At 29.8% G+C, this 72,089-nt stretch overlaps 1 protein-coding gene and 3 non-coding genes across 4 annotated transcripts; 2 read left to right on the top strand and 2 right to left on the bottom strand.

Annotated features, from left to right (window-relative positions):
• The first annotated feature begins 23,066 nt into the window (after nt 1–23,066).
• On the top strand, nt 23,067–24,821 carry LOC121118724 (G1/S-specific cyclin-D2). Its single transcript, XM_040713313.2, has 2 exons — nt 23,067–23,567; nt 23,909–24,821. The coding sequence occupies exons 1-2, from the start codon at nt 23,187–23,189 to the stop codon at nt 24,656–24,658; spliced, it is 1,131 nt and encodes a 376-aa protein (XP_040569247.1). The 5' UTR covers nt 23,067–23,186; the 3' UTR covers nt 24,659–24,821.
• Nucleotides 24,822–31,658: 6,837 nt separating this feature from the next.
• On the bottom strand, nt 31,659–31,730 carry TRNAT-CGU (transfer RNA threonine (anticodon CGU)). The gene has a single exon. It is a non-coding gene; the product is annotated as a tRNA-Thr (tRNA).
• A 1,967-nt stretch (nt 31,731–33,697) lies between these two features.
• On the top strand, nt 33,698–33,769 carry TRNAT-CGU (transfer RNA threonine (anticodon CGU)). The gene has a single exon. It is a non-coding gene; the product is annotated as a tRNA-Thr (tRNA).
• A 15,075-nt stretch (nt 33,770–48,844) lies between these two features.
• TRNAT-CGU (transfer RNA threonine (anticodon CGU)) lies at nt 48,845–48,916 on the bottom strand. The gene has a single exon. It is a non-coding gene; the product is annotated as a tRNA-Thr (tRNA).
• Nucleotides 48,917–72,089: the final 23,173 nt, after the last annotated feature.

Raw genomic sequence — 72,089 nt, 5'->3', positions numbered from 1 at the left:
ATTTTAATAATATGTAATTCATTTTAAAAATGGCGAAGAAATAATATGACAGGGATAGTTTGGGAGTACATAAAATATAAATTGGCAGAAGGTATAATTGACTAATTTGGCTAACTACCAGATGATTTTGGGCTTATTTTCTGTTTCTTTTTGAAGGAGGAAAGCTTCCGTGGTATAATAAAGGGAATGACGTGAAAAATAAATAATCTTTCAAAAGTTTTATAAAAGTTTTACCATAAATTGATTTTTTCTTTGTATTTTTTTCAATTATATCAATTTGTTGAGCCCACCGAAATATTTTTTATCAATCAAAAACAAATTAACAATGTGAAATGGCTGATATTGTCACCATACGCTTTGGATATGTGTGCCAACATAATAAAAAATACATTTGATAATCTATTGAAAATTGCATTCGAAATTAGAAAATAACGGTTTCTTTTGATCAAAGTAATGCATAATAATGAATTGATATAATAGTCGTTAGACGAATCTGTTAATAGCTTTCAACAGAGAACTCCAATATTTAATTATAATTAATCATAATTTATTACATTTCTACTCCATCAATGAGAGAAAACGGTTATATCAAATAGCTATGTGTTGTAATAGACCCGTAAAAACATACATATATAGGTACGTACATATATTACAACATTCATCAATTATAATCTACCTCACTCTGTGTAATAGATAATAAGATGTCTCTCTCTCTCTTTCTATGTTTAAGTAGGGATAGAATACCACCTGAAGTGTGTAATTCTTTAACAATAGAAGAAACATATGTAAGTTGCAAAAATATTCATAAAAAATTTGTTTATGGTAATTTAAAGCCTGTTTACAAACGTGAGTTTATCCTCATTTCTATTCTTTACCGGTACATTTACATATACAACAATAAAGCGTATGTAAACTTAGAGAGGTTTAGAGTTACAATGTCAAGGTTAGTAATTACCCTATATATATATAGGAATTCCTTCACAAAATTTGGTAAATACATAATACATACAATTATATTTTGTGTTCCTTTATAATATGAAAAAAAATACCCTTAGAGATATTATTTTTGAAACAATGGTTATCAGTCAAAGAAATAGTTATAAAAAAAAGGTGGAATGAAGAGTTTTTTAAATATGGGTTATTAATGCTAATAATAAAATAAGTAGTAGTCTGGGAATATACTAAACCCTGGAGGAGTTTTGATTGACATTCCTAACATCCACCTTTCTACCTACCAACAACGGAGTAAGTGTGTTCGTTTGTGAAGGGAAAAATGAAAAAAAAATTATGATTGCTTCATTTTCACAATGGTTCATTTTTCTCTAATGTCTATTTTAAGAAGGTTAATTACTCAAGAAAAATAAAATACAAAGTAATTTTTTTGCCATATTTCTAGTGCTAAAGGGAATTTGGTATCTATGGTTTTTCCCCTCTCCTTCTCTGAAGAAACTTCAAAAGGAAACATCAAAGAAAATAATAGCTCTACTTATGAATATTTCATTCATATGCTAATTAAACAAATGGGTTTTTAAGTATGTGAGGCCTGACCATAACTTTGGAATAATTGTCAATGAAGTTTTTCTTACAGATTTCAGCTCTAGATCAAACAAGATGACCTCCAGGAAAGTGTTATATTGAAATTATGAAGGAATATATAATAAACTATCTTCCGTCGATTTTGGTTAATTTATTTATATTTTGGCAATTAATTTTTCGAGATTTTGCATGGGGGAGGTTGGGAAACGATACACTCAAAAATGCTTACAATGGACTTTGTAATAGAATGATAAATGCCAATTATAAAATATGAGTCAGAAAAGAGACTGTTGAAGTTGATACTGGTAGATATCTATTAAAATTAGATGAAAATTAATAAAATCAGCCATGATATTATTTGGTAGTTATCGATGACACTTTTCGAAGGTCTTGGATAAGTCACAATTTTAACCATTTAATATTTGATCTTGTCTTGTTATCGATTTTTCAATGTCATGGTTTTGTTGTTAAGATGAAGAATAAAGGAGCTGGATTGAAATTTTTTGCTTTTGATTATTTTTAAATTTATAATACTTTTTTGGATTCTCATCATGGTCTCCTAAAATCTTTGTCTAGGATGAAATGTCCTGAAATAGGGAACTATTATTATTATTATAACCTCCCCCCTCTTTAAACAAAACTCTTACGTGAGAACCCTAGAGAATGAGCCTAAAACTCCCTCCACTACCCAATAACTAGGAAACACCATTGAACTTCCCCTCCCCCAATAATGGAACTTTACAATTTATAAGCACATTAACTTCAAATCTAGAAACATATAATTTAGTAGTAACTCTATGATGAAAGAAATTAAATATTAGATTCTAAATTAAGAGAAAATCTAATCTTAAATTTACAATTTAAGATTTTTATTAAACTAATTAATTAGAGGTATAAGTACAAACCTCCAATAAAGAAGTGGATCTAAAACTTCCCAACCCCCCGTCCCCGTTCCATAGTAAACATTTTCAGCCCTTTGGGGTGCAAGAGTATAAATAAGCTTATAACCACCTATTCTATCCTTCGATAGCCTATTAATCAGCCATAGGCACCTTTTCATTGTAAGTGAAATATAAAAATTTACTATGATTAATATTAAGTTTAACTTCTAAATCTCTTAATTGGAAATTAAGTGAGACCTTATTATTATTATTTTGTATATATTCTATGAAAAAATATACATTAATATATTTAGGAACACAAATCTATTAATGTAATTTTCTTGCTAATTTTTGTTAATAATATAACTGTAGTTTTATGTTAAGGATGCCAAAGTTTTCAAATGTGATTATAGGTTGCACAAAAGTGATCCAATTTTTGAAAATCCTTACTCATAATTAACGTAAAGTAGAAATCATTTACATACCTACTATAAATAATTTATAAAACCATTGGTAAAACCAATTATCATTCACCACAAATATATCTACATATGTATATACCTAAGTATATTTTTAGAAAAAAGATGTAAAAAAAAACATTGAATAAATGAAACGGAGTTAGATTTAAGCATTTTTCTACATTTTTGTACATCTCCTCAGAAAATAAAACCAAAAATAATTGTATTTTTTATATGTACTGGTAATTTACCTCCTAGAGAGATAGAAACAGAGAAAAGGTTCATACTTTCCTGACCGTTCAAGAAGTTCTGAGAGTATACACCTTTTTCGTATGTATGTTTGTAGTATATGAAAATTCCAAACTATGTGTCGATCATGTAATTAATTATTACGTATCTACTCGTGTTTTACATCAGCATTATACATACATAACATAAACCCATAACACTTTTTTCAATCATTGGTGTTTTTACACCTTTGAACAAAAAAAAAAGACATTAAATTTAAAAAACAATTTTGTTTTAAATTTAATCAAATTCCAAAATGGACAATGAACGTTTTTTTAAGGGGTGGTATTAAGTTTTTAGTAACTTTTATTCAAAATAAAAACAAAATGTTTCCTAAGAATCAATGTGCATATTATATAATTAATTTTAATTTGTAGTACAGTTATATCAGAGTATATGCGACTTAAAATCCTTGATATACGTCTCAAATTTGAAAGTGCCCTCTACAACGCATAATTTCACTGATGTTTTAGTAAATTACATCAGTTTACGAATTGGATTATCTTATTATAACATAAGGTATCTTTCATGCAAAATAAGAGTTTGCTATTATTACTCAAAAAACAATTAATTGAAATATGTATTATTCCTTTAAATTTTTGATCGTAGAGGGTTGAGATTGATTGATGATGAGATCAGTTGCTGATATCTAGAATTACATCATTTAGCAAGCATTGTTCTGTGGGGAATTTTTAATTCCAAGTCGGATGTGTCTATATTTTTTTAAATCAAGTTTTTAGAACCGATTGTACCAACTTTTATGTAAGTAAATATCTCGGGTATATACATATGGGATATTAGAAAACTCATTTTCTAATATTGTAGTTACCTAATTTATTACATACTTTTAAATTAAAATGAAATAACTTTGAATATCCTGATGACTAAATTATCAACTCTCTAAAAGCCAATAAATCAGTGTCTTTATAACATAAATTAAAAGCATTTATTCAAAAAATACAAAGAATGTCTATCGATGGTTCATTGTATAACAAAAATTAGTTATTTTTTTAATGTTTTTAAACCATTAAAGATTGTAAAAAAAACTAAAGCAATAATGTATGTATATTTTTGTTCACGAAAAGGATCTTTAACCTGATTTTGGCAGAGATGTAAGAGATAACAGGACACTCAGCTAATGAGTATGTCTTTTAAAAAGACGATTTTCAAGGTCATTTCTTACAATAACAAAAATAATTAATTGCTTAGACAAAGATTTAAATATTTAATGAGCAAAAAAAAATAATTTACAATTTTTAAGGGTGTGCTGACTACGTTAAAAAATCGTAATTCGTAAAAAAATATAAAAAGCCAAAAAGATAAATCGTTTTACTCTCTTCATTAAAATGATGACTACGTTACGGTAACTTCTAGCAACAGGTACTTATGGAATCAGGCTTTGGGTATTGAGACTACTCATCACGTTGCAATAAAATAACGTGTTATTTAAGGAATGAAATTTTTTCTTATGTTTTCAAGTTGTAATAAAAATAGTTTTGTTATTGTTTTTGTTTTTTAATGTAAGGAAAACCATTTGTAGAATGCTAAAAAATACATACATACATATGGGTACATATATTATTTTCCTTTTTTTAAATAGAAAAAACTGTTCAAGGTCACAATTTGCTACGTGTAGGTACATTCGTTGAACTTTACTTAATTTTTTTTTTTTAGATTAACCACAAATCAATTTGAATAATGCTACAAAAAAATATATCAAGTATTTTGGAACATACATAAATTTTCATCCCAATTGCTCAAACTCTTTTCACATTTTTCACAGTCGTTTAAAATAACTGCACAATTCCTGTACGATGCCTATCATGTTTTGTTTTTCTATGGAGACAAAAACAAGTTCAAGGAAGATAATAATCGAAGTGATTTATCCATTGTTTTATGATTCCATTTTCGTTTTTATGAGTGTCTTCTGTATTGTTAAGTGGGATTTGAAAGCTAGTATTTTTCTTTAAGACATATATGTACGAACCTATAATGGTATGTCTTTCTATGTTTTTATTCCTTAAATAAATACATTTAATAGCCAGATTCGTTTTATATTGCTGCATAATATGAAAAAAGAAATTGGTAACTCAGTACTCTACCTATACATTTGAGGATCCCAACGGAACTAAAAAGACATATTTAGTCAGGTCCTTAGTAAGACTTAATAGAAGCTTTTTCCCGACGTTACAAATTTTATCATAGTTTAAGGTCACGGTATATTGAAGCACATATTTAATATTTTAATTAAATAAAATGAACATATTTCTAAAAAATAAAAAAATAAAAACTTGTAAGATTTAAGACTTGTAATGAATACTACTGAATGATAAAGAAAAACGATGATATTATAATGTTGCATTGGGTACTAAAAATCCTAATTTAATGTCTATCTTATTTTTATTGTTTCGTTTTGATATCCAAGCACACGACAATAGTTCACATTTTCTTTAGACTGAATCCAACAATGGTTTTTATTCTGATACAATTTGATTTTTATATCTCATCCAAGATGGCTGACATCAATAATTCGGACGCCACTTGAAACATTCTATAATGATAATATTTTTTTTAAATCCTCCATAAAAGCTTTCTATTAATTGTTAGAGCAGAAAGTGGCCAAATGTTGTTGTTTGATTAGGAGTGGTGTATTACTGCATCATTACTTGAGTTAGTAACATATCTTCTTCATCTGATATATATTACATATTATCTTGTGCAGTGTGCTTACGTAAGCAAAAATGCATCATAGCAGACAATATTAACAAAATCATCAAAACCTCAAACGTGAAGAAGGTTAATTATCTATTCAAAAAACACATCTTCCTTCCTTAAAATTCAAAATGTAACGTAATAGCCTCAATTAAAGCATCTACACGAGGTGAGAATACCTAGCAGACTCTTATGACATACTTATCAGACACGACCATTCACTTCTGCTCATTGGAGCCCTTCATCTCAAGAGTATTTCTGTGAGGGACAGCAAAGACCTTGGCCTCAATGGTGCCCAAATCCTACAGTCAAGTGGGGTCAGATATGGCAAGGAAGGAATGCACAATGTCCAGGGTCAGAAATCGCCCGTCATCCAATTCAGCAGTTTATTGGCCTTGATCAATCTGGTGGTTTTTACCCTTGCCATTATGAACAGGCATTTTTGGCGGACGTAGCTCTTAAGGCCCTTGTCTTTCACAATATTCCTGATCATATGTTCACTAACATTGTGCTTTTTTGCGAGCTTGCGCTTGAGGTTTGAGGAAATGCCTCAATATTGTTCCAAAGGGACTGGTAAATCCCTCCAATTCCTTTATGTTGAGAATTCCCTCCCAGGCTTTCGTTCATAGATGACATCAGCATGACACACCTTCCTAATCCTCAAAACAGTGGACCTGTTAATTTTCACATTCTTGACCGCCTCATAAATAGGGACTCCCGTGTGAAGTAAATCTAGCACTCAACGTTTCTTCGACGACATCACGAAACTGAATTTATTTACATAAAATTGTATGACGTAAAAAGGAAGGTCGTAAGACGGTTCTTTTAAAAAATTTATGTTTCATTACGCTACGTCAATTTGTTTAGAGTTTACTTGAGTTCGAATGCATGATGCATTTTTGCTGACGCACGGTGTACTCGTCAAAATACACTAAATCTATTAGAGAGTATGGCAAATATGATGGTAATTAAATAAACACATTTGATACAAAATATGTATAACAACTAGTAATAATTTGAATCACTCAATCCCTCATAATATCCTTTTGAACGTTACTAATAAATGATGTAATAAAGCTGTAAGGAATCAATATAATTTATTGACATTAATTATAATTTTTATCATACATTTTAAAGAACCATTATTTTACCATTAGTTTTTATTTCAGCTTCTTGACCATGGGTTTGGTTACTTCATCCCCCTCTCTTTTATCATAGTAAGAATTAATAACCATAAATAATATATATATATATATATATATATTTTCTATAGAACCTTGAAAGTATTTGATTAAGCCATTACTTGAGTTATGTAATGACTTCACTAGTATTTATATAGGCATATAGTATATATACCTATACCTACAATATTCAATTCCAATGGACCAAAAAGAATAGATATTTGAAAAAAAAGTATATATATGTATATTATATAAACCCTTTTCTAAAAGTCAGTTAAACTCCAACACGCGATTCCCATATTAAATTCCTTCATTCAAAACTAACACTTGACGAGTAGACATACCTACATACATACATTTTACAGGTAACCATTGCTCAACCCCCTTCCCCTCCTTTTCTAGTCACGAAATCCCCATTATTGTCTTCTCTCAAGTGTCACAATATTGTTTTTGTTAGTAAGAGGGTGGAGGCTAATGATGGAATGAGTTGATTCATTTAATTTAATCTTCGTGAAATGGCCTTCTTTAAAAAAAAAATAAAAATACAAACCCTTAATCAGTAAATGATGATATGCTCTCAATTAACCTTTTGATCTCACTGGCTTCTCCCCCCCCCCTTGGTTGTATTTGTAAATGGTTCGCAAAAGACTGACTGGGAGAGGATGTAAAAATATACAAATCATGCGATGAATGAAATATCATTCAATTCCTGTAATTATGTACACTTCAACCTATGTATGTATGTAGGTTACAGAACCAGCTGGACAGCCTACTCGTGTATGTACATAGATAGGTTTTAAAACGGAAAAATGTTTCAGATTCAGTAGAGCATCAATTTGCGGTATCATTTTTACTAAAAATGAAAAAAGGTCAGATACTAATGTATATAGCTAATCATAGGTAAAAAGGCATGGACACTCAAAAATGGGATATCATTGGTCTATATATGTAGACATCGTAAAAGTAGTAACTTGACTTACTTATACTTATTCAAACAGATTAGTTTAGGATGCGAATTCGACATTCAAGGCTAGCTTTATCGTTAGTGGGTCTAATACAAAGATAAATTTGAGGGGATCTTTTCATTTCAATTAATTAAAAACATCAATTTAATACCAAATGATGTTTTTGTAGAAAAAAATATCGAATCTATTTTTAGGTAAAAAAAAATTCGAATCCTTGTTAGTTTTTTGAAAATAAGTTCAAACGGGGTTTCTATTTTTTACGGTGAACTGTAGGACCTATGAACGGCTGGTTTTACCGAGAGAGAAAACAAAAAAAGGGCCTTCTAATATTTTCAACAAAATACTGTGCTTCAATATATACTTTTAAGAAAATACATTATTATCTTATTTTGTACTGAAGAAATTAAGGTTTTTATTCCCATTCTCTTACAATTTCAATTGGTTATAATAGTGAACATTTACGAAAAATTGTAACATTTGAGCGACATTCACAGATAAGCTTTTGACTCCAGTTTTAATTTTCTCATGATTTCCTGACATTTTCATTTTTAATCAAAAATGAAACATAGAATAAGTTCAAATTAAAAATTATGCACTAAATAAAGGTTCGTTTTGTAGATAAAGTAATTTGTAATACAATAAATATTAAATAAGTGAATTGATCATTTTCAAAAGGATTGAATATTTATATTACAAAAACACTAAAATTATTAGTATTGACATACAATTTATTTATGCTAAGAAATTCCTGGTTGATTTTAAAGCATAAATTAAAGGTGGTGTAATTTTTCAATAAAGGGCAGAACATTACAAAGTGATGGCCACCATTAATATTTTTTTAAATCAAAAATATTTGGAACAGGGAAGTCTTATTATTAAGGATAAAAATGGAAGGGCATGATGAGGAAATGTAAAACATTGATTTTTAAGGCTACCCTACTCAGTACAAGTCACAGATCCGAAGGTATAATTAAAAATAAATGAATGTTTAAGTACAATCTTTTAGAATGAGGTTACATTCTGCAATTTTAATATAATGTATTTTATATAATTTTTGTATTTATTTTTATGTTCTGAGTACGGTAAGGATGACTCCCTAGTTCCCACGTACTTATGATACGAATAATATTTATTTTATGATCAGACAGCAATTTTGCGGATCCCTAAATATTTCGTTTTTGATTGTTTCCGTGATACCACCTAATAAATATTATTTACTAATCGATATTGATAACAAATACTTAATATAATAATAACGATACAATGTTATGCTTATCCTTTGGGCCATAATTATACCTCCATTAAGTTTTTATTATAAATAATCATCATCATTCAAACCTAATGAAGATGTCAGTTTCATATGAATTCATTTCTCTGATGCCCTCTCATTATTTAAAAAAAAAATGAAAATTTGTTAAACAATCAATCGTTTCTCATGGATTTTTTCTTTTGAATAAAGAACCGCTAGCTCCCTTTTTGATTAGTAGGAATCTATTCCAACATATCAACGTTGTCATAATATAGATTGTATGATAAATCATTTATGATAAGGAGCCGTTCTTCGATACAAAGTCTCGCCATAGATGGTAGCAATTATGCTAATCAGCTCAAATTATCTATGTAAATAAAATGTTCAAAAAAGATATTGACAATTGTATTTCTCAGTGTGTTTTTATCTCTTTCTCTCTCTTATTAAAACCATTTTACGATTGGATGCACATGGATCAAGGGAAAAGATCTTTCACAAATTGTATTTATTTTCACACAAATGGAAAAATATTCAGTTTGAATGAAATTCACAATATATATTATAATAAGAATAATATCAATGGTTGATCAAATAATATTCATGGTTTTGTATACTTATATATATATATATAAACCATCTGGCTTTTTCTTCAATCCTTTACCTCCTTTTTATATTTCTATGTACATTGTACATCATCAACGGTTTCTTTATTAAGAAAGTTTGAATAGTTAAAAAATGATAAGTTTGTTTACATTAAATTAAGGTATAGGTAATAAGGAAAAAACATGATAATTGTGTTAAATGACAGTGAAACCTCACACTACGTCCACATTTGTCCCTAACATAAAATATACACTGTTTTTTGTTGCCTACTGTAGATGTTGCTGCTTCTTTGCGCCTTATCAGTGTTCAGTATGTTGATTGGTTGAGTTTGAATTAACTGTTGTTGTAAACAATTAACAATAACAGGGACGTCTGCAGGGGGTGGGGGCTGGAGAGGCTGCAGCTCACCACCCAAATTAAGGAATTTTTGCTTCTTACTAGAACATTTCATATTTGACTTTTGTTTCAAAAAATTTAATTTTTCAATTTTTTTCCAAAAACTTAATTGTCTGTTAATAATAATGGATTTTTAAAAATTTAATTTTTGAAATTTTTCTCCAAAAGATTTAATATTAGAGTTGTTTTTCCATAAAATTATAATTTTTTTGAACAGCTCTGGATGTTTGAAATTTTTTGTGAATAGTTATGGATTTTTGAAATTTTTTTCCATAAAATTTTATATTTAAATTCCAAAAACCAAGCCCTTCCCCCCAAAAAAAATTTATATATATATATAATCTTTGATAGAATTGGCCAATTTTCACAGATTTTAGCCTTTTTTAATGTTCCTATTCGGAGGAAAAGTTGTAAGATACAATTAAGTTAAAGTCGAGTTACAACTTCCAAAAATAATATATTATTTCAAATCAATTCCTAATATACCCAATCTATTTGTATCTATAGGTACTGTTCATAGATCGAGGTATTCCTGTCTTCTCTTTTATCGAAAAATTTCCCCGACTATAATATACATAATATTATATGTACTTGTATAATCATGCTGTTTTGCACGTTTCAATTAATGCAAATAAACATGAAATATACCTATTTATATATCTAGGTAGCACCTCTTAATCTCATCCACAAAATTCTTATCCAGGTGTCTCTATCATAGTTTAAATTATATTTTTTGCATGTTATTATCAGTAATAATAAACCCGTGTAGTTTATTAAGAACAATTACATGAATCAAATAAGGTAGCTTATCTGATAATATACTGAATGATTCCAGGTGGTTTTGTCTTCAAATCAATTAGAAACTTGAAGAAAAATATAGTTGTTGCTCTTGAATTACCATTTTCTTTCGTCATTTTCTATGTACGAACCTTTTGGGTTAGATAAATGGATCGAGAACACTTTTGAATGTTCATATATTGGATTTCAACCTTGAACCAAAAAGTTGTATATTTTTTTGCCTATGATATTGAATGTCTCTGAGTAGATTAAGAAGATTCTTGTTTGTAAATTGGTGTGTGTTTGACCCGGTTGCAATATGTTGTGTGTACCGAAACATAAATATACTGTTATTTTTTATTGGTAATAGATGAGTCTCATAATTTATAAAGGAATTTGTTACAGAGGAAGGAATGTATTTCCTATCATGTTATAATTGTAAATATGTATTTAAAATTGATATGGGTAAAAGAGCTAGAAATTAGGTACTTGTTGTGGGACTCCGTTTATAGACTTCCTACAACTAAGGCAAAGGAATTATTTTTCAAATATGTTTGCTATTCTCTCAACAATGCCGTTTATATTGCATTGTCAACACAAAAAAATATGAACAAAAATCAGGAAAAAATGTATTTTCCTTAATGTATACAAAATTAGTTTTGAGACTCGATCTGAGACTGTTTTTCTAATCCATTCTTAATCCTTAAATGCTTCTTTTTTGGTCTGAATTTTTTTAGCAAGTATAAAACTTTTTTAGAAGTAATGTAACGAAAAAAGGCTGAGTTTTGGATTTTTTTAAATAACTAAATTATAATAAACCTACTTACCTTATTTGCTGATACAAAATACTATTAATATCTAATCAACAGGGTTGTTTCACAAATAAAAAAGTTACAATATGACACATTTCTGTTGAATATTACATTTATAAAAAAGGTGGTTTTATGGTATGTTGCATGAGCAACAAAAAGTATTTAAGGGTAAAGAGATTCCTTCTAGATCAACATTTCTATAGAAAATCGATCTCATATGGTGGATTAAAACTTAATGAGTATTTGGTCTCCATTTAATCTTGCTGTGAAAAGTCAGTTTCATATCGAATTATAGAACCCTAAGAATGATTTCTTTATAACTTTTTTCCCATTGCTGTCCCTCCTACTAGTGGGGAAAGACTAAATCAACAAAATACTTCCATTTAAAATTTTGAGGGTGTTCTTGTATTTTCTCCTACTGAAAAAGAAGGTTCTAAGGTGAGAAAAAATATCGATAAGGAACTAAGTTCTAGGAGCAATTCAAATTTCAGAAATGCGTATCTATCATATTCATATGACTGGAAACTTTTTGTACTCATTATACAGGGTGAGGATTTAAAAAAAAGGAAATTTTAAAACCCGTTTTCACTTCTATATATTTTATTTTGTGCCATTTCTATGGCAAACTTTTTGAAGCAAAAGTTGGGAATTCAACAATTTTCAATTTTCACTATAACCCCCCCATTCTGAATGATGGCTTCATTCAATATATCAGTTGTTCCATGGGAAGTATTGTTCGTCTTAACCTCCAAGGCACAACAAACAGCAAAGTTCAGGGGTTCACATCATTTCCGGAAGTATGCAGGCCAGAAAGCAGCCATGTTCGCCCTGCGGAAATGCTACACCTTCTTCGACGTGTGTCTGGGGGTGCTGTTTTGGGCTAAACGCATAGCTGTCACTGGGGAACAGGCTCTTCAGCCATGGCAAGACATGGTAATTGAGGTCCTTGTTGTAGATGTCCATGTTGACTTTTTCTTTGGCCTTGCAGAAGTAGGGAGTCATCTTTTTGTCATCAGACGCCACGACACCAAGGACCATTACTTGAGCTGCATGTAAGGTCTTGAAGATCTTCTTGTCAGAGATCGACTTGTGCACGGAGGAGATTGCACATACTCTGCTATTTGAATTGTTGCTCGAGCATTTTTGATCGCACAAAAAAAAACCATTAAATTGTACCTTTTTGTCAGATCTTCTGAATGACACCAAGTACAAAATTGTCAAACTTTTCGAACTGAGGCTAGATGGCAACGAATAGGGCTATAATTTTTGGGGCATTACCCTGTATGCAATGCTTTTAAAAAAATTAATCTAAAAAATTTAGTAGTACAAATGGAAGATCCTTATTAGCTGAATAATTCAAGCCATATCTCGACTCGTTATATCACCAAATTCTAAGCCACATAAAATAATACAAACGCCACAATTTTAAGAGTTCTCATTTTTTTTCCATATTGATCTTTTTCTCAGTACAATAAAGATCGGTTTATAAATTCCAACACCAATAAAAATATAATATTAGGGTTGTATTGGTCCTTAATATGGGATTTTAATCTGTTTCGTCCCTTTGATTTTTTACCTTTACAAATTCTCAGTATTTTAAAGCACCACTAATTTAATAATAAAGTACCTCCATTTACCAATTGAATTACTTCGGTAAAACTTTAAATATATTCAATGCATGCTAAGAGTTTTCCATTATTCTTAATTTAGGCCTAATTAAAATATATAATATATATATATCTAAAAATATGAAAGGATAATAGACGATGACGTCACAAACTGATATATATGATTACGTCATTTTGCCAACATTGATCTATGAACGATTTATAAGTCCATTGGGGTCTGTATCCTTAGTATTTAGGTAGATACATCATACGTTTGGGACCCTAATATTACATACAGGTTTTGGATTTTAAATTCGGAACAAATTTAGACCTCAATAACCTGAGATCTATGTTTATAAAAAAGAGTGCTCATCAGATTTAGTTGACAAAATTTTATAAAATAAATCTAAAATCCTTTAGCTACCGAATAAGAACGTCAGCGGATCATTATTCTATGTCTCCGTGCCGGACGCACACCCAAAGAGTTTACATCTCCCGAAATCAACTGTTTACAATGGTGCCTAGGGGTTCAAGGAGTCGGATGATTCAAAATACTTACAAGGAAGACTCATGATCGTTTTAGGATAGTAACAGATAATAAATTAATGGAATACTCGATTAAAATTGATGGACATATGGCCTCGTAGCTCGACGGATTTTAACCCCTTGAATATCTATGTGTTTGGCATACGGAAAGAGATTCCAATAAGCGTGCACATAACAATGTACACTCCTTACGGGCTTCCATTTCCGAAGAAGTGGATATCATGGACATGGAGTTCCTCACCAAGGATTGTGCAAGGTTCAGGGCTAGATTGAAGCCTGTCGTTGATGATGGAGGTGGTTGGTTTGAGTTGTTGAGTTCATTATGGATCCCGATTTGTAAGAGCAAAATATTTGGAAATCGCTTTATTAATTTTGAGAATTAAATTATAATATACATTATCCTTAATTTTTCCAAATTTGAGATACTCACCCTGGAGACATATTTTTACAAACTCGTTTATGAGCAAATTCCTAGGCAGATAAACTAATACAGATGTCAAAATTTTTAGACTACTCATTTTTTCTTTATAACTTATTTCCAGAGTCTGCTACTACCTATTCATAAAAATAACAAAAATAAATCGTGTAAAGGAAGTGTGGGAGTTTATGAGTCCCAGTAGTGAGGTTGTGAGATATGCTCACAGGTGTGAAACCACCTTGATGATGATGATCCGAGGAGGGAATTCACGGAATTGGAACTCTGTATGAATGTGCTCATATTTTATGACTTAAACAATAACAAAAATTATATTGAATAGGGAAATGATGAGGATAGAGGGGGCTATTGATAGAACGTAGGTACCTAGTGCCTAATATATACTTTATGCAGAGGGAATATTTTTCTCTTCATCTAATAATAACTTTGTTATGTATATGTACAAACTTCGTCTTTCATTCCTTTAGGGACATAATTTTTAGATATATAATGATGTAAAAGAAAAAAAAAGTCATAATTTTTTATGTCAAAATGTAACAATGATTTTTTTTTCATTCTTTTTTATAAAAAAAATATATTATTTTCGCTCTTCTCATGATATATATACAATATACATTTACAAAAAAAGTGTGTTGTTGTCATGAAGAGACATCATTTTTTTAGGGGGAAAGGCTTCATATAAAAGGGTGTTGATTTTCGACTATAAATATTTTTTATATGATTGTTGATAGATTTGAGTGTGTGGAACCATTTTGTTAGTGATATGTCTCTATTGTCGTCAATACTAATTAGAGAGAAACTGAGTATTAACACTTGGATCAAACGTTTACTTATGAAGGAACAAAAATATATAATGTACTATGGTTTAAATAATAATTAAAAATTTATAGCGTTTTTACTGGTGTCACAGATTCCATAACAAACAGAAAGTGACTCCATTTTGGAGGTTAATATACTTACTTTAAAAATAGATACGTTTTTTCAAAAAATATGAAGGGAATTTCATCCAATGTCGTTAAAAATGGGGAAGGGGGGTGACTAAACGGTTGAATACCTTAGAGTAGTTTTTCTACTGAGAAAATATCAAAATTTCCAATTACCACCACCACTATTCAAAATTAGACACTTTTTTGGCATAATGTTCTGGAAAATTTAGGATTTTGTATAAACATTTTTATAACTTTACTAGTCATGGGACAATTCATCAGAATCGGAGAATCCGGTGTTTTTTTCTGTAATTGGATTGGGCATAAGGAAAATAATGTTAAATTTGCGATTCCGATTCTCCTTTATTACTAGTATTTAACAATTAATTACTTTTCTAATATTTATGAAAGAAATAGCCCCCTTCTCTAAAAAAAATAAAGGAATTTTTGAAATTTTTTACCACAGAGTTTGTTTTAAGAGAAATTACTGGGGATTTTTAAAAAAAATTTCCAAAAAAAGTTATTTTTTGTGAACAGCTCTGGATTTTGGAAATTTTTCTCAAAAATATTATTTCTTTTGTGAATAGCTGTAGATTTTTGAAATATATTTCCAAAAATTTAATTGTTGAACCGAGAATCAAGCACCCCCAAATCATATATTTATATATATAATCTTGTGAACGCCCCTGATAGCAAAATGGTACATATTTTTAACTATTAGTTAAAATATATTAAAGGATTGGAATCAGTATAGTTAATTTTTGCTAATTGCATCGGAATTGGCATCGATATTTTTTTTTCTAATCATCCCATCACTAATACTATTGACATATATAAAAAGACATGTATGTGCTAACTTTCTTATAAAACTTTACGCCTCTTCTATTGAAGCCTATGCCTTCTATAGTTTGAGAACTTTGTCTACTTTAAGTGCTATTTGAAGTGCCTCCAAAGTGTTAATAAGAAAGTTTTCATAGAAATGGACGATTTTCGTCGAAGAATACAAATATAATCCACACTCAATTTTGAGAAAAAACATTCTACCTTGATATTGTGTTGACGGGCTACATATTTACATATATACACAAGGGACAAAGAATAATTTATCTCAATTATACATGACACATACATTTCTTTAGTGGATTTTTGAGGATATTGAACTTTTTGTTTCTCAAGTTTTTTTATTTATTTATTTTTTGAAAAACGAGAAAGAGAGAAGTGGACATATATTGTTTTATATATAGTTTTAATGAAGGATTTCAATTACAGAATGGGGGAAAATCACTTCCACCAACAACAAAAAATACTGATCTTAAGTTTGTATCATTGCTCAAGCAAGTCCTTATATGGTATTTTTTGATTTTGTAAATTATGAATATTTACAATAATATGTGTGGCTTGTCAACACAAAAGCAAGCTAGAATGTTTTTTTTCTTTTTTAAATTGATTGTGGATTACTTTGGTAAACATATTTTGACGAATTATTGTCAATTTTTAGAAACACATTATTGACCTCAAATTACACTTAAAATACCCAAAATTTATAGTCATAACAAAAGAATACGAAAAGGAAAGATATAATTTGAAAGGCCGTATCAGTATAGATAAAATTATCTAAAATAAAATAAAAAAATTTAAATTATACCTATAACTATAATGTATCTTATCTTATTCCACAAATTGGAATACAATGCTAATAATTTACTAGGATATGTCTTTAAATATTGGTTTGTATGTATGTTTATAGGGAGTATATAAAGAGGAATGGGATTTCCTCCTTTTTTGATTTATTATTCAAGATTGTTTTTATATTGAGTCACTAATACTTACTCAAATAGACAAATAAATGTTATGCTTGATTGGAAGAAATATCGCACAAGAATATATATGTAGTACCAATAACCCTTTATCGGAATTCACTGTTAGACTTCCTCAAGAAACGGATCACACAATGTGACATTTTCTGAAAACACTTGTATTCTTTTGTGAAAAGAAGAAAAAGTAGTAGAAAACGGGAAATAAAGGATAGGGGTTAAGCCCTTTTCAACCTTCCAACATGACCCATATCAGCTTTTGCATCATTTTACATAAGAAAAAAATGAATTATGCTTAACAAGTAGGTAAAAAGATAGAACAGGCATAAATTATTCTTTCTATACTTATTATTTTTGTCAAAGGTAGAGATTTCAAAGATTTTTGTAATTCTACACGATCTCATCTTTTTTCTTCCTTCTTCTTAGAAAGAAAACGCAGAAATAAGCAATGATTATTAGTAAAATAATAAAGAAAAAGTTGACATTTCCCAACTTTTTTTTTTTCATCTTTTTTTTAATATTATCTTACAATACTTTGGCATCCTTCTAACGGAAAATCTCATAGGCATCAAAAAGCCTTGACAACATGAAGGTCAACTCGATTATCCAATTGATTTTGAACAACTATGCATTGGCTCACTAACGAAATCAAGACAAAATTGGAGGCATCACTAACTACTAGTGTTGAGCTTAGGGCTATAAATTTTTTTGTTGAACGGAATTAAAACGGTCCCTTAAAGAACATCGGTCTAGACGAGTTCCGAAAAAGAATCTGTCTTGATTGGTCTCGTTTAAATTCGTTATATAGCGATTATACATATAAATAAATTTTTGATGGGTAATGTGTGTTTCCAATTTGTTAACATTACTACAATGACGTCATATGAAACTTACAATATTTCTTGTAAGTTCTTAGTGTAACTGAGAGGGGGGACAAATCGGTTTATAAGCTGAAACTGATTTTTTTCTCCATAGATTGTGACTAGGGATGGGACGATTAATCTGAATTAGGAATAGGAAAATTGGGTGTTTTTTCGGCAATCGAGAAAAAAATGTTTAATTTGCGCTTCCGTATATTTTTTAAGGTAGCTATTTATTACTTTTCCAAGTTATGAAAAAAAATAGACCCCTTCCTTCAAATCATAGAATTTTTGCTTTTTAATTAGAAAATTTTAAAATATTTTAAATTTCATTCAATTTTCCAAGTTTTTTTATTTAAAATTTAATTTTCTGTGAATGAAAATGTATTACTTAATTTTTTCCAAAAATTTCATATTTGAATTTTTTTTTATTATTTTTTCATTTTTTGAAAACAAATGATTTTAGAGATTTTTTTCCAAAAAACAGCTATGAATTTTGTAAATTTTTCTCCAAAAATTTTATTTTTTGTAAATTGCCATAGATTTTGGTAATTTGTTCTGAATAACTGTAGATTTTTGCAAATTTTTCTACAAAAAGTTTAATTTCTTGAGAATAATATTGGGTTTTTGAAATTTTTTTCAAAACTATTTAATTTTTTGTGAAAAGTTATAAATTTTTGTAAACATTTTAAATATTCAATTATATATTTGAAATTTCTTTTCCAAAAATTTAATATTTGAAAAAAAAATTCAAAAAAAAAACCAAAAACCAAGCCACACAAAATAAATATATACATATATAATACTGGGGACACCCTTGATAGAAAAATTAAATAATTAAATATTATTTAATATATTTGATTTGCATTTGGTATTTTTAACGAATCGCATCATTTTTTTGCCACCATTTGTGACAAAAAAAAACCGGTTTTGATTTGAAAACTATTAAATTTCTATCAAGGGTCTGAAATCGCGGTCACAATGGAAAAATCTATCTACATCGCTGTAGAAAAAATAACTTAATACCGAATCCCAAAAAAGGTATAGGATTGAGTCTAAAAACTACTACCTAACAATATCTCGGCTCTTTATAAAAGCATTCTACATATCTACATGAAGAGGATGTTATTCAATAAGTGATTTTCACACGTACTTCGTGTGAATCTGTCATCACTATATTTTCCTCCCCGAAAAAGAAATAATTATGATTCTTATGAAAAATATAGATAATTCGTTTGATATTTGATACTATTGTGAGTCGTAGGATTTAAGCCCTTTCTTCATATTTATTCGGTAAAATACACATCTCTGAGTTACATGGATGACTAAGCCATTATTGACACTATGTGTGCTAAGGTAAATTATGTAAGTGGCTCGTCAATACACAAGCAATATTAAAGGACATTTATCAAAATTGAGTTTATATTAGACAATAATATTCTTCAACTAATTATCGTCAAACTATCCTGATTGATTTTTTAGAGGAACCACCAATTGAACTTAAAGTAGAAAAATATCCTAGTCACAATGAAATAAATAGAAAATGATTTATTTGAAAGACCATATCGGGGCAAAATTTTGTCTCATGAATCAAATGAATGTTCTTAAGTATGTTTAACATTCTTGAGTACCTCAATTTATCCTAGAAATGTTCATTACATAATCTGTAATTGACAAAAGTATGTCAAGGAAATTTTTACGTCCAAATTTAATCATATTTAGACGATTAAATGCTATTTTTCAAATGCTTTATGTTTAGTTAATCCTAATTTACTATTGACAAAATAACTAACTGTTCTTCTAAGCTTTTGACAGTGTACCAAGAGATTGGTCGAACCATGTATGAAAAAGATATTGAAAAAGCAGATGATGATTCTTTCTTAAGAGAAAATAAACTCCTTCATTGATTTTCCCCCGTTCAATCTTAAAAGGACTGCAATATGAAACCACCTTTTACGGTAGAAAGCCTATTCCTCCCTTGCTATTCATGCATTTACTTATATATATATATTTATATATTTGCGTTTACATATATTAGCATAAAACCCTACCCTCTTTTAAAGGACTCTTTGTAACTTGAGAAGTACAGCTATTAGCCATTTTAATCCTTTCACAATACATTAAGTTTCAATCATAATTGTTAGGATTTCATCCAAGTATAAATTAAACAAGACACTAAGTAGTAGTTCTGCAATATACATATTAGGTCATATATAATTTTTTTATACAATAACAAATTTTGTTTGACAATTATATATTGAATATTATGTTTGGACGTCTGATCATTGATGTACGAAAAAACATGGGAAAATCATCCTTCTTTCTTTTCTTTTTTTCATAGCATATTAAATACACCTTTAGGCTATAAATAATGTTTTGGCCACTCTACTCCCCCCTCATTTAACCCTCTCTCCAACAATCTCAATAAATAGACAATTATACCTATTTAATCCCTTGGAAAAAACGTATATAAGAAATACATACCTATACGCAAAAACGTAGCAATGTGAATCCTGGGGCATACATATGTAGATGATTAAAAAATGTATGTTGATAATTATCGCCTACTTACCTTTAATTACTATTAGTAGTTGTATATAGGTATATATATAGCTACGTATATCTAGAAGCTATGACTACAACTACGTAAACAGTTCATTTATATAGGTAGGGACAGAGGCTCCATAATTAAAAATCATTAAACAATCTTAAAATTCAGCAAAAGTATTTCATAGAGGGTTGGTTATCACTGATGTAACATATTGTATAATGAACAACCTTATACATCATTGAAAAGGTTGTATCGGTTTTGAATAGGGGACATAAAATTGGTTCCATCCGTCCCTTATCAGGTGCAAAAAATGCATCAAATTTTAAAGCACCTCTAAAATGTATCGTTTTCAGAAATTTTCTTATTGATTATATCTTTGTTTACCAATTGAATTAGTTGAGTAAAACTTTAAATATATGTCATGTAAGAAAATAATTTGCCATTAAACTTAACTATTTATATTTAAATTATTTATTATTCCTATAAAAATTAGCGAAGATTGTTTGATAAAGACCTCACTGATTGATATCAATGAGGACTTCATATAATATATATTTTTTTATGGGGCGGTTTTTGTGTTTGATTCCGAACTACCCTGAAGTGAAGGACAGGACAAAACAAGACGTCAAAATTTTAGCACAAATACATCCTTATTTTTTAATACACGTTACAGATTACATAATACGCAGATATATATAGTTATTAGGATTATATTGATTCTTAATATGGGGCTTCAAATCTCTCTTGTTTCTGTCATTTGTCCTGAAAGTCGTCACAAATTTGGAAGAATTATCAAGATATCATTAATTTCACTAATATTACAGTCAAGTACATCAGTTCACCAATTGGATTAGCCTAGTAAAACTGAAGTATCTTCCATGCACGAACATTGCCATTGTTCTTGATGGAGGTGAACCTATGATTTTGTTATTTAGTAGAGATTGCTCTATTAGTTGTATTTTACGTCTGATTTAGAAGAGTCCTATAGATTTTGGATAACACTGCATCACTAACAGTTAATAAACAAAATGGACACAATGTAAGAAAACTTCATTTAATGGCTTTTAAAATGGAGGAAAAACAAAATTACACTGTTGTAGGTAATGCAAGGGTTGTTATTCTAAAAGTTGAATGTCTCCAAGATGGTCAAAATGATGACATCGCGTGAAAAAGCTCTATTTTGTATCTACATATTTTTTTTTTTACTTATGAGAGTCAAAACATTTTGACAGTTTTTTTGTCTTCCTTTTAATTATAATCAAGTGACATAATAGACTGTTGTTCTTGTTATTGACCTACGAAATATCAGCCTCGGGACAGAGATCCCCCTCTCTCTGTCATCCTTATCATCGTCCTCATAATTAGCTCTGTTGAATAGGAATTGCAACGTGATACTATGCAAGAAATGGATTTATCTATTAAAAATAGGAAAAAAAAATTATTTAAAGAAAAAGAAACAAATTGGATTTTAACGAAATTTTATAATAATTAACATATTTTAAGATAGCGGTCGAGGAGGTTGATGATAATGGCGATTAAGAGGTTGGCGCCAGAATTGTTGTTTTTGCTGTTATCATTATTTTTGAGTGTGTTATTATTACCCCTTTCTTATAATTTTGAATGGATAAGAAAAATATCTGTTAAAATGGTTGGGGTCCTTTTTTCTTTTTCTTTTTTGTAGTATCCGATTGTCAAAATACATAATTATGAATTACTCATAATTATGTATCCTTCTTCATTCATTTACAACGTGTTTCCAAGGGAACTTTTTTTTAAATGGCTGAAGAAACAGAGTTTTAAAATACTTTTTAAGTGTAGGTGTTGACCCTTTTAAATCCTTTAAATAGCTGTCAAAAACTATGTTCTAAGTGACATTTGATTGTAGTACTTCCTTTGAAGTATATTAAAGTGATTCATCTCAGTAATTTTGAATATCCAAAAAGGATTTAAAAGAAATGATTTAGTAGGAGGTGTTGTGACATGCAACTAAGTAAGCGGATTTGACGTCCCAATCTCTCTTTGGTGAATAAAATAAACCTTTTTAGAAAAGAAAATCTTCTCAAAAAGTATTTAATCATTCTTGATCTAATGTACAGCTGAAAGTTAGGCTATGAAAGCTTCGTAAAGAATTGTCAAAACATATGTATACATATATCAAAAAGAAAGAGAGAAAATTGACACTTATTTCCGGAGTGAAAAACACAACGGACTCCGTTTTGAAATGGAATTGAAAGCCAGTGTATGATCTCCCAACAAGTAGTTGCTCTATGTATAATAGGGAGGAGATCTACCACTCCACCCCTTAGAAACAACTCCGAATTTAACTACAAACATACATACTATATATGTATGTATCATAGAATGAACAACGAATACAAACACCAAACGATGTATCACGCTCTACATAAGGCGAACGAACGAACGCGAAACACACGCCCTCAATTCATTGAGTTAAAACCGTGGTTCTCATTTCATTTTTGAAAGGCAAGAGGAAACACTTCCGACGTAAAAAAAAAAAGAGAAGAAGAAAAGCCGGACTTTCTTCCTAAATCACACCATATGATCGATCCTCTCCTCAGCTACCCCTCATGGAATCTCTTAGTAATCTCTGGACACGTGAATTAGAAGACCGTGCTGAAGAAGTACGACTTTGTCTCTCAGGACACTGGAATCGTCTGGATCAACCTGAGATCTCTCACGACGATCGGACTTCGCTCCTACAATGGATCCATGATTTGTGTTTAAAAGAACGTGATGAGAGTTTGGACACACGCTATAAAATCCCTGTCATGGCTGTAGATATCCTAGATAAGTTCTTAAATGTGTGTCGCATAAAGAAATCTCAACTACAGCTGACGGGTGTTGTTTGTGTTTCGTTGGCAAGTAAAATTATTCCTGGTGTACGACTTATTCCTCTTTCGAATCTCATTGGGGCTACTGATGACTCTATCAAGGGTAACGAGGTTAAGGTAATCATTGATTTTTTTTTTTTTAAATCCCATATAAATAATAAATACATACGAGTATGAATAAAAAATAATGTGATTTCGTAAAAATTAATTATAAATTTAAAATAGATAGTAATCTTTGTCTTCGTTCATAGAATATTTGCCATTTTTTCTCTAGCCGTTGGGAAATAACTTTCCCGCCATATCATAGATGGCGCTGAACTCTAACGGCTTTTAATAAACTTGAAAATAAGAAGAAGAATTTACCTTAATTTAAAAAGACTGGAATGACGTCATTTCCCGGGGAAAAAATGACATGCTATTAAGACTAACCAAAATTAACTTCTTGTTTTTACTTATAGGCATGGGAACTCCTAGTGCTCTCAAAATTGAATTGGAACTTAGAGTGTGTTATTCCTCAAGACTATTTTGAGAATATCCCTTCGGGTACTATCAATGAGACAATCTTAACCAATGCAAGTCTCATCATTGCCCTTTCCCTCCTGATTAAAGGTCCAAAGAAGGACTGGTATTCCAAGGCAGCTCAAGCATTTGGTTCTCTAAGTCTAGCCCTCAAAGAAGACGATCAAATCCATGAAATCAAATCTGATATCCTTAACTCTGTAGGCCTCACACAAGCCAAGGTTGAGGATACGCGAAATCAGCTTGAGAAAATTATGTGGTCCCTTTTAGGAGCATCATCGCCAAAGAGATTAGAGCCTCAGGATGCTCCATCCTCATCTATATCCCCAGAGTCATCTTCAACCCCAAAGTCCACTCTCCTTCCTCCCAAACGCTCTCCTCTCAAAGAAGTTCGTCAAAGAGTTGCCCCTCGAAAGCGCCTTCAGTCCGAGTTTGATGATGAGGATGATGAATTCGGATGTTGTAACAAGGAGAATAATGATAGTGCCATAGGGTTGAATGCATCAGGTTTGACGGAGATTCCATCCTCTTCGGGAGGATCTGCCTCTTCTTCTGCGCATTCTTCTCCAGACTCTGCTACTTCAGTCAAACTACCACTTCGCCCCAGTTCTTCCTCAGGTGAATTGGATAATTTTTTGAGTACGACCCAAATCTCACCACTTAGGAAATGGTGGTGGGGTGAGTCTTGATTAGAAGTTTTTTACTTCTTTATTTTTGTTTATTCTGAACCCTATTATCTGTGTTAACAAGGAGAGCAACTCTTTGAATCATTGATGTTATATGTATTTACGAATGTTATAAGAATGTTTTAATGTAATTGAAAATGAATATAAATTATATACAGTCCTCCAATTATTGTATCATTATTTTTTATAAGAAAATCCAAATTGATTCCTAATTACCTGATCATTTCTTAAAGCAACAGTCATAAAAATAGAATAGAAAATTCACAAATAGGATCCGCCCTCTAATAAAACCTGTTTCAAAGAGATATGTTTTAAGTAGATATATTTTTATTTTATTTTTTGCTACGCAAAACCATGAAACGTTCTATAATTGGTTGATTAGTTTAACGTTTTTCAAAATATTTCTTCTTCCCGTGGTCATAAAAAAAGACTTCTCAAAGGAGAAAAGGGGGAAGAAACCTCTTACGTAAAAACCAGCCGCAGGTGACGCAAAGTATTTGAGTTTTCTTTCTTCTTATATGCGTCGTTCATCGAGTGTGTTACGGTTGGTAAAATCGACACGAATATCATGTAGAATAATTGAAGCAATACAAATTTATGTTTATACAATTCAAACTTGTTGATATTCATCTTCCTATAGGAAACATAAACGATCTAAATTCCTAATAAAAGTTAATGTTCAAAAATGAGTTAAGGTTGTTGTGTGGAAAGAATTAACATTTTGCTCTTCTCAATTTTTCCATTTCATTTAGCCATGAATAAAAGGAGGCCCATTTGGGGTGTTAGAACATTTAGGATAAATTACAGCCTCTCTCACCCATAAAAGAAATGTGTTCTACATTATTTATATTTGTAGTCTTGAAAATATGTAATATATTTCACAAGCATCCGGTCAATAAAAATGTATACAGAAATAAAATGAAATGAGACAGTGAAACCATTAATTTTCAATCAAACAAATGTGTTTTGCACATATAGTTGTAGGTATGTGTGTTCATATCTATTGTATCGAGTCATGAACAAACTGTTCGTTTAACAGCTTGTATTGTTTCGAAACTAAGCTATGAATGATTTGAACATGAATAAAACCCTATAAGCGCATACATTTTATAAAATAAATAGTTAGTATATGCATAATATGTAAATGCACTTGATAAAGGCTTCATTTCTGTTAAAATCGTTGTATAACAACAGATACATAGCTTAAGGCTAGTAAAAAGGGATGGAATATCCATAGATTTTTTTCTCATTCCCAGTCATAACTAACTCCCAGTCTGTTATAGACATATGTAGGTTTAGGAGATGATAATTTATTAGAGGTCAACTTCAATATTTTGGGACTAGAATTTGTTTCAAAAATATATTTTATTTAAGGACCCTTTTCCATAAAAGCTTTGTTATTTGCTGACATTTTTTAATAAAAAAAAATAGAAGCCGAAAAGTTGCTATTTTTCCTAAATTTGTAGGGTAATTACACCCTCTCGTATGCCAATGGTCGTAGGTACAGTAATACATTGGATGATTAAAATTATCCGAATCTGATCAACAAAACCGACATAAACAAAAACGGACTGTGAATTTGTCTCTTAAAAGTATACAAATTAACTTCTATTAAGTGGCAATTATTTACATGCCTAGTAAAATAAAGAGGATTTTCTTTGTTGGATTATTATTCTAGTCCAAGGCTAGGGGGAGTTTTTAAAGTAACTTAAGGATAAAAATATGTTGTCAATCAATCAATCTTTCTCATTTGAAAACGGACACCCCTAACAATACCGGTTTTACGAGGAAAATCTGAGGCACTTGTCCTAAGTTTCGCGGTTGATTATAAGAAATAGGGCCCATCACATTGTAGATATAGTAAATAATCTACTTTTTTTCTTAAACGTAAACTAAAATAAAGTGTTTGAAAAATAAAGAACCGGCATTAATGAAGTCGAACAAATTTCAAAAATATAAATGCCCCTCGACAAAACAAAAAGGGGGGCTGCATTTAGTCTTTACTCAAGGTAAAACTGGCTTGTTATGGTTTTAGAGAATTTTTTTCCAAAAAAAGGCAACATTCTCAAATTTAAATTTTAAAACTTAGGAAAGAAGTCTTTGTAAATTTATTTTTTGTCTCAGATAACACTTACTTTCAAACCAAAAATGGTATTTTTCTCCAAAACACTCGTAAACTAAATACCCCCGCAATCTGATGTATTACCGTAGATGAAAATAATCGATATAAAAGCGATTTTGTGAGGCGAATTTTTCTTTCCCACCCTAAATATATGTATAAATATAAAATTTGCAATATGTTCGAATTAGATTTTGTTTTTTCGGTAGTTCTGTAAAAATTTAGCAAGTACCTATTTGGAAAACCTTGAAATTTATAACTGTATGGTTGCTTTGACTTTAAAAATTGGAATATGTTAGTCTTGGATTTTAGTCTCATAAGCCTTTATGATTTTTAGTGGACTCAGCTAATTCCGTACTTTAAAGAATAACGACCTGTACTGACCTCAAAGAAATATTTAGAGTGGTGTCAAGGAAAAAGTCGGTCAAGATCAATTATATAAATTGTCGATACCGTCATTTGTTTTTCAAAATTGTAAATATCAACCACAATAACGTCAAATGAATTTAAATCTGTTGCATAAAGCATATTTGTACAACTCATAAATCAGGAATGTAGAGAAAATGAGTCCTTAAATTGAGACCCTAAAAAATTCATTTAAGACCGAACCGAAAAAAAAATTCTTGGACTGAGTCTCAAGATTAGTATGTGCGTACTTTATTGATGATTTTATTGAAACACACAAGTATGAACTCCTCGGTAACTTAAAAGTCTAATAATAATCATTCCATAATGTTCAAGGTCATTTTTTGAATAACCCGACCGATTAGTTTCTCACACGATTATTATATAGCTCCAAGCTATAAAATAATAGTATTATAGGTATATAGAAATATATATACATAATTCCATACTCATTATCAAAAAATAATGATCATAAATTCTTATTAGAGATAAAATAAAAAAAAATGGGGCAGGTACTTACTAACAAGAGATAAAGCATCAATGTAAGCATATATTGAAAAGAATTGAGGTCAAATCAATATTGAACGTCTCACCAATCTTTCTTTTTGAAGGTTAATATTCTGGTCAAGCTGTAATTTGTACATCTTATGACAATCCTGTGCTCATCGTGAATGAATAATGAGTACTATGATATTCGTTTAAGACAATTCAATGCTTTCGTTTTGCAACACTTTATCGTTATCGGCATTGGAGAATCGGTCCTTTTTTTTTTTTTTTTTTTTGTTTGTTTTGGAATTGAGATTGGAATCGGCAAAATAATGTTAATTAGTGGTTATTATTATTTATTACTAGTATTAAACTTTTTATTACTTTCCTCAGCAATAGAAAAAAATAGCTCAACTCACCCCACCCCCAAAAAAAAGAATAAATAAATTTTTGCTTTTTACTAGAAAATTTAATTTATCAATTTTTTTTTCCAAAAAATTAATTTTCTTTGACTAACTATATATTTTTGAAACTTTTCCCCCAAAAAATATAATTTTTGAATTTTTATTTTCAAAAAACTTCATATAAGAAATATAATTTTCTAAATTTTTTCCAAAAAATAATTTTTGTGACAACTGAATATTTTTCAACTTTTTCCCCACAAAATTTCATTTTTTGTGAACAGGTGTGGATTTTGTAAAAATTTTGTGAAAAGCTGTCGATTTTGAAATTATTTTTTCAAAAATTTTAATTTTTTGAGAAAAACCATGTGTTTTTTTAAATTTTATGTGAATAGTTTTGGATTTTTGAATAATTTTTAAATATGATATTGTATGTTTAAATTTATTTTTTGTATGTTTTTTTTTAATCCAAAAGCCAAGCCTTTTTCCCCTAAAATATAATCCTTTGGTATTTTTTAACTATTATTTAAAATATTAAAGAATATGCATTGGGATTTTTTTTTTAATTGTCCCATTAATAATAAAAACTGCAACTGCAAATATTACCATTTTTTTATAAATATATCACTTTTGATAGGGTTTTTCCTTTCCTTCAAAGTAATTGACAATTATTCTCTTAAATTCATCAAAAGTGCAAATTATTATTTATCACTTTTAAATGCTTAATCTCACAATCTGCTTAGAGTACAAGTAATAACTATATAGTACAAAATCCCAACATCTACTCAACATTAATTGGCAAAAATGTTGTCCACATATACAAAAAGAACATTTGTATAGTTTTTTAAGTAAAAATATATGTGTACATATTCATTTCGGCCACCCAATCTTCTACAATATAACTACTTTGTTAAAAAAATGCAAGAGTCTTAATGACTTTGATGTTGACAATAAGGCAAGAACAATGTGAATATCTCTTTAATAATGTTTTCCCCTGCTTTTATTTTTAAGGTGGAGTGAGATTTTTATCCCACTCCCTAACTACAAAACAACATTGCTCCTCTGAGAAATAAAGAAAGAGAGAGAGAAAACCATGTCCTTGAAGTGCCACCAGAAACAAGTTAAATTTAGCTACACTCTATAATTACAATAACAGCTCACAAATCTTTTTTTAAGAAAAAAAAACATGACTTTTTAAATTGTTTGATATTAAAATACTTTATATCTATGTAATAGGTAACTACAAGTGTAGTCCAAAGAATACAATTGACCTTGATTGCAGTTGCTTGATAAACGGTTCAACACTCAACTACACATCTAAAGAAATGGTTTAAATGTGTATGTAATATATTTTTTAAGGTACGAGGGATGTTTATTTCTAAAAAATTTTTAGAAATATGTTAATTTTTTTAAATAATAAATAATTACAAATTTTTTGGTAAACATAAAACTCTAAGTATACAATTAATTGAATTAGTTTTAATTTATAAATTCTAGCGGGTGAACCCGGCATTCCTCAGAGTTATTTGTCAAACTATAACACAAAGTTTCTCAACGCCTTTATCGCCAAGTTTAAAAATTGCAAATACATATAGGGTAAGGATCCAAAACTTATGACTAAATTACGAAAACGTGATTTTTATGTAATCAAGAAAAGATAACTCACAAACAATTTCTGATATGTTAAATATGATATTTAACTTTATTTTTTTGTAAATATACCCTCTTTCATAAGCAATAACAGCCTTGACACGCTGGAGAACAGATTGGCAGTTCTTGAGGATAAAGACCGTGTCCATGACGTATCATGTTATCATGATGGTAGTTCAGAGCGAATCCTAATATTTATAAGAGGTGCGACACACCTTTTTTTCCAAAGTGCCCCAAACTGTGTAGTCCAGGGGATTGAGGTCAGGGCTAGAAGAGGGTCACATGTACGCAGGTTTCTTCAAAAGTCAGTCATATTGTTCCTGCAGAATGGTTATTTTTTTATGTATGGGGCTGTATTAGACTCCATGATGCTATAAGCAGTCCAAATGGAGATACCAAGGGTCACTGCAACCTTCTCGGTACTGACACCTGCGCAGCGAAGATTGCGCATGCATTGCCTTTATATTTTTACAATGAAGGATATGGGATCAAATAAAACTTGTTTAATTTTTTAGCTGTCATTCTGTTGCGCAATGAAACCTCGTAATTAGCTACTACAAGTTTTGGTTCCCACTTTCTATACAAAAGTATTCCTTTAAAATACTATCTGTATTACTTTGGTCTTGCGTTTTTACAATTAACTCTTTAGCATTCCACGTATAACTGATCAGAATAACTTTTTCTGAATATTTTTTAATATGTCACGCTGAGTTTTAGCTACACACGCTCGTTTCTAAACTATTATTTCTTAGATCAAGTAGTAATGCAGTTCTAAAATATTAAGCAGACTACGTTCAAAAATGAGTCCTCCACAGACAGACAAATATATATATATAGACAAACTTTGCTTGATTAATGAGTTAATCTTAATAATATAACATCCTTATTTCCCTCTTCCTAAGGCACTTAGTATTGTAGAAAGATAACAACAATAATAATCAATAAATAAAAAGCCAGATTCTTATGTCTTTGCATAAAAACAATTAAGGACATACGACTTAAAACAACTGTAAGTTATGGAGGCTAGATGTTCTGAAGACTGAGCAATTTTCTCAATTTTAAGAAAAGGAAATAAATAACATTTAGTTCATTTTGGCTTTTGCAGCCAATCCAAATAATAACTTAACGAACTTTTTTATGCGACTCTATAGCATAAAGGACCAACTAAAGGCTACATAGGCACGAGTTAAACATTTTTTAATAATATATTTTATTATGATTATTTCAAAACCACAAGGGTTTTTTTGTGGTAGAGTGGGTTACATACATTCATAATATACCTTTTTATTCACTTTTAATAGGTTTTTTCCCCCTATGTTCTATTCATTATTTTTATTGCTTTTGAGTTCTCGTCTTGTACCCTCTGACATTTATAATTAGATATGTAGGTATAACATCACAGTACTGCTTATGAAATAATCTTAATAATATGTATGAAGAAATGTTAGAGTGTATTATATTGTGGGATTCTTAACTCCATTTTATATTGACAAAAAGGATTGAGTAAGCTGTAAAAGAAAGATATCATGTCTTACTTAAGGTTAGATTTATTCATTGGAATTCTTAATCAGCAATTCTCAAACTAGAAGCTATGACAATAATCTTATAATTACAAGTATTATATTTAAGAGGATGATTTTGGAAGCAACCCCATTGTGAGCAGTGAAGTGTGTTATAATTTCTAGTGGATAATGGAGTGAAATAGTACCACTGTTACACTTGTAATGGCAGGAATATTGGTTAACACAAAAAAAATAAGAATTGTTGCTTGTTAATGTATTGATAATTTAATTGTATGCAAAATATCTCTAAAAATCACAATAGAAGTCATTTCAATATTTACATTTTACTTGTTTCGTTATTTATGTTGTATTTTTAAAGGAATGAATGTACTTTGTGTATTTTATAAACAACAACATATAGTATATAGGAAAATATAACTTGCCTCCAGTGAGGTTTGAACTCACGACCCCTGGTTTACGAGACCAGTGCTCTACCACTGAGCTATAAAGGCATTTGATGGAAAAGATTAATCATATATTAAAATTATTTAACAGTTTTAATAAACAAAAGAATGGCAACACTTGTTTTCAATCAGTGTAAATTTCATTAGAGACCGTCGTCAATATTGTATCTATGTCATATTTATTTGTATCTTATTAGAATAATATCTGGGTATAAGTAAAATTTCAAATATTTTAGGTAATAGACTTCGTATGAAATATCAGATACATAAAACTATATATATTTTTTCATTTATAAAAAAATTTAAATAAAATAAAGCCGGAAACAATGCTTAAAGTCTCAACATTAATTCGTGCAGGTCTCATTCCAACTGAAATTTAAAGGCTTATTGGAGTCTACAATGTGACTGTCTATAACGTGAAAAAGAAGTTCGATTGTGGTGGGAACTTTGAAAGGAAGGAAGGCTCTGGTAAGAAATATATCATCAGGCAGAAATCCTCAAAAACTAGATCAAGAGATACGTAACGGGTGCAATGCAAAATCAAACTCAGGATCTTGGAGTATTTACCACTGCAGTTAATAAAACAGTAGAAAAAAGTGGTGGTACGTCCTTGGTAATGTTGTAGAGGTATTTCTTTACAAACAATATGAAAGAATCCCATCCTCAGCGATGCAAAAAACTTTTAAATTACCTTAACTCTGCCCAGTTCGAAAGAGGATATCTTTTTGGGTAAAAATAAAGTTGTCACCCTACAACCCAGATGCAATCCCCTTTATTATTCATTCTGGCAGCATGTTGAGATGAAGGCATATAAAAACGATATAGGAGTGTGGGGGCTATGAAGGCAGCAATAAATAAGACCTTTAATAAAATTAATCCGTTCTACATCACTTTACGAAAAAGGAATACTGTTATAAACACAGCTAATACTAACTGACTTGAATGAATAAGTACAAAGCACCCTTTAAAATAATTTGTTATAAAATTTATATTTTTATAGTATGAATATTATTTGCAATATGAAGCAATTATTTAAAAAAATTAAACTGTGTATATTTCAAATATACCTGATATGAGACCAGTGCTCAAGCACTGAGCGTATAGGCAATTGGTACCATAAAGAAATCTTATCTAATTTTTTTAACAATTATAATAAACAAGAGTATGTCAACACTTCTATTCAATCACTGTACATTTTAATAGAGACGGTAGACAATATTGTCTCCACGTCATATTCTTTCATTATTCTTGTTTTAGAAAAATACTTGCCGATTTTTAAATGAATCTCTACCTTTTTAAAATCTATTCTACTTCTTAACAATATATCTACATAGTTAATTATCTGTACCTATGATCAAAACTCATCTTATTCGTCATTTGAATTTGTTCTTCTTGATAGGGATCTAAGAAAATTCTACAAAAAAACACAATTTGACAGAAAATTCGCATAAAACTATGTTCATAACAAAACTTACACCTTCTAGTTGGACATTTTTGTTTTACAAACTAATAATATTTCGCCAATATGATATATATATATTTTTTTCTACAAAAATAATAAATTGATTCATGTTTTGATTTTTACTTCCTCTTATAAGAATGGTAAGACAACCTTTTTATCTTCATTAACCAATAAGTTCAATAGATCCATGCCCCCCCATCTTTTATTTATTTTTAATTTATAAATTTAAGGATATTAATTATATAAGCAGTTTTTTAGTTGTTAAATATAACTCCTTTCGGATCAGTTTTTCCAAAAATACTTTAAATATTTGCATATCCGCAGGAATCTGTTTGTCAAAATATGTAAAGAAATTTGACATGTTTCAAAAAGATTGAAATTCATATATGATCAGGTATTCTTCTAAAAAAAGTTAATTAAAGAATATGACGCAGAAACAATGTTGTCAACAGTACCTAATAAAATGTACAGTGATTGAATACAGGTGTTGGCATACTTTCGTTCATAAAAATTGTAAAATTATTTTTTGTACTTTTTCTCGGTAACGTCAATTGCCTTTATAGCTCAGTGGTAGAGCACTGGTCTCGTAAACCAGGGGTCATGAGTTCTAACCTCACTGGAGGCATATATGTCTTTGGCATTCTATTGTTTGAAGTTTATAGACAATATAGTTATTTTTTCTAAGTTTTTTAAGGAATTGTTGACATAATTAATCAAACCTATTTGTTACTAAGATCATTGGAGGATTAAAAAAACCCGTATGATCTAAAAAGAGACTCATTAAAATTAAATAGTATACATAACTTAACATACAATGTATGATGCAAAAGCAACAGTGAATTTGTAAATTCAGGTACAATAACTGTATAAAAATAGATAAGCCCGGGTAATACCTATACATTTGGGATCATCAGTATAACATCAATGTAAAAAATACATTACAAAGACAAGTAGTTACTCATCGGCAAGTTAAATTTATAAAAAGTATTCGGATCTATATTTTAAGATATCTTGAGATTCTTTGAAATAAAGGGATATAAGTAAAAATTACTCGCAGATGTAAAAATACATCTAATTCAACTTTATACACTGGTAGAACCAAGTCTGAAGTTCCATTACCTCTGTATATCCGATTCCAAAAAAATACCGGAAACCCATCCCTAGAACGGGCGTTAATAAAATAATCGATATCCAACTTCTTTCGTTTCTATTATTTTATTCAGTAAAGACTTCACATTAAATTCCTACCTCTCCATTTCGTTTAATCATTAAATAGGTACAATAATGGTGATAATGACTTTTCGGCAAAAAAAAACAAAAAACATTTCTAACATTATTACTACTTCATTTAACGAATTTTTCTTCGTCATTTATATATTGGTATGTATATATATCAAGGTCAGAATAGTCAATGAAATCAACCACACACGAAAAAATATTAATATGTAGTTTTATGAAACCACAGAGAAGATGATGATGAGCTTAGAGCTTATAACCCGTGCTGCTCTTCTTACTATCCACAGCTGTTGACCTAATAATGAAGATGACATGATCTTCTCAATCCTCAAGAAACCGTTGATCTTGAATATTTTCCGTAGTATTAAAAAACTAGTATTGGAAGAATGTATTATTACCTATGTAATATGTATGAAAATCGGGGAATTATTTTTGTAAAGAATCTCAAACGACCTTGAGGAGTCATTATTCCATAAAATCAATTTGGAAGAAAAATATGGTAATTTTTTTAAATAAAATACAATTTCTTTGATGTATTTTTTTAACACTTTTCCTCGAATAATCTGATGTACATACCGACTTAATCATGTTTTGTTTTGTTGAATCGTTCTACATACAATATATGTGCATGCTTTCCCTCTCTGTCAAGATGGATAGCAAAGCCATCTTCCCTGATTATCACACGGACAACATCAACCATTTCAAGAATTCGAAGTAAACAAATGGATGAACAACCCACCAGTAGGTTAATAACTACACCATTTCTCAAAGCTTCCCTCCAACTGATTGTAACTCTGTCTTTCAACTGTATATTTTATCAACTCATTAATATATTAGTGAGTACTATACTATTAATAATACCCATACAAGTATGTCTCTAAGGCATTTGTTGCTTAAATAAACATTTTACGATCGCATTTTTTCATGATGGCTTTTTGCATAACTTTTCTGGGTTTTATATTTTTGCAGAGATGGACTCTCTTTCTCTCTCCATGATCATCATCATCTTGATGATCCCTTGGCTTTTAAAATCAAAGTCAAATGACTTGAGGCAAATATATGGTTCGTTGAGATATTGCTCTGAGGCGTTCCTTTGACCTTTTTTGATCCCCCCAAAATACGTCATTCTTCAAAAATAAAAAGACGAAGATAATATTTCTGTATCAATTTTTTTATATTTTATACATAGGAGGTTCAAATATATGTATGTATTAAAAGCGGTTCAAGTATTAAAAACCTTTTTTGAACCTCTGTGGGATACGAAAAAAAACAACATATTTTTTTTACTTACTTACTTCAGCTACATACAAATGAGAATCATGATCGCTACTTCTCATAATCTCTCCCTACTATACTTTTTTATTATTTTTTTTAAATGAAATAACCCGAAATATTTCATTGATTTCCAAAAAAATAGGTTTTTTATGGAAAATGAACAAGAATGTGGAATGCATCAAATATATGACGTCTATTAATTTGCATTCTTAAATTACATATGGTTACACCAATATAATATTACTTTGACATATATTCGACCTATATAAGTATACTAGCCTTACATGGATAAAAGAATGTTGATAATGATGACTAACTTATTTCCAAAGGTCTAATTAGTCTGTGAAAATAAATGGAAAATAAAGTAGTTGAATTCCATCTCTCTATTATAACCAATGGATTGTTAAATCAATCATATATTTTTATTATTCTTTCCATTGACGTCCCTGGTTTTTAGAGCAAACAACTTTAGAGCGTTTTGTTTATTTGACATACATATGTATATTAGGGTGGCTCATAAAAATCAATTTTTTACTTTAACTTATCTCATCCTTTCATTTTGTTCCATTCATAATAAAGCTTCGCTCTGCAAAATATTTTTAACCTTAATTGGTATGTAATGGTGGCCCGTTTTTGAAGTTTGTCCTATATTGAAAAAAATGCCCAACAAAAATTTCATATTACCATTTTTTTTCTAATAACATACCGTTATGCACACTACCAACATTGTTTGTAAGCAGAAATAAATTGTGTGTCAATACCATGACTGATTTAGTAATCGTTTTTCCAAACCATTAGATTATATAATATTTTTGTACTTTCTACAAGATGAACCTTGACATGTTTTACTTTTCTCTTCTAGCTTATGGTTAAATTTCTAATTAAAAATAAAAACTTCAGCAAATGTTGGGAAATTCACAGTTTGAGTCAAAAGGTTAAGATCCAAAGGCTCAAAATGTCACTCAAATGTAAAGAATGAAAGTAACATCATTGATCTTTTATTTACAGGATAAGAGCCACCCTAATGTTTATCGGTAAGTAGAAAAAGGATGGGAAATGGATTGAGAAAAAAATATGTTCTATGCAACAACGGTAATCCAGACATTGTATTCCCCTGGGTTGATATAATATTAGATGTATTATGAATTTTTAATTAAAAAAATCAAATTATTAATTAATTATGTTGACCAATAACCGATATGTACATTAAACTGGAACGGAATGCATACTACTACTTAAGGATGATCCAACAAGTTTTGAATCTATTGTTTTCTTCTGACCCGCTGATGCATAGAACATACATAATACATGAGAACATCGAGTATCAAAAGGTAGAATTCTAGTCAGTAATGTTAAGACCCGGTTTGGTCAAAAAATGATTTTTTTCTAAATTGATTTGGACCGAAATGTAATTGTTTTACAATCGTGGACCAATTTTTTCGGCTTTACTAAACTTATGGACATATTTTATCCAAGCCTAGTGAAATATGACATCGTTTCACTGATGTTCCTAATTCGGAAAAAAAGCAACAATTCTTCTATAAAATTGATCAATAAAATATATCTTTACCGAATTTTTGCGACTGATCTTGTTTGAACTTCTGTAATGAACGAATTATTTAATCCAACAAAAAGTATTTCGTTTCAGATTGAGGTTTAAGATCTTTAGACTAAATTCCAACAAAAGCTAGAGTAATACTAGCAATTATTGTTATACGGATTCTTAAACTTTTGTTTAATGTTCTTCTAATTTAAAGTAGTGTTGCGTTTGAAATCAAGACTTTCAGCGATCGAGGGCAAATTGAAATCGAGAGAAAAATTTGATTTTGATAAATATATATATATATATTTTTTTTTTTTGGAAATAAATTTTTTTATGTGCGTAATTGCTTTGGTCGTAAACTTGACAGCAAGAACAATATTTTGAGGCAGTGTCTGTTTTAGGATTCGACTCTTATCTGTAGTACTGAACCCTGCACCCTACAGATTTAGAACTATAGCTGACATAAAAATCGAATTTCTTTACAAAAAATATCTGGGCATTCAATTAATGAGCATGCTTTGCATATTTTCGAGAAAATCTTCACAAATTTATCTCGAACATATGACCAATCTCAAAATTACACTGCCAAGATCTTACATTATAATCTCTAAAAGCTCCAAAATTAACTTCTTGACAAAACTTGCAAAAAGTACATATGTATCTCAATTTTGAATAATAACATATAAAATATTCTGTTGAAAGAGACTTTTAATACATTTGATGGATATTTCTGAAAAAAGAATTAGAAAATGGATTTGGTAACGTTTGCAATATATACATAAAAATTTATAGTCCGTCTAAGTCATCTGTCATAAAACCGTTTTTCCCTGACCGTTAAATACCCATTGATTCATTCAAAGCAGGGAAGAATAGAGAAAGTAGAGAATGAATGCAGTTTTCTTCCATTCAGGAAGGAAGAAAGGAAAGTTGGGTAAAGGCCATTAGATTTCATTGTCAAATCAAGGAAATCCACACAATTGAGTCACGTGTGAAATTTCCTTTATTTTAAAATCTTGGAAAGAAAAATGATTCATAGCTGGTCTGCAGTTAATTCTAGATTAATGTTGTTCTGTATGATGGTACTATAGTGTAGGGGCATCCGCAGGATTATATATATATATTATTATATTTTATTTTGGTGGGGGGGGGGGACTTAAGTTTAGTTTTTGAATACAAAATTAAAAATTAATTTTTTCTGAAAAAAAGAGAAATTAAATTTTTTCAAAAATCCAAAGTTAATCACAAAAAATTAAATTTTTGGAAAAAAAATTTGAAAATACATAGCTATTTACAAAAAATTAAATTTTTTGAAAAAAATATAAATTTTTTGGGAAAAATTTCAAGAATCAATATCTATTCAGGATTAATAGAAACATAAGGTTATACATTAACGTGTGTACTACTGATATTTGACTTCCACCATTCTTTTAATATTGACATCATTGTAGATGAGTGGTTGTGTGTTTTGTCAAAATCTGTTTTTCTTTCCTAGCAGTCGGTACAATACATGAAATTGAAAATTCATTCAATAGTGACGTCATATACTATGAGTGGTTGCATGTTTTGTCAAAATCCGCCTGTTTTGCCAAGCAGTCGATACAATACAAAAGATTGAAAATTATAGCGAGCCTGATTACATGATGGTCTAACATTGTATTTTTATTAACCTTGTAGCTCTTCACAATAAAACATTTTTAGGGGTAAAATTTTTAAATATATTATTCTCAAAAAATAAAATTTTATCGAAAAAAATTCTAAAATACAGAAATTTTCTAAAAAACTGAAATTTTGTGCCAAACAATTTCCAAAATTAAATTTATAATATAATATTTTCCGAAAAAATTTTCTAAAAAATTGTCAAATGTTAAATTTTTATGTTAAATTTTCCAAAATTCATTGCTTTTCATAGAAAATTAAATTTTTGGAGAAAAAATTTAATGAAATATCAAAAACAAATTTTAGTAAGAAAAAAAAAACCTTAATTGAGGGGGGGGGCTACATCCACTCCAGCACCCCCCTGAGGACGCCCTGTAGTGGTACCGGTTACGTACCTATTTAAAAAGGTGCAATCCTTAATTTATATTGGAATGGGTTTTTGAGCGCCATTAAGTCATAAACAAATTATCCTATCAGTTACGAAATCTCCCGAATTTCTGAGCTAAAAAATTTCATTTTATAAGTCAATGCAATATTAAAAAATGAATTTTTATAACGTCATCAAATATTTATCAACAAAAAAAATCCTGCAAACATTCCTATAAGTCTAATTGAATTATTCTTAACGCTGTTTTTTGTCAAACATGTATCAAAAAGAATCGAAACACGGATACTAATTTTGGTCCGACACCGATTCAAAAAGATTGGTATCAGAACAAAACTATTGTAGATATAATCATCCACCCACGTTTACTAGCCGCCACTTATTAATTATTAGGTTATTTTACTTCTAAAGTCAACCATTATATTAAAATATTCTCTGACCTATCATAAATTAGTCAAACTCATTGAAAAGTAAAGAAAATGTGTCTTTCTTTCGTAAGAAAAAAATATAGTTCGCTAAGAAATTTATGTTTTTATGGTTTAATTATACTCAACTTGGTTTTATGATTATTCCAATAATGGTTGGTAAAATAATAATAATAATCTATACAAACATACCTTTACGAACAAAAAATTTTATTGCTCTTCAAAAATTCCTATTCTAATTAATTATACATTTGTATGTACTGATAAATAGATTACCTATTTGTTATTCTATCTACTTCATTTTTATTGGTATAACGTGGGATCCCTTCTATAAGGAATGTTACAAGTGTACCCCCTCTTAAAAAATATTTTTCTTCAACGACATAATGAAAAATAGATAAAAGTCGAAAACAGAATCCTACATACAATGACATAAAATCGATACAAAGATCAGCGTAGAAGTCATTTGTTCATGATCAAAATATGTTAAAAATTGGAATTGTTTTCCAATTTTGAACTAGTAGCATCCTTGAGTAGTTTATTAAAATATGCTTCATTGCTTTAATGATCTCAGCATTATATAAGAAATTACTGGTTTAAGGAAGAAAACTTTGTTTTCGAAGAAATAAAAATTGACAATTTTGAAGTTTGGTTGCAAAACTTTATTACGATTTCATATGGAGATGCTCACTTTTGTGATATTTTAAATCCTTATACAATTTTTGGATTATTCTCACAGGAATATATTTACACATTCATTAGATACTAAACTTATTTACGTCATGTACAGGTTATAACTTGTACAGGCCTATCCTACAAGTTGTAACTAAAACATAAGATGAAATATTAAAAAAAAGACTTTTGAGTGCTTGTAAAACAAATAATACAATAATTGAAATTCCATAAAATGACTAATTTGATTAAAGTAACTAATGCAATATGTGACACATTCAAGTGCACAGCTATTTACAGCAATACTCACTTTAGTCCTTATTTTAAAATCGTACCATTATTCATTTTAATACCATAACCAGTATTAAAATCCATCATTTAAATAAATTGAAATAATTTAAAAAATTATTTGTTGCATTAAAATACTCCTTGTGTTTCGAAAAGTCCGGATTCAAACTGTCAGTTATATCCTCAGAACCAACTACCAGGGCTATATAGAGTATTGTTGTATAATAAATTAATCTTCAAATCATGTATTTGATACGTCATAGAAATTAATATTTATTTCAATCGGCAGCTAAAATAAATATTGACGTCAAAGATATACAATACGAGGGTGTGTTCGGTAGTCTAATACTTAGTAGTACCGAGGTTTGACAAGTTTAAAATCGTAATATATTAAGTTGCTGTTAGAATGGGTACTAGCAGCGTCATTAAGTCATCTAAATACTATACTGTCAATGACGTATTTCCCCCCTATTTCTGAACTAGACTTCCTTTAAAAAAAAATAAAAAATTGTCAATAAGAAAAATCAATAAAGAAAATTGTCTTTTTTTAATAAATAGACTTAAATTAAGTATTTATTTTCCATCGTGCTCCACCACATACTAAAATTAACCATGAATATATCTGCTGGAACTACAGCAAACTATTATGTGAGGGATATATATGTATAATACTTCATATAACATGCGCGAAACTTACATCTAATTAATCTACACAGCAAATTAAATTATAATTGGAAAAAAATTGAGCAAGTTATTGATATTGAAGTAAGACAATTTCGGCACTTTTTTTTGAGAGAGAAAATTATATCTAATTTTACTAACTTTAGACAGAAATATCTTTGGAACTGATGAACAAATTGATGTCAAATTTTTAGTTTTGCCATACCAAAATAATTTTTGGACGTATTGGTGTTAAATAAGGTCGATACAACTTTTAATACCGGAGCAAAAATATTGATATCTAAACAACAGTAATATATATCAGAATAATTTGCAAAGGATATAAAGTAATGAAATTCATTTTAGGATAAGAATACGCAAAGTAAAAGTCACCTATTCGATAAGATATTTTTATATAAATATCTATGTACAATATAAATAGGTAAATAAATCTATGTATGAAGCATAAAAAGATAATAAAAAAAACTTTACAAAAACCGACGACAAGATTCTATACATTAATTAAAAATATCAATAAAATAATCTATGACCACAAAAAATAATCATTTAGTTCAAAGATTCCTTCATTTTTTGTTATTTTGTTTTGTTTTAAATATTTGTTGTTCCCTGCTACAGATTTAGTCTAAAAATAAATATTCTACCCTTAAGAGACGATTTTATACGATTAAGGCTCCATTCAGTAAAACATAAATGAACATATAAATTCTCAAAAGTACTTAATTAACTGACAAGAAACCATTCGGGATTTAATTATAATCTGATCGTTGATTTGTATATATATTTATTTAATATTTCGATTTTTTTGTCTATATAAAGTAACTACAATAAAGGAACTTTCAATTTACGATTGTTGTGAATGGCTCAATACAAAAAATAAGTAATTCTTCAATGGTTTTGTCAAAAAAGATAAATATTTATTTACTTGCTGATTGTTCAACCACAAAAAAGATCTCGTTGTGATTCCAGTCTTTATAGACGCAATAAGAAACTTTCTATTTTAATACTTGTTGGAGCACTTCATTCCTCTGAATTGGGGATCTTTGGTGTATTCAAAGGTTTTTTTTAGTTTCAAAACTCATTTTTTTGTTTCTCTGAATAATAATAAAAAAACATTCCTACGTAAAATATTTCACAGTTACTCAATTGATCTTATTTTATTTTTTTAGAGCTACTTATCCTTCACAATGGGCGGTTCAACCTTGGGAATTGTAAGAAAGGGATTTGACATCATCAACTTTGGGCCATTAATAATAATACCAATTGATTTTATATTATTATTTAAAGCATAGTGATCAAAGTTTACCGATCACATGACTCAAATTAAGAAGGGGGAAAGGTCTACTAAAAAAAATTAATACTCTCTAACTATTTATTTAAATAGTGGTACATAATTGAGAGAAAATGAGAGGGAGAATGTATTAGGATGGACTTATTTTTAAAATTGGTGGCCTTTAAGCTTAAGATCTCAAAATGTTCCTTATCTTTGACTAGTTTTGAGCTGTTTTGAAAAAGATTTGCAAATAGTTCAACGGCCTTAAAAATTTGAAAATTTGCAAACTTGTTTTATTCAACATTAATTTTTGCCTAATTTTTTTAATATGATTTTAAATGTTTTTTTCTAAAGTAAAGGTAGAAAAAGGTCACTTAGATCAAACGAGTTGACGGATAAATATCAAAATTGGTACATACTTTTTAGTTTGTTATACCAAAAAGTGCGAATTTGAATTACTTTGACCGTGGTGATCTTTTTTCGAGCTTTATTTGAGGAAAAATACTCATACAACCAAATTATATAAAATATACCAAAAAAGTAAAATAAAATTTTTACAAATTATCAAATCTTATATCCGTTGAGTTTTTTCTAAATATTTTTTGTGACGGTTGAAAATTTGTGAATGTCAAAAGAACATTTTGAGACCTTAAGGCCTCAATTTTGAAAATGTAACAAAAAAGCTCCACCCTACTATGTATATAATTTTTATTTTATTTTTCGTTTAACTACTCGTCATTTCAATAAATTTCCTTGAGTTACAATCGATATGTAAATTAGGCTTATTTCTACCTCCTCTACATACTTCAAAAAGGGCTCAAGTTTCAAACTTGACTCAACAGGATGCTCATTTGATATTCAAACTTCACTTAACAATTAAGAGTGTATATAAATACTAAAAACATACATAGAATACGAACTATAAAACTTGGTTCGATTATTTTTAGGTTGTTTTATGACTTTGTGAAATGACGTAATATTATTTCTTTTTCGTAAATGAATAGTGAAGGAGGGGGGGGGGCAAATGAGGGGGATGCCTCCGGATTGTTTCTCCTCCATCATTACTACAATTTTTTTTCTTTTTTTTTGTAAGAACAATCATTTCTTATATTGATAATGACTTTCACACTGATCCTATTATTACTTACAAGAGAGGGCTACAACATGGATTTGTTTAAAGTAGCTTCGTCAAGGACACGTTCGGACATGCTTTAATTAATGTCTTCTTCCATGTAGGTGGCATCCTTCTCTTCTTGTATTGGAATGTGAATGCTTTTCTTTGATTAATTATAATGCATTTATGTATTTGTCTTCAAATCCAATCATATGCTTCGGGGAAGCATATAAAAAATGTTTCAAAAAATATTAGGATTTCCCATGGGTTACCTACTCTCCTCATACTCAGAATCTTTTAGAATATTTCTAACCCCCTACTCAAAACATAAAAAAAACATTACTTTTCTACTGTGTGGATCTTTTTTGTAACAACGTTTATTTAATTACCAACTGGACAGAAGCTTCTAACAAAAGATATATGTATGGAATAATGATGACCCAGGGAGACGAATCACAATTGATTCTTTTCTCCAGATCCATAATGTGTATCTATACAGATGTCCATAACTATGTATGTATCAATACAACAGAAATCTGATGGGAGCTTCAAATAGATAGATACTTTGATTTGTTGGGGACTTGCTTTTTTTCATTTGTTTCCTTGGCAGCCAATTGGAATGTGTGACTTTTTGAGTTCCTATTAGTTTATCTCATGAAGAATATGACCAATATTTGGCATTTCTCACTTCAAAACACAGCCTTATCATACTTCTTTTTCCCTAATGGAATTATCGAATTTATGACTCGAGAAATATGTTGTTGATTTTAAAAGACAACTAACTCAATTAGAAACAGAAGAAAAAAAAGTGTTCACAACCTCCCAGAGAAGCTTTTATACTTATATATTTAGATAAGGAACTCAAAGACATAAAATCATTTTGTGCCTAACTACTGTTTGTTGACAAAATATTACATTAAGAAATAATGGTTCAACTTGGATGAATCAACTTTTTAAAGTGGAAGGGCTTTAGGTTCTGCTATTCGGTTAGAAGGGTAGGCTGGGAGGTATACTTAGGTAAGAAGGTAGGTATGGAGAGTGAATTACTTTTGTCCCTACGTACATATGTAGTTCCCTGGGATCATGCACAATAGGAACCCTGAAGGATGAGAAGGAAAACAGAATACAAAATATTTCATTGTCTTAACGAACAAAAGCTAATGGTCAAGTATCGTTCGTTCTCTAACCATTGTTTCTTATTTGGGTAAAACTTAGGAGGTAAGACAGAGAGAATGTCACACACAAAAGGGGGAACAAGGATCGTTAGTGTTTTGAATCATCTTCTTTCTTCTTTTTTTTGCTCCGTCTCCAGAGAAGCTGAATCAGCCTCTTACAACAACAAAAAGAAAGGTATATATATAATTATATCATAAAAAGAAATACGTACAAGAAACTGACTCCTCTCCGTTCTCATCTAAGATTTAATGACTATTATTCTAGCTCATATTTCAATCTATTACTTTCTACTTAAGAAAATAATGTATGTATATTAAACGCTCATAATGATTTTCTCACAAGAGAAAAGCAGTTTCTTTTCTAAAACACTTAGAGCTTAAATGAGCTTAAAAAAGATTTTTATTCTCAACTTATGAATACATGTTGATGTCATTGACAACTATCGTTTAATGCATATTCTTAAAATAGCAATTTTATGCAAGATATAGTAATTGCATTCACGTTTTGAGCCTTAATTGCAATATACATGTATAAATATGCATAAAAAATCAGGATACTAAATGTATACCTTAAAATTGATATTCCAGCAATAATTTGCATAAAGTTAACTTTTCCTCATTGTAAATACATTTTTTTACTTGTTGAAAACGTATATAGTTAAAGATCCTTATATGACAAATATAACAATAATTGATCATTGGAAAAAAATATTAAATAAAATTTTTTTACTTTCCCCTTTCTAACAAGAAAAAAAGTATAATAATTTCTTATTTTCTTAATAGAAAAGTTCATAAAATAAAATTTAAAAGTCCGACTTGAATAATTCTCTCAATTTCGTCCAATTATAGACATTAATACAAGATTTCAGAAGTGAAACATACGGAATTTTCAAAATATTACAAGGACAAGAGATACATTGACCCATAACACTAGTCCACAATTTGTTATCTTTGATTAAGATGTCAAGTTCTTTATTGCATTTACCTTGAGAAATATGAAATGGAACTTTAAATATCAAAATTTCTGGTTTTGTGTAGAGAGCAATCTTTTCTAGGATTCATAAATAGTTAAAACATTTTTGAATCAAGAAACACATATCTACAAATGATATTTTTTTCTTTTTTCTGCCTTTCAAGAAAAATAACATCCTATCATGTAGAATTTGTGAAAAGCAATCTGTAGGCAACAAAAAAAAGTTTTTTTTCATATTTATTCAGGTAAACCCATCAGAAACTTATCATCTATCTCAATTCCAGAGTTAAAAAAGGTGACAATTTGTTGACTTGTGTAATATTTATCATAAACATGGATTTAATCAAAATACATTCTCCATAATGCTATATAGAAATCTTCTTATACTCACTCTTTCTGGGATGGACCCATTCACGGTAGTTGAATCCATTTAACAATCTTATTCTCTTATTCTTTTATCCCCATTACTGAGCTATTATTCGAAAACAATGATCCCTGGGGTAAGGTTTCAACAATTTACAATATCTCCCAGGATTTTAATTGTAATTTTATTCTAATTTGATGGAATTTTCTTTATATACTTTTTTTTTTTACCTATTGTGAATTCTTATTTTAAATGTATAATTACTTTCAAGGTCGAAACATTTTGTAGTTGTTTTTAAGTAGGTTCATCATAATTATTTGACTCCAATTATAATGGAGAACAGAGACATATGGTCTATTGCTGTTTTAACAACGTACAAACTAAATTATTTGTTACTTGTTACTTTACATGTTATAAGATATTTGTTCAGACGATATGGTCCACAGAGTAGGTATATGATATGTCAAAATAAAAAGGCTGAACTTTTGTTAATACACAATGTTCAATATAAAAATAGGTTGGCTTTATTTTAAAAGATGTAAATTCTAAGGCATAAAATTTTAAGTGTGGAGCTCATGAATTCATTAAAAAGCTCAAAACTTTAATTAAAATAAACTCATATTAACGAACAATATTTGTTGATATAAGGGTGCATAAGGGTCTATAAAAATTATGGGATCATTTCTAATGAAATAAAAAGACTCAGAAAATAATTTTTTTAAATCACAGCCTGTTTTTATGTTGACAAGTAATATATACAAATTATATCATGAATATGTTTGTTAATACTTATAACCCTCTGATAAAAAATTGAAATATACAGCTTTACTTTAATTCATTGACATGTTGTAGTTAAATCAATATTCCTTCATTCTGATATCAAGTCCTAATAAACTCCTTGCAGGATTTAACTATTCAAAGCTACTAATGTTGATAAGAAAAAAAATTTCAAGCAGTGCCTTGTTTGGTTTTATTTTTGTTTTCTATCTAGATAAACTCATGATTCTGTTATTTGAATGCATATTTCCTTTTTGGTTAGTCAAAGAATCATTTTGAATATTAAATGTACGTAAATATGTTTATAAGTATGAAATTAAATTAAATAGCCATGCAATATGATCTGCCGATATAGGGGCGTTCACATGGTTATATTTTAGAGGAGCTAGTTTTTTTTAGTTTTTTCGAAATGAAGTTAAAAAATTGAAGTTTTATAGAAAAAAAAATCAAAATTCATAGCTCCTCACAAAAAAATATTTATTTTCGTAAAAAAAATATTAAATTTTTTTCGAATATAATTTCAAAAATCCACAGTTATTAAGCCAAAAATTAAATTATTTTGATAAAAAAGTCAAAAATCGGGAGTTATTCACAAAAAATTTAAAAAATTAAATATTTAATAATCAAATATTGAATCTTTTTCGAGAAAAAATGTATAAATTAAATTTCAAATGTTAAATATTTAAATAAAAAAAAATCAAATATTAAATTCTCTAATAAAAAGCAAAAATTTCTTTATTTGGGTAGGGGATATATCCCCTCTACCCTACCCCCTACAGTATGTAAAAAACTTCAAAAACTAATGTGGTAACCCTAACAGATTCAGGAATGTTTGGAGGAAGATCAGCTAAGCTGTCATGACATCTTATTAGATTAGCAATGACTATGAGAGGGCAAAGAAGTAAATAAATACAAATTACACTCCGTAAATTAAAACAAAGTAACGAACTTGTTAACTTGAGAAGATACATGGTCGAGGTGATTTTTTTTTTTTTTTTTCACACGCAAGATGTAGCTTTTTTATACCGCAGATGACATCACTTTATCATTTTTCCTTGTGCATTATGGCACTGCTTTCTCCTCCTCCTTCTTAATTCAGTTAAAAGGTTAACTCATTGAGTAATATTCATCATTGATTATGGTAGAAAAAGTGTAGCTACATCCCCTCCCATACTTCATACTGATCACGTGGTCTCTGTTTCTCCGATGTCGACACTCAATTATGTGTCCAAGTGTAACTCTTTGTCCTTCATGAGCAGACTAGACTGACTCAGACTTTCTTCTCAATAATTAAATAATAATGATATCAGATTTAGAAAATTACAAAATACGTTCAGGCTGCGAACTACAAAAAGTATCACACTTGTTGTAGTCATATTATTTTGTATAACAATAGTTATCTGAATATGTATATATAGACGTATATAATAGAGTTTTGTCTGTCCTTTATGGGTGCCCACACCGTTGAACCTGGGGCTGAAATTTTGCGTGAGTGTCTCTTTCAAACCTGGTCTGACTAATGAAGGGGTGCCGATTTGGGGGGGGTTATATAATGTGGGCTTATTCTAAGCCACAACTCAAAAACTGATTCGGTAATTCTTTAACAAAAAAAAAAAAATGGACTCTCATGTATAATTTTTTTTTTCATGTATTACTGTTGCTATTTTATTTGAAGATTATATAACTTATTTTTTAAATTCAAATTAATACATGCATTTCCTGCATCGAAGGGTTCTAAACATTAAGAAGAAATAATATTGATCATTAATATCATTTCCCGCTCCTTCCTTGGCCCGAACAACACCGGGTAAAAATTTGCTATTAAAGTAATATAATTTGATTGCAAATAAGGATAAAAAGAAACCTTGCCTCCAGTGAGGTTCGAACTCACGACCCCTGGTTTACGAGACCAGTGCTCTACCACTGAGCTATAAAGGCAGATATAGCTAAGGCAGAACATTTTTAGAAATAATTTTTATTTTTTGGTAAACAACTGTTAATTAATTAAAGCAGATAAAGTACACTTCTTTTTTTCATACATGCCTCACGACAGAAAAAGAGGAAAAGTAAGACATACTTACTTATTAATATTTATGACTTCCAATGAATGAAACCCCGTCAAAACATGTAAGTTATATACACACGTACTATACCCAAGGGAAGTGTCATAAAAAGTATTTTTTTGGCATGGATGCAATTGGATATGTATTTATCTGAGGCAGTCTGCCTTCAAATAGACTTTTTCTATTACCTAAAGGTATGTTGGTATGTCCAAATAATAAAAAAAGGCAACTGATATTTGATCCATGTTTGTTTTGAATTACATACATGAACGGATGAAATATAACGTAAAAAAATTCCAACTATAGCAATTATAAGCTGAGGTCATCATCCTTTAGATTATGTAGAAAATATCTACCATAGGGACAAAAATAGCACCTATATAGCAGGCATGGCATGCTAAAGGTGTGCTTCTGTACGTACTTACTATTTATATAAAAATAATAATTATATAGGTGGTTAAATGGGATGTTCAAGATCTCTTAATTCATGTCATTTGATGACTTCTCATCCGAGAATATTTGTAGTGAATTGATGGATGTGTCATTTAAACTGAATGATAGGAGGTAATTTTCAAAATATATATACACCTATATATAAATATTTTGTAGCTGGGAATGCCAATAACCTATGTATATACATACATACATATGTTATGTACATCCATCAATGAAATACAAGTCATATTTTTGAGTACTTTGAAGCCATCAACACAAAATCCTTTATCAAAGGGAAAAAATCATCAAATTCAACTCAAGAAATAAATAAATATATTTAAAGTCAAAGTATTTTTCCATACCAAAATTAATTTAGCTAGGAATAATATAACATTTTTACTGAAGTCACAAAGTGACGTCAAGTTCGAGAAATAGTTATTCATTTAGTTAGGTATTAAACAAAATATACAAGCTTTAAAAGTGAATGTACTGTTAACGTCCTCAAATGGCTTTAACGATGAATAAAAATACTAAACCTTTTGGTTGGACGAAGGGTTTTTAATCTTATTAAATTTGGTACATTTTACTACAAGATGGCGAACTTTCATGCCTAATAATCCCGGTACGTGAATACTCTATAGCATAAACAAATAGGTCTTAATAAACTTAGGTAGTTCATATGGTAGAACATCGGAAGAGAGAACAAGTTTCTTCTGTAAACAATCAATAGAGACATCCCAATATTTTGTTAGAGTGCACTCCTATAATTAGCATAATGGACCCAGTGATTAAGTTGTTTTTTTTTCCAATTTTAAGTTGAGTCTTAAGTATGAAGATTTTTGTTATATTTATACCGCCCCATATCAAGTGGAAATAAATTACAAAACTCCAAAAGTACAAATTCTGATATGTAAATTTAGATGCACAAGAACACCGTTGCTTAAGGATTTTACGATAATTTTTACAGAATATTGTATTTAATAGGTTCAAAAGTTAAAATTTATATTTTTATAAAATAATAAGCGGAAATAAAGCTGTACCGAGGTACATAAAAAAAATAGGTCACTTTTGATAAAAGAAATAAACGGCACAAACAGAAGTGATTAGCATAACAAATGTCTTTTGCTTTTTAAAAAGATGTGTTGTTTTTAAAATATTTATATATGCAACTATATAGATATGTTTGTAAATCTCTCACAAATGTTATTTTTTGCTTACTGTTCCCTTTGTTTTTTAATGAAAGGCAAATATTATTTTGACCTAGTTAAATTTGGGTGCGAGTTTGATTGATGTTTTTTATGGCCTTATTTGTTGGTGCACATTTGCGTTAACTTATTCGTGAGCACATGTTGAGGAATATTCATAAGGTGACATATAGAGAATGACTTGAAGGTCATTATTTGCCTTCTTTTATCCATAGGACCCTACGCATTAACCAGTATGAAATTCCCGAGACATAACAAATCAATCCTTTATAGGTCATAGACGTAAAGAACACGACGAACAAAGTTATATAATTTTTTTAACCATTTTGAGACTTCAATCAAGACCCATTGATTAAAATCAGGTCATACCATGTACATATATATACATACCTATATTTATATATGTGGATATAATTTATACATCTTTATTGAAGAGAACTCAAAGGAATCTCTTTGAATAAAGGAAAAAAATATTTGTGATTCAGAACTTTCTGCCTTAACATATTAAGAATCACCCTTTTAAAAATATATTCTACAAGCTATAACTTCTATGTGGAACTTAATAATGAGATTAATAGTTTCAAATGAATAAATGAATAATTACTTATGATGAGGATAATGAAATAATTGAATATTTCATGGATCACCAATATAATAATGATGTAATTTTGACAAAAATTTAATTGAAAATTCTTGCTTGATAAATATTAAGTGGCACATAATTAAGTTCAAATGCCCTCACTTTTGTTATATTACACGTAAATATATCAGTAATTTTATGAATCAAGATGAAAAAATAACATCAATTAACATATGGTATTTAGAATAACAGATGTTGTAATTAAACATAGTTTAATGAGACGTAGAAATTGTTACTTGTACAATCTTTTTATACAAGTTAAAAGTTGTAGAGTCTTCCCAACTTATACACAACATATTATATGGGTACATATAATATACCTATGTTTATCTATTTAAATCTATTTAAGATTGAAGAAATTGCTATTAAAATCAATGAGTTTTAGACGAGGGGAATGCAGTGTATAAATGCGTACTCTTCAGCACTCAATAAAAATTATATGTATTTCTAATGGGTTTTTTTAATGGGCCTTGAAGAATGCAGGAACGCACTAAAATTGATGGTAGAATGACAACATAAAATCCACTTGAGCTAATATAAACCTAAAAATATTTAATGTATTTGTTTAAGAGTAATTCAATCTACAATTTCTTCACTTTTATAATTAATAGTATTGATGAGACGATTACTAAAAAATCCGATGCCGATTCTCATGCAATTTTAGAAAAATATCCCATTTTTCCGATTGCTTAATATTTTAAATATTAGTTAAAAAATACAATTTTGCTATCTGGGGCGTCCACAGGATTATATATATTTTTTATTAAAAATTTCAAAAAGTAGATTTCATATATTAAATGTTTGAAAAGAATTAAATATATACAATGATATTTCAAAAATCCACAAATTATAAATTTTCAAATTTCACAACAGTTCTCAAAAATTTAATATTTGATTTTTTTTTTTAGATTCAAATATTAAATTTTTCTGAACAAAATTTCAAAAATACATTCATAGAAAATTATTTTTTTTGGAAAAATATTTGAATAATTAAATTAAATTTCAAATGTTAAATTTTATACTAAATAGCAAGGATTCCTTGTTTGTTTGTGTTTTTTTTTTTTTTTGGGGGGGACTATTTTTTCATAACTTTGAAAAATAATAAATAGTTAAATATGAGTAATAAAGATAATCGGAATCTCAAATTCAACATTATTGCCAATTCCAGAAAAAAAACCCGATTTTCCGATTAGTCGTCCCATCACTAGTTAATTGGTAGATTTGGTTGCTTTTCAACATTTATTAGATATATCAGTGACTACTTACTAAGTTATCCCAGATTTTAAATTTTTATTTTATGTAAGGAAAAAGAAGCTTTTTATAACATTCACTGCCATTGTATTTTATTTTTAGACTATTTAGAAATAAAATAAACAAGAATAATATCCTGGCCTTGGAGCTTAACTAGTGTTTCTTGGTATACCAATACTCTAGCTAATATATTTGAAATATTTTCATGAATTCGGTACTGAAATTGGTTGCTGCAGGGTCATTACTTCTGTAAAGTACATGAATTAACTTCGAAAGTTTTTAGTTATGCAATAAAGTATCAAAATACCGATGCAAATTGATTTACCGGAACTGATATGAAAGTATTGATATCGTCACAAAATTCATTGTAAGTATAAGAAGAACAGTATATTTATTATGACATATCAGCAATTACAGCTGTTTTTAATAAATCATAATGTTGATAAGTAAATTAAATTTTTGTAACGAAGATTTTAAAGAATATATAAAATATTAAAGTTTTTGTAACTATGAAGAATTATGACATTTATGAGGCAAAAATCTCATTTTTTTACAAAAAGTGACTTTTCACAGTTCTTCTCCTGCCCTTCTGGTAATCATTCCATTGAACATTAGTAAAATAATATAAGGGATTTTTTCAAATAGATACTTATGCCAAGAACCACATTATTGGAACATGAGAACTATTTTAGAGACAAATAAAGCCAATAAAAAGAAGCTTACATACATATATATCCTTGTAAGATGTGTATTTATGTTTATGTATAAATATATTTACGTATAAAAATCGTTAAAGCACTTGAATTAGACATGCTTATAAAAAGCATAAGTGCTTTTGAAACCAAATAACATAAAATTACGTATAAATCTCCGTGTATCAGTATTTTATATTGTATTCTTTATTATGGGTTATTAATATAGTCTTTGGGGGTATTTATCTTTTTTTGGCTCAAAAAAGTACATATATATATATATATGACACATCCATACCATGAACCACCCACAAAAACGTTTAGTGAACAATATATTTATATATATTATACATAGATATAAACCCCCTTTTAAGAAAGAAAAAAAAGAGGTGATGACGTAAAAGTCAAGTTATTTTATGTGAGACATCCCCCTCTTCTCTATGTACGTACGTACAAGACCCCCTCATGGTTTTAACAACAATAACAAGAGAATACTTATAACCATTATTTTAGAAATAGACAAGAATAACAACTACATATGAAAAGAAGAATAAAACTTACGAAACAGCGCGATCTATATGCTAATTAAACAGAGAGAGAGAGAGATCAATGCTTACAATGTTTTGTTTTGTCTCTTTTTTTGAAGAATAGAATAATAAAAATTACCTAGAGGAAGAAAAAATAAGACTTTGAAACTGTGGACTAAATCTTTCAATGATGAACTACATATTTATGTATACATATAATTACGAAAATACGTTATAACATATTTTTTATATACCGGGAAGAGTAGCAAAACTTCTATGTTTAGGCTCTATTACTCAAATCTGGTTTGATTTAGAATGAAAAATTTTTTAACACAATATACTTACATGTGTATGCTATTTTTTGAGTATATTTAAAAATTATACTATTCTGTAGTTGTCCAAAAAATGGCATTTGAATACGATTCGTAAAATGTTGAGTAGCTTGCGGGGGTTACAACAGCTAAGAAATATTGAATGTGAATTATATATATATATTTTTAAATATACAAAATTGTATAATTGATTGATGACTAAATAACTAAACATTTAATTATCTTAAATTATCTCATTTCAATAAATTATAGTTGATTAAGTTATTATATTATAGGTCACTGACAGAGAATATAGATCGGAGAAATTCAATCTAATAAAATTCTGATTAAAAAACATGCTTAAAAAATGCAAGATGTGATTAAATAAAGTAATAAATCATCTTTTTATTGAGTGTTACAGTATCTCAAATTTCAATTCGCTGATTGAGTTTTGAATTTTGTTAAAATTATACTAACTGATAGCAAAATAATTAATAATTCATTTGATATGAGTTAAAGGAAAATAAAGAAAACGGAATGCATTATTACAAGAATAATTGTCCTCAACTCTCTTTACCCAACAGAAATAGTTTTTATCCGATATCTAGAAGAAAAGTTAACAATTTTTTTTCACAATAGACTGCATTATACTATCTAATTTTAATGTAAATTTTATGCTCATAGTTTTTTTGATTTTGAAAAAGGGAGCATTGTAACTTTTTACTATATGATTGAAGATAAAATTGAAATTTAAAAAAAAAAGAAGAAAAATCTTCAAATTGAAGTTTTCCATATTCATAATGCTGGGCACTTCCAGATTTTGATATTTTCTCAGGTGGCACATACTTTAAAAAGCTTAAAAACCACTACCCCAAGACATTCTTAACATAGTTGACCAAAATGGATCCTTAATTATTTTTCTATAAAATTGAATATGTTTTAGGAAAATTTTAAATATTCTAAATTTTAAAAGTGTAGGGACTTTATTATTATATTAAAACACAGGATCAGGGATTTTGTCTCCAGTATCCCCTTATGTAAAAGGGATATTTAGTAAACATCCAATTCTAATGTATCTTTATGTGTCCAAATATAGGAAATAAGTTAATGTTACTCAATTTACTTCGGATTAACGTTGAGGGGGAGGTGGATCCTTCAAGTTTTTGAAGACAGGCTCACTTGGAGATAAAACTGTGTTGGATATAAATATAGCATGTAACTAAAACCAGAGATCCCCTATTCTGCCGAGGTAATGCAAAATCTACAATACGTGGGCCTAGATGAAAAGTATAGTAAGTCACATTATATATTTCATTAAATAATCATACCTTGAATAAAATGTAAATTACCTATGAATATCCTGATTTTAAAATCTTTAATCGGAAATATCCCAATAGAATAATATTTTCTTTTTGCGCTTGTCATACGTTTTCTCCAATGTCACTAATATTCCTAATTCTATTATGAATATTCTTGGACTGTTCGCTTGGTAGTCTTTAGACTTGATTCCCTCCGTAATCCATTTAATTTTTTGTGTGTTAATCATTGATTAGGAATTGTCCCACACAATATTGTGTAAAACTGTGATATATTTGTTTATGAGGGTTGATAACCGATAACTTCTTTTAATACTATGAAACATTTGAGTCAATATTTTTGTATAACTGTTCATATGCACACTTTATATATGTACATATCGAATTTGAAGGTCGTATATATATTAGAGGTATGGAGTTACACGGCTTCTTCTAATAAAAGTGGAATGGATCCAGTTAGTTTCTAGTTAAAAAAATATAACATATATGAATTTAATATATAGTACGCAGAACAATTTTCTTCTTTGAATGATTCCGATGTCTTTATTTCTTCATAAAATGTGCGTTTGTTCTTTCATATATATTGTATGTATATGTAATTTCAGCCAATATAATTCAAGGTCAATGTTGTAAAAGAGACACAATTGTCCTATGAAAGAGCTCAATTGATGTGTGGTCCATGTATTATATATAGTTACATATGTGTGGGTTGACGTTTAACCCGCGGGACCCCTTGGTAACCTGCAAATCGGCCCGTATATTTCCAACTTACATTTTTAAAAAAAATAAACTTGTTCATCACTTAGTAGTTATGTTTTTTTATATTTTTTACGTCGTATTTATTAGTAAACAAAAATGAACTTACTCCAGGGTTCTCAAGTCCAAAGCAATAGGCTCGAAATTCAAGTAAATCCAACTTTTATCATGCTCGGATCCTGCAGATTGAATTTTGCACACATTTTTTCAAACCTAGAATAGAATCCCCCCGGCATTTGATGTCAGTAGAGCGGAAACTCCAGGGAATTCATCCCAAGATCATGGGAAATTGACATTACCTTAGGGATAATTTTTATCAAAATTTCGAAATCATTGGATTTTATTCATGGAGCAATATTAACTACTTTTGTTTGATTATATTAATTATATCTTCAAACTTTTTTTTATCTAAATCATTACTACATGCTTAGTCGTTTTTAGCCCGTTCTCGTTTCGTCTTACTTTAAATGTGGCTAAATAATATACCATAAAGAACAGTGAAATATGCTCAAACTGATAGCCTTCTATAGTCTTCAAAACAAAATTTGGACAGATAACGATACAAAGATAGGATTACGACCGAGGTTGTGCCCTTATCGGTCTATCGGTTCTAGCACTTCCGGTTCTTCTTGTATTCTGTATAACCGAAGCCGAGATCGATAAAGCTGAACCGAGACAGAAACCGTTGAAATGAAAGAACTGAGACCGGGACCGATAGAACAGCTGAACCTAAACCAGGCACAACCTTGCTTACGACACATACAGTAAGTGATTTTATAAATTATCATAAGGTATTTCTGAAGGTGACGAAGAATTTGAAATATAACTGATTGAAGGTGACTGTCAAATTGTACAAATATTCTGTAAATTATTTTTATTTTCTTAGGATCTCAATGTTGTTTCTTGATATTTTTAAGGGAAATCTAGGAATATTATAACATTCTAAGTGGAATCCTTGTGTATCAAAACTTTTTTTTTCTTGGAAACTAACATTGTACGTATGGCTGAGAGTAGTAGATTCTACCATTTCTATGACAAGTTATTAAAGTTTTACGGGCAATATTGTAAAATAAACTATTAATTTTCAATTGAACTCATATGCATTCGACAAATATTTAGGAAAAACCATAATGTATTATATGCTTTTTTTACAGTAATCAAAGTAGATCAAATGTGTCAGGTTGAGCTACATAATTCAAAAGATACATACCTCAAAATAACAACCTCCCCCAATTATTGGTTATAATATGTATAAGTAAAAAGTTACTGATTTAAAAAATCAAACCTATGAAATAGAGACTAAATGTAGACCTTCCTCATTCTGAAAAAGGCCCCTACAACAAGGGCCTACATGAGAGATATCAGTAACAAAGAAAAAAGAACAAATTCTTTTTTTGAACATGTATCATGAAACAAAAAGAATCCTCTTGTCAAACATCAAAAGTGTATGCCTTGGAATTTTTATTTTTTATGTAATTTTGATATCAGGCCTCTTCCTGCGATGAATTTCAATCATAAAAGACGAGGTGATGTAATAACAACATGGATACCCCTGTGGGGATAATATTTAATTCATTTTTTATTTCATCACAAACCTTTGCTATACATACAGAAGTTGTTTTTTTAAGTAAAGGATTTGCGAAAAAAAAAATGTTGAAGAATAATGAAGAAAAATTGAAGATGGAACAAAAAAAAATGAGATGTCAGAAAAATAAATGACCGTTTTTTGTTTTGTTTTTATTTTTATGAAGACGGCTACTACTTGTTTGAAGTAATAGATTCTTGTTCACAGGTTCGTTGCATATGGGGAGGGAGGAGGGGGGGATGAACATGAGTAGAGAGTACAAGGATGTCTGTAGGGTATATTTTATTCATTATAGTCAGTGTCCAATACTCCGTCATTTTCTTCTAACATAGGCAAAAAAATGGTAAATGAAAACATTTAAAAAATATTTTGCTCATATTAAATTTACTGATTCTAGTGAAACAAGGTCCAATGTTGATTTGTAGTTTTCTAGATCTGACTTTATCATTTTAAAGGGTCGGAATCTTTACTCCTTAAATTATTGGTCTTTTGCCACTTTTTAGTTAAATGGTTCTATAATTCTTGGAGTAAAAAAGTACCCCCTTTCATTGAGGGAGCAATATGTAAATAGAATAGTAATAACACAGAATAGGAAGATGAATATCTCTTGAGGGGAACAAGGAAGACTAATCCAGGGAGTCACATCCGACACCTTCTTGGCCAAGATATAGAGCAGTAGAAGTAGATAGCGGTTAATATTTCCCACACGGCTACCATGATGAGTTGAAGCAGAACACCTCAAAGAGACTAGCGTTTGAATCCAGAGATTGGAATATGTTAATATGTGATTGGAACAGTGAAGATATTGGAAGAGTCCATGGGATTTATGTATCTTACTTTACTTATTCCCTATACAAAATCTGATTCACTAACGGTGTTATTATTTTTCTTATTTAATAACAGATTGCTCGTTGCTCCATCTATGAGTAGGTATACCTTTTTTTAAATAACCCTTCAACTTTAAGATGGTCAGTCTTTCTTTTTCCAACCATTCAAGATCTAAACACAAGCAACTAAATGAAACTATTAATTTCTGAGAAAGACAAAAAAAAAATCATATTTTGTCTCTTGGTCTCTCAAAAGTCTTAATCTAGTCGTGTTCCCTGATAAGGTAGTCTTGCGTACAAAACTACAATCCAATGCCTTAGTTGTAGGCCATCAACTTAAAGTATACTGAATGCTCCTACCTATGTATTTAAAAACAGGAAGTCCAATTTAATAGAAATAATAAAAAGTACATAGATAATACAAATATGAAAACTGTTGCATCTACCCAAAGGTCCACTGCTACCACCTTGCTCCCATCAAATGGCTCTATGTACCTAACTCATTTTTGTATCTCTCTAAAAAACTGTTTTTCTTCTATTCAATAATAATAATAATAATTAGAATAGAAAAAGATATAGACAGAGTAAATTAAACAAGAGGATAATGAAGACTGGGGAATACTAAGATGAGGGTTGTTGTTATACGCAGCGTCATCATAAGGCAGGTGACGCAAAAAACAACGACAACATTTGTATTGTTCGGGTAGACTGTTATTGTTGTTATTTCTGGTAAGTTGTCATTTTAACAGTAAGGACAGGACATATTATGAACAAACGGCGAAAAAAAAAATTGCATAAATATTTTCAGAGAATATATTACTTTTGAAGCAACAGTTTCATGAAAACATATGTTGATACATTAAACAAAGCTATTTGGTATCCTTTGTCTTATCCCATAATAGGGCCGTAACTAAAGAGGCACAAGGAGTCCGTGCTCCCTCAGCAAAACAATTTGTGTGCCCCTAAATACGAGGAGGGTCTGAAAAGTTTTACCTAACAAAAATACAAGACATTTTTTCACATTTTTTATTTTTGAACATAGTCTCCTTGCAACTCTAGACACTTCTTGAGGCGATGCTTCCATCTTTGTAACCCATTCAAATATTACTCAGCGTTTTTCTTTGCAAAATATCTGTTCATGAGATAATTGTTTTTGACTCAAATACTCTGATTGTGATCAATTTAGACACTTCCAATTTTAACACAACAAGCCTGCTATTGGTTAAATCTATTTAAAGGTTACACTTCAAAAGAACAAATATTTAATGACAGTTTCGTACTGATTTTGTTAATTTTCACAAAAACACTACCATCAACTAACTCCAATGACTGTTACATAACCACTATACCTCTAAAATGGCGGTAACTTTGATAAGTTACTGTCAACAGATGCTAGATAGATGCGACAAGCTTTTATTTACAAGTGCAGTCGTCTTCACGTTGAGATTGAAAACTTTTCAACCCACCTTCATATAAACAAAATTTAAATTTCATTTAAATAAAATTATGACTACATTCTAAATTATTGTGCTTAACAATAGTTTAAATTTAAACTGTGGGTAAAATAATAAAATAAATGTTCAGTAAATTGTCAGTCTTTGAATTGAAAAAAAGTCATCAAAAATTGATTCCAAATTTTTGGCTTCTATAGAAAAAAAGGTCTTGTAAAAAATTCATGACTAAATAAATAACCATATCATATTATGCTTATTCAATCTCTCCTAAAAAATTATAGTTCCGACATTACTCCTTCTAGAATTTGAAGTACCCCTCCTTAGATATTGTTCTGTTTACGGGACGGATCCATGAACAAATCAAAATTCTGGCACAAAGTAATTTAATTAAAATTTTGCGGCATTATTATTATGATTACATTTATGTAACTTTGACGCAATTGCTAAAATATTAATTTATTTTAAAAGGATACATTTTAACACTTGGATTTTCTAACGGAGAACAAACGGATTCTTACTAATAACATATCTCTTTATAAGTATGTATATTACCTGACAGCTGTTATTGTTTGTTTTATTTGTTTTTCTTTATTTTATGGGCCAATATTTTTTATAATAATCAGTATCAAGTAAAACAATCAAACAGATTTTTTATATTTTCAGATAAGAAAAAAAAAAATGAGAATATGTCATTTATTAGCCACTAAATAGTATTAAAGGAGACGGCTATAATATAATTCTACAAAGATATGATATATTTTATAATCTATTTAACCATATATTATTCAAATTTCTTTTTTTTTATCCAATTATACGTTCGGTTACAACGAACTTTTTTTGAGGAGACCAAAAAAATGCGAAAAATTCAACGATTAAAAAATAAAATGAAATTGACGTTTTCCATCACAATAATAAATCCATGGTAACACAAATCTAAATTATTTCCAAATATATCCATATGATCATTTTATATGGGTATGAAAACATAAAAAAATGCACAAATAAGCCCAAGACAAATTTAAAGGATGTAAATAGTGGAGTCTAAATGTATTAATTTAAAGTCGCTCAGGAGTCACTTTGAAACGTATAGTCAGTCATGATGGCAGATACTTTTGTCCCAAAAGTATCTTTCGTTAGATAATGTTTTTAATATGGAATATATCTGTCATTTATTAGAATTTTTTTTTTTTTTGGCTGCAGAAACGGTTTTTTTTGTAAACCACATGTTCGACATGCTTGGATTAAACTATGTTTTGAAGAGTTATAAATAAATTTTCTGCCTTCAAGCAGAAAATTGTTTAAAGGGGTTATTACAGACAAGTATTTGGGGGGCCCTACACTATTAAAATTTAGCAATATTCAGATATAATATACAATTCCTACCTGATCTGCCTAAGTTATGAGTCATAGGCAAAGTTTGAAATTGATACTAAGGAGCTTAGAGCTTGATATTTATATCAGGGAAGCCAATTGTTTTATATTTACATAAGAGGTAAATAATATAGTTGTTTATATGATCAATCTTGAGGATCATGGATCCTGCTTCTTCCCATGAAAACACTATTTGTAGTATGAGTGCTCAGGAACCCGAAAGCATTCTAGAACTGCTTTAGATTTGGAATAAATAGAATATTCAAATATCTATGACCTACATATTCAGAAACCAATACAGTCACAAAGTCATGGTTGTTTGGTCTTTATTCATCATTGGAGGGGGGTAAGGGGCTTTGCTCCTAAAATGATCAGAACCTTAATATAATTACTTATATAAATAGGTTCTTTAGAAATATACATGTATGCCTAAAGAGAAAAAGGCGCTAGTGACAACACTGATACTCTTGATATGGTATCTGTTGTAACTCTGTACCGACGGTTTACTAACTCTTGTTGCATACCATCATATCCATTTCCTTTTTGTAGAGTTAGAGGTCGTCCTCAAATAAAACTACATACATATAATGGAATATCCTTGCATCTTGCATTGTGTTATTTGTAAAAATTGATTTTTTTTTGTTATTTCAAAAAGCATATGTTGAAACATTTTAGAGGCAGAGAAAGAGAAATATGTCATCATCAACATTCCGTTAAATCAGTCAAGAGAGAGAAAGATGAAATGAGCGGAGGAAGTTCATATTTTAGGGAAATATATATGCTACATATATACAAACAATTCAAGAATCTATTTGAAAAGAAAGCATTGAAAAGTATATGTACATATAATAATTTACTACTTATGAAAATATTGGAATAATTGAAATGGTGTAGAAAAAATCCTCACATGTTTTTGTATATGAAAAAAATATATAATTGGAAGTTAGATAAGACGTTTTGTTATGTTCTGTATATATAAATATTATTTTTTGCTTGACTTCTTAAGCAAATAATATGTCAAATGTTGTTTACTCTCGAGTGAGGTAGGTGTAAGAAAATATATACTTAAGTATAATATGTACATTTATTATATAACTAAGAAATTTCGTTGATTTTACCTACAAGAATAACGACTAAAAAACCCAATGAACCAATTGAGCTATTTTTCAATTAACTTTATATTAGTTATTTTCACAAAAAAAAGTGTAACATCTTATATGATACACAAAGAATAAAATTATATTTTTTCATCATAAGCTTTCCTACAAAAGGAAACAGGGAAAAGGCCAAAAATCACACGATAGTCACTGTAGTGTTAGGTTTCGGTCTTATCTGTTATGAATTTTAGTGGACTGAACTAATTCGATCCTATAAATAAGTTCGATCTGAACCGGTATCAAAGAAAAGATTGGTCCAGATTGGTTTTATTTAAATTTAAGTATAGAACGATTCTATGGATGAATTATTGATGACGTACTCCGTGTTTTAAAATGATGAACGCCAGCACTATAACAAAATAAGAAGTTAAAACGTGTTGCATAAATAATATTTGTACAACTCATAAATCCAAATTGGGGAGAGTATTGTTCCATAGATTGAAATCGAATAAATAGGTCCACGCATTGAAAACGATTAAATTTTGTTATTATATATCTAAAATCGTTGCATGGACCGAAATGTCGGTCCAAATCGGTCTATAAAAATTACTTAAGACCGAACTGGGGTAAAAATGGCCTAGGTATGAGTCTCAACACGAGTAACTAGCCAACTCTTCCCCAACTTCGGAATTGTTGTTTTATATATAATTGTTGGGAATTGCTCAAAGCTTAACCAAGGCTAATTCAACGTTCAGACCACTAATAACGGGAAAAGAAGAAGAAAAATAGACGGATGTCAGCAATATTTACTGTAAATTTTTTTAAAGTGAGATAACACTTGCTAGGTGACGTCATCATTGTGGAAGTCGACCATCTTGTGGGAATAAACAACAAATCATATAAGAACAAACATTCTAACCCTAAGGTGTTCAGCACTTTATTCTAGGATTTATTTTTAAAGCCATTTCATAAAGTTTTTCCCCCTCTTTAAAATGTATTCATTATTTTAACAGCTACATCAACCTCCAATGTGCCGTCGCTTTCGATTTATAAAACAATTTGTGTCGTCAGAGAAAACCTTTTATCTCTATATAATTTGTTTTATACAATTATAATGGTAATGAATTCTTTTGAATGTGTTTCAATTCTTATAAAAGCAATTAAAAATTATATCTATCTTTTAAAAAAAAAAATAGTAGCATACTACTGATGATTTCCGGATTTCATTATCATTTATTTGATGTGAATTTATTATATTTATATTGTGTATATACTAGAATTTCTCTCTCAGTACCTTAAAATTCTTTGTTTCCAAAATTTATCGGGGCTTACACCTTCGAGAATACCCGCATTTAACAATCATTATTTTTATTTTTTTCATTTAAGAAACAACTATAAGTAAAAATGAATAATATCACAATTGAGAATATGTGACTTATATACTAGCTGAAAATGTATGATAAAATTCTGAAATATAAAAAACAAATGTTTAAATTTCACCTTATATATTATTTACTAGCCAGATCCATAAATTTCTCAGGATTCCACTGAAAGATAATTTCCCAAGACACAATAAACCCTAGAACAAACAATATACTAATACGAAAGATCAGTGTCAGTTACACACTTCATACTTTTTGCCTCAGTTACTCGGGGCTGGTTTAACTCATTCACGCCAAAAGTTGACACGAAATGACAACGTACGTTTGGTACTGTTTGAATATTTATTCATAGCTTAAATATGGTTTTAATGCAAAGCCTGGAAGAAATGGAAATTCCTACCCAGGGAGTAGGAATTTTCACTTCGTTTTCTACAAATAAAATTTTTTACATATTTACATGTAACTTTTTCAGCGTTTCATCAGATGATTTAATTTCGATCAATTATGCATCTCCTTATAAGTATTTCATTACTTTTCACTTGTGTTCCCAAGCATCGTTATTCGCCCTCACACAAACAGCCATCATTACTCTGCTATGAGCATTGAACAGTGTCGAAGAAGAAAGGTTCCCTTATGTTACAATCGTAAAAATATGTATGTATATCTACTCTTGCCTCCTAATATAATAAACCCCCTGTCATATGGATCTTTATCTTTGCACTCGTAAAATATTTTTTCAGTATGTACTTATGAATTGTTGCTTAACGCTTCAAGGTCATGAAAAAAAATTAGATCCATTTTCCAGACTCTTGGAGTTGTATGTATGTACTTAGATAGTTATATATAAGTAACATAAATGGTGTCATAATATGATTTGACCTTATAAAAAAATAAGGTAAAAAATGTTAATCATAACTTTGATTGAAACAACTCGAAGAAGAGACAGAAATACCAACGAAATACTTATACAAATATATGGGTCTCAACTCAGACTCTTAGAGACATGGAAAAGACTACTTTTGCCTTTGATGGCATTCTCATCATTTCCGGAAGGACAAAGAAAAGGGGAAGAAGAGCGTGCCAGACCTTCTATCAAGATCCAGGTGATAGGGAGCGAGGATGATGGGCTCTGTATTACCTGATCATCTCATCGAGGAATCTTATCATTTATATAATCATTACAACATTTTTCATATGGGTTATGAACGTGGATAATACACAAGTATGTATTAAACAACTCGTGCCATATTTAATTATGGCAAGCCATATGTATTGCATAGCTTGATATCAAAAATGTACAGTTTCTTTGAATATAACAAAAGATAATTATATAACATCTCCTTTGGCCGACCGCTCAGGTCATTTTAGTAAGATTTTCGACTTAAAGAAAAGGTTGTTTATTAGTATTAGGCTTATGTCTGAGATAGTTATAATCTTTGTTATACTGAACTTATACGCTTCAAGTTTGGCCTGGACCATTGTCGGATTTTAATTCGCTATATAAAAAAATCAGTCTTGATCGGTCCCACAAAAATAATTGTGTTTTCTAATAGAAAAAACATAAAATTTTTGGAGGCAGGGGTATCTGCAGGATTATATACATTATATATATATCACATATATGTATATGTATTTTTTTAAGGTGGACTTGGTTTTTAAATTTTTTTCTAAAAAATACGAAAATTAAAAATATTTGGGGAAAAAGTTTTAAATTAAAATCCAAAGCTATAAACAAAACTTTTCGGAAAAAAAATTCAAAATACATAGCGATTTCAAAAAATTAATTTTTAGAAAAAAAAATTCAAAAATCCCCAATACTTACCAAAAAATGAAATTCCTTCAAAAATATTTTAAAAATTAAATTTTTTGAAAAAAATTAAAATCCCAATGATATTAACAAAAAAATTTGGAAAAAAATTTCAAGCCCACAGCTGATTTCAAAAAATAAAGAATTTGGGACAAAATTTCAAAAATTTAATTTCAAATATTAAACTTTTTTTTGAATAAATTCACAGGTATTCACAAAAAATATGAAAAGTAAATTTTTATTGAAAAATAAATTAAAAAATTAAAAATTTTTGAAAAAAAAATTTAAATATTAAACTTAAAAAAAGAAATTTAAATATTAAATTTTTTTATATTTAAATATTAAATTTTCTAATAAAAAGCAAAAATTCCTTAATTGGGGGAGGGACTCCATCCCACTCCCTGCGGACGCCCCTTTTTATCGGACTTTCTTTTAATAAAAAATGCATCAGTCCATCATTTAAATTTTGCTCTACGCTTTTAATCACTGTCTTAATACCTAACTGAAGAAAAAATTGTGCCCAGACCTAGGTTCAACATTAAACATCAACATCAAGTTGCATCCTTTTTGTAAAAAAAAATCGATTACAAGAGTATTGTTTAAAGAATTTCATTTATAAAAACAAGAACGAAATGTGCTTGTCAACTTGTGGTATCCTTGTAAATATATGTTTGTTTGGTTGAGCTGTTGCTTCCTCATTTGATGTGAGTCTACCTCCTTCCTATCATGACTTGTTTGAGCTCAATCACCCAGATGACTCACGGATATATGTATGTATTGTACATATGTAGCAGTTATGTAAGTACGTTCCATCATTATATATTTTACAATTTTTTTTCTTGTTTTTGAGACAGCTCTGTCCTGCCTCAAAGAAGCGGATGTTAAATTTGATGAGAAGGCTCAAAAAGATAGCAACATGCATCAAAGTAACGACATTATAGGTATAGTTATACTCATTTTTTCATTATCAAACATATATACCATTCTCAACGTTTAGAGTCATTGACTTATTGCCCCAATGCAGTGAATTATTTTGCATGGTTTTCAATTATATCCATCAATACGTGGACTTTGATGTACCTAAAAATAAAATAAGCTTTAAAGAGAGATAATAATATAAAAGCTCTTTAAAAATTGTGCTAAAAATTGGGAGAATAAACTTTCATTATTACAAAGCAAAACAAAAAGTTTCCTCAGATGAATAAATAATGTAGCCGAATATCAAATCGGACAATTTTATTCTCCTTAGAAATGAAAGGGCTTTAGAATGTCTAACTTTATACATGGATTCATATTTCATAATTATATTATTCATAATTTTCCCAATTTATGGTTTAAAATTATTACAAGATATATTGCAAGTAAATCACCTTATGGTCAGTTTTCATACTATTTTTTTTATTTTTTGCAAATGAAAAGTCAAAATAACTCCTTAGATCAACTCGAAATTTTTTATATAATGTGCCAAATTTACAACATAGCGGCTTAAATCAAACAAATAATCAAGAATATAGAAATTCTTTTTCTAAAATCTAGGACATACAAAACAAATTTTCTATCTTTTCTAAAAAAAAATATTAGGGATTTCAATTTATTTTCTTTAAAAAAATGTGAGACCAATTTTGAGAGAATTTTACAAGCCTACGATCCAGACCGAATTTGCACTTAGTTAGTTTAGTTTACAAAAATTATAAAGGTCTGAAAGCGATCTAGAATTCTTAGAGCACTAAGGAATATGTACAATGTACATACCCTGAATTTATTAATGTATATATTTGCAGTTATACCAAACTCTTTGAATTTGTACAGTTTCAGTATATTTGAGTAGTAAGATTTAACATTTTATTATGTTACATGTATATGGTTGATTTTATTAAGAGGGTCTTGAAAAAAAATTATTTAGATTTCCAGACAAAACAGAATATTGCTGTATTAGATTTGTATTTATATGTATAAATGAAAATAGGAATGTTCATAGTCTGACATACAATTAAAGGTAGAAAGCTCTTGATCATCACAAGGCCGCATTTGAAACATGGAAGTTAAGTTCCTCTTCTATATGAATAGCATACATATACAGGGAGCGGGGATCAAATTGTCGCCTACTTTAAACCTTGATAACGTGAAGACGACATTATCAAATAAAAAACCGATTACCAAATAGGAAAGCTATTCTTGTCAGCTGACGATGCGTAGTTCAGTTAGCATTATGCCGTCATCAAATGAGGAGATAAAGAGCTATAAGTGGAACGAGGAGCTTTTGAGGTCCGTCGTAGTCATGACATTGGTTAATAATGGAGGTGAAATCTCCAATTCAACGATTGCTTCAACCTTAGGATGAATTTACGGACTGTTCAGCGTATCCATAAGAAGCTAGAGGACACCTGGGATGTTGATGCCACCATAAAGTGGGCACCCAAGGAGGAGGACACTGACAGGAAGGTCAGGGACACCTACTTTGTCGACAAGGTGAAGAAGATGGTTTAGGATGACCCTACCAGGTCCATGAAGGCCATGGCGAGGGATCTGGGCTGCCATGAGAAAACAATCACGGACTGTGTATCTGAGGATTTAAGGTGCTGGAGCTACAAGATACAGGTGGGCCAGATCTTGACCCAGAAGGCAAAAGACAACAGGCTGATGAAGTCAACTAAATTGTTCATCAAGCTCAAGCACCCAAAGCAGCCCGGCATGATGTGGTTTTCTCTGATGAAAAGAATTTCTGTCAAGATCAGAAGGTCAACAAGCAGAACAATAGGTGGATAGCCACCTGCACCAGCCATGTGAGGAAGGTAATGAAGACCAAGTTCCCTGCATCGGGCATGGTGTTCGGGGTGGTCAGCAGTGTTATGCCTCCCCAATGTTTGAAACGGGTCTAAAGGTAAATACAGAGATGTTATGGAGTAGGTGGTTCTGCCCTGGATCCAAGGGGTGGCCGGAGATAGGCCCTGGGTGTGGCAACAGGACTCAGCACCCTGCCATGTGTCCAAAATCTCCATGCAGTGGTTAACCGAGAACTGGTATGACGTCGTAACCAAGGGTTTGTGGCCTCCTAACTCTCCCGACCTTAATCCTTTGGACTATTTTGTCTGGGGCTATGTCGAGAGACATACCAACAGACATCCCCATAGCACCAAGGCCAGCCTGATGGACTCCATCAAGGAGGTATTCGGCAACATGGAAATGAGATGGTCAGAAGAGCCTGCGGCCGGTTCAGAGGCCGTATTGAGGCCATTATTGATGCCAACGGTGATTATATCGCATGAAGGGCTACTCTATACCTATATGCTCGTCATAGTTTTGATTTTCAATAAAAAAGTAAAAAAATGTAAATTTTGTGTTGTTTTTTGTAGAAAAATATTTTGGCGACAATTTGATCCCCAACTGTATATTCGTTTTAAATAGCAAAAAAACAGAAGAAAATGATATTTGTCGCCCGCAAACACATAAGTTAGCTAGAATTATATATTTTCGAATTGAGTGTGGATTACGTTTGTATTATTCGACAAATTATCGTCAATTTCCATCAACAAATTATTCTTATTACCCCCTTTGAAGGAGCCGTAAATTGCATTTGAGGTAGCTAAAATGGATCGTTACAATAAAAGCAGAAGAAATTGATATATATTTTTTTAATAGGACCATATCGGTGCCAATATATGTCTCTTAAATCAAATAAAGTTTATAAACTTTTTCTAAAACTCTTGCATTTATTAAATCACCCCAAAAATTTAAAGACAAAATCTATAATTGACTCAAATATGCCTATGAAATATTGTGTTGTATGTATATATTTAGGTGATAAGTAAATAAATTAGGATTTTCTCATTTTCTTGATTTTTATTCAAGATTGTTTTTATGTTCATGCACCACATTTAAGGAAGTTGTCGTATATTTGTCGTTATATTTTGTACTCTTATCACTAAGGAATAAGTGCAATGAAAGAGGCCCCCGCCCCATAACAGAAATATTAACAGAGAAATTGCTTCAAGGCAATATAAGGGCTATAATCCATAATCACCAAGTACATACAGTGGAAAAGAACCTTCTTTCTTTTTTGCAAAATATAATAGAATAAAAGATAGAAACCTAATATCAATTTCCTCCATCTTATTTTCTTTTTCTTTCATTTCAAACAATAGCCTAGCCCAAGCAACAGGGACACAAAATAAAGGATGGGTGAAAAGTTTAAAGCTCCCCCCAAGGGGAGTACAATATCATTATTATTTATTTTGTATCAATTGTAGAAATGTTTTTATTGTGCTAGTGAAGCTTTGTAATGGATGGAGGAATATTACTCACTTATAATTTATTTTTATAATACTTCTTTTTTGGCAAAAAGGGTCTAACATCTATGTAGTGATCAAGGGATCCATTTATACGTACAACAGAGTATGAAAAGTTATATTCATAAAATAGAAGGGGAATTTTTGCACAAAGAAATTCTTGCCAAATGGCTTTCAAAATAGTCGTTGGTTGATTAAATATATGACATATAACAAAGATTTTCTTGACCATTAAATATATTTTTATATATACAATAGATATTATATTTATAGTATATATTAGGACTATTCAATTAGCAACACGGGAACAACTTTTGAGTGGCCCAGCTTTGGCTTCAGATAAAAAGATCTACAACATTTGTTTTTCGCTTTAATATTATTTGCAAGTAATTGTCATCATTTCTATTAATGAGCGTGTATTATTTTTTGCACTCAACTTATGGGCTTAACTTGAGCTATTTTTTTTTTCAATTGAACAGCTCTGGTATATATTTAGTAGTACTGTTCGTTATATCTGTAGTATACACGGTGAGGATATTAAATTGGAAACAAGCTTTGACCTCAAAATCTTGATAAGCCTGAGATCTTGAAAGTTTATGAAAGTGTGCTCATCAAATCAAGCAAACAAAACTATATAAGAAGAAATTCAACATCCTTGAGGTGTCCCTCGAATACAAACACCATGCGGCCATTATTGTGTGCCTCCGCACCGGGCGTACGCTAAGGACGCAAATAACTCCAAAGATAATTATGCTAGAGAGCTTAAATTGATGTCAACAGATTCAGTACCATGATAGAATTTTAAATTGGTACTGTGTACCCAAATCGGGGTAATGGGAACTGTATTTATTCTACAAAACTTTTTTTTTTAAAAAAAAAATTAAGACTTTTTTTTTTTGGTATAGGAAATGTGTCCTCCTAGCTCACTGGATCTGAACCCCTTGGACTACTATGTGTGGGCGTCTTCAAGAGAGAGTATTATAAACGTGTACCTAATACTGTTCACTACTTCTGGGCTTCCATTCTCGAGGCAGTGGCCAACATCTTCATCAAGTCCTGTACTAGATTCAAAGGCAGGGAGACTGTCGTTGGAAGCTTTGGTGAAGCTGGGATTAGTTGGTTTGAGTGATTGATTTCACAATGTACCTTTTATATGTAAGAACAACAGATTTGCGAATTGATGAATATATTATTACAAATAAATTGTAATAAACAGGACACAAAAATTATAATCCTATTTCCGGCCGTCTGGAGTCGGTTCTAAAATTCTAACAATTTTATACTTGGCATTCGAAAGAACTAAAAAAAAGCTACAAATTGATGTAATTTATATTTTTCCCAGATCAAAAATGTCCCAGCAACACGGCAAAGGAAATGTGATCTCCTCCGCACATAAGAAGATCTTTACAGTGGACATTGTTCTAAACCGGAGAAATGATCGGTTCTTGGCTTAATCAAGAGCCCAGGTTGAGGGAACCTTCAGGAACATCCACATCAGGTCATGGTCCTCGGCGTCGTGGTGTCAGGCGGCAGCAAGATATATCCCTACTTCTTCAAAGGCAACAAGAAAGTTAAAACGGACGTCTACTGCAAGGTCCTCGGTACCATGTCTAGCCATAATTGAAGAGCACGTTTCCCAGGTACAACTATGTGTTTACCCAAGACACACGTGCAAGAAGGTGCAGCATTTCTTCAAGGAGAACATGGCTTCCTTCTGGCCGGCAGATTCTGGCCATCGTACTCACCCGACGTGAAACCCCTGGAATTCTCTATTTGCTTTGTCTTAGAGGGCAAGACAAACTAGACTTCTCACCCGAATAGTCGATACCCTTAAGACCGTAATCATGAGGAGTGGAACAACTTGTCCTCGGACTTCATCAAGGTCAACTCTGTTTCTGTTTGTCCCCGTATTGAAATCATCAATCAAAATTGAGGGGGACATATTGAATAAAAAGTATAGAAAATTGTTGAGTTACCAACTTTTGGTTGAAAAGGTTGCCATAAAAATGGCACAAAATAAAAATATGTCGAAGTAAAAATGGTTTTCAAATTTTTCTAATTTATGAGTTCTCATCCTGTAAAGTATCCTTAAATTTTCTGTATAGT

This window comes from Lepeophtheirus salmonis, chromosome 5 (assembly GCF_016086655.4).
Source record: "Lepeophtheirus salmonis chromosome 5, UVic_Lsal_1.4, whole genome shotgun sequence".
Lineage (NCBI taxonomy): Eukaryota > Metazoa > Arthropoda > Copepoda > Siphonostomatoida > Caligidae > Lepeophtheirus > Lepeophtheirus salmonis.
The sequence above is the reverse complement of the archived record's forward strand: the minus strand, read 5'-3'. Positions and strand labels throughout refer to the sequence as shown.

What these genes read in the sequence shown, in the direction of transcription:
- LOC121118724 (XM_040713313.2), top strand. Translation starts at nt 23,187, where the DNA reads ATGGAATCTCTTAGTAATCTCTGGACACGTGAATTAGAAGACCGTGCT. An exon ending in TCAAGGGTAACGAGGTTAAG is followed by an intron (nt 23,568 to 23,908) that starts GTAATCATTGAT and finishes TTTTACTTATAG; the next exon opens with GCATGGGAACTCCTAGTGCT.